Below are 60,948 nucleotides of genomic sequence, written 5' to 3'. Positions count from 1 at the left end.
GGAACTGGAGGCTGCTTTATGGTAACAGTGATGGAGTTTACTTTTATCCAGCCACTCTGCGGCAGCTCCACCCTGTCCCCGGTATGGGCCTTATTGGCACCCTCTGGCTAGCTCAGAATGGCCTGAACTAAAAGCCCAACGCAGAACCTCAGCCCCTCTGAAACTGGTGCTATGAAGTCAGATGGAAAACGGTTCCACTGGCAATTATCTGAGCTGCTCTGCTGTAGAAGACAGTGGGGCCAGATTCTGAGCACAGCTACCCAGCCTCCCCCGTGTCATTCTACGGACACCCCGTCATCACTTGGATTGACACTCTCATCACGTTCGTTAACCCAGGTAAAAATCCTATCAGCCAGTCAAATTTCAACACAGCCCAACCAATCCAGCCTGTCTCATAAACAATAAGGCTGTATTCCATTAACTTTCAATAGGGCTGGGATTTTAATGGGATGTGGGTGTCTAACTCCCTTAGCCTGGAGGGTCTCACAGTTCATTGATAATGCGGGCTGTGGTGGCCGCAGGGCCTGGGTGAGACTGCTGTCTAGATGTGTCCTTGAGGGGCAGGGCATGGGGTGCTCAGACACCCCTAAAGTGTGATGAGAGCTGCACATGTCCCATTGTTTGTGTTCAATTTCTGAGGTTTTTTAAAATTTAAAAATATCATTATGTTTTTATTTTATTTTATTTTATTTTATTTTATGCTTTTAGATGTTGTTTTATAATTTTTAATTTATATTTATCTTATACGCTGGCCAGCTGCCTCCAGCCTGGGCCTCTCACCCCCCACCCTCCTCTGGCCAGCTCCCTCCAGCCGAAGCGAGTGTCAATCTAAGTGATGGGGGTGACCTCAGAAGGACACCAGGGGCGGCTGGCCGGCCCCAGTGACTGTACAGCAAGCAGAGTTGCTCGGAAAATTGTCACTAGAACAATTGTTCATCTGAGTTCCCAGCCCCAGTTTCAGAGGTGATGGGGCCCTGTTCAGTCCATTCTAGGCCAGCCAGACGGTGCTAGGCAGGGCCCATATTGGGGACAACGTGAAGCTGCCGAACTGTGGCTAGACTGCGGCATTGGACCCCACAGCTCACGCTGGTGCAGAGGAAGCCACAAAACCATGGGGCGAGTGGTGGTTCTCTCTACTCTGGGCAACCAGGAAGGAGCAGCCCCTGTAACCTTCAGGTCCCATGAACTTTACCCCCTTGGGGTAACGCTGCAGAGACCAGCCGGCATCTGACCCCAGGCAGACAAACAACGCACAGTCAACCTGTGGAACTCATTGCCAGGGGATGTTGTGAAGGCCAAAAGTAAAGCAGGGTTGAAATAAGGACTAGATAAGTTCATGGAGGATATATTCATTAATGGGTATTAGCCAAGAGGGTCAGGGACACAACTCCATGCTGTGGGTGTCCCTGAACTTCTGACTGCCAGGAACTGGGACTGGACGACAGGTGATGGATCACGGAACAACTGCCTTGTTTTGTTCATTCCCTCTGAAGCACTTGGCACCGGCCACTGTTGGATGACAGGACACTGAGCTAGATGGAGCTTTGGTCTGACCCCATATGACCGTTTTTATGATGTTGCATTTTTAAACAAGTAACAAAGCAATAACTCCCCTCTGCACGGAACCCAGAGGATCGCCGGCAGCAGTCCCAAGCGAGATCCCAATAGCAGTGGCAAGGCCCAAGGGGGTGGCTGTTTTCGCTCATAAACCCGGCAAGAAGCCAGAGCAGGAGGCGCTAAGGGTCTGTGTGTGTGTGATGCCAGCAATCACCCTGGGCACCGGGAGGCGCCCGTCCCAGCAACCACAGGCAGGGGCCTGCCCAGGAACTGAGACACGAAGGCTGACTGACACCAGCCCCAGTGCCTGGCCATGGAGAGCACGCTGCTGCATGCTGAGGATTGGAGGTGAGTGTCACTAGCCTCGGGGCAGATCTTCAGGTCCTTACGCCTACGCAGCCCTTGGTCTGAGACACCCCCTCGGGCAGTGTCCTCACATGCTGGTAGCTCTGCCGGAGGAAGGACTTCAGAGTTGGTTGCTTTGTGGTTTGCAGTTAGAGACACTGATGGATCAGAAAGGAAACCCAGCTCTCATCTCAGCCCTTACACATCCCTCTGTCTGTGCTCCCCGCACCCTCCTGCTCTCTGGCTGGCTGTCCCCCTCTGCCACCCCAACAGCTCATTGTTTGCTCAGGGACCCTGCTCCTCAGGTTCTCTTAGATGCCTCTCAGCTGCCCGTCCACCCTTTCCTGAGGGGCAGATTCTGATGCATGTTCCCAGCCCAGTGCTGAGATGTTTTGTGTCTCCTGCTGAGTGTCTCCTCCGTGGCTTTCCGTGAGAGTAGAGAGGGTATCAGCATTTTGTGGGCGTTACTGATCTCCCCCCAGGAAAGGGGTGTATGTTAGAAATGCACAGAATGGAGACTGGAATCCTTACAGATCAGGAAGCAGCGACCCATGTCTGTGTCACAGCGTTTGCCCGAGCACTGACAGCTCTACCTTCATTTTCTCCAGAGCGCGGGTCCCATGGCGATTAGGGCTCCAGCCTGTGACAGGAGACCTGGGGTCTCTTCTCTGCTCAGCCGCAGCCTTGCTGGGCGACCTTCGGTAAGTCACTTTGGATCATATTTTGAAAGGTTTTTAGGCACCTAGTGGAATTTTCAGAAACACTGAGGCTCCTAATGTAATGTCACAGGAGTGGTGTGAAGATGATCACATTAGAGATTGTGAGGCGCTTGGACACTGCAGTAACGGGGGCGGGTGAGTACCGGGCAGAGGCAGACTTTCCATTCTCCCCCTGTATCTCCCACCCCAGGCCCTGGTACCGCTGCAATGAGAGAGCATCGGGCAGGGCTGAGATAGGGGGTCCCTGTGGCAGCTGGGATACAGCACAGACTGCCTGCAGTTCCAAACAGTGCCCTCGAGCCGTCTAGCTGGTGGGAATTGTTGGGTGTTTACACAGCACCCAGCGCAGTAAGGACCCGATCCCCCGGCACTACCACAACACAACAATCAGTGATTGACTGCCAGTAATTCATAGTTAACAGTAAGAGCTGGTCATTCGTTATCAGCAGTTTCTGTGTGTCTGGACCAGTCACTACTGCTCTATGAACGAGAGGAGTCTGCATGTGCGTCTGCCCTGAGGGTGGTTTGATTTGTGCCCTGGTCATGGCCAGGGGCAGAGTCACTTTTCCGTCTGTGCTGTGGGTCAGCGTCACTTCCTCATTGCAGGCACTGCCATGGCGCCACCTCCCTCCTGCCCTTTCTAGGGGTCAGCTCGTGTGTGTGACCCTGGCCCCCATCACAGCATGGGTAGGGGCTACAGAGGGCGAGAAACCCAACATCAGCTCCCCGTGTGGTAGGGTGGGGCCCGGGCTGACGCCGTCCTTGGCTGTATAAACAGGGGAGCAGAGAACAGGAGCAGGGAGGGGGTTTCACATCTGCAGACAGCCCTGGTGACTCCGACGCTGGAATACCATGTGCAGGGCAGGGGACACGGTGTAAAACAGACATTGAAAGATTTTGGAGGGTGCAGAAAAAAGCCACAAAACAGATCTGCGGGCTGGAAGAAATACCTTCCAGTAGGAGGCTTAAAGAGCTGGGTCTGTTCGGTGTGTCAAGGAGAAGTGACTTGAGTTGAGGTCTCAGCACCTTCGTGGGGAGAAACAACTGGTTACCAAAGGGCTCTTTCATCGCCCAGGGACAGGCACAGTTAGAACCAAGGACTGGGTGCTACACCCAGACACACGTCAATGGGAATTAAGGCACAGTCTGTTGCTAGTGTGGGTGATTATCCATTGGAACAAACCACCAAGGGAAGTGGTGGAGTCTCCAGCTCCTGAAGCAGTTTCTCTGGTGTGAGAGAATATAAACCCAGCTCTCCGTTTGCAGTGGGAGCTCTTAGGGGATCAAATGATGGAAATTGACCCAATTTCCTGGTACAGCCAAATCTTTTGATGCCAATTTCTTTTTCACTGTCACAGGATGCAGCTCATGGAGAAAGGAGAAGGGGAAAATCAAACGTTCGTCACGGAATTCATCCTCTTGGGGTTTGGGGATCTCCCCGAGCTGCAGATCCTTCTCTTCCTGGTTTTCCTAGTGATCTACATTGCGACCATGGTCGGGAACATACTCATCGTTGCGCTAGTTGTGGCTGATCAGCACCTTCACACCCCCATGTACTTCTTCCTGGGGAACTTGTCCTGCTTGGAGACCTGCTACACCTCCACCATCCTGCCCAGGATGCTGGCCAGTCTCCTGACTAGGGACAGAACCATTTCTGTGGAGGGCTGCATCACACAATTGGTTTTATTTGGTTCTCTGGCAACTACAGAGTGTTATCTCCTGACAGTGATGTCCTACGATCGGTATTTAGCTATATGCAAACCGCTGCACTATGGAGCCCTTATGAATGGCCGGCTGTGCCTCCAGCTAGCAGCTGGGTCTTGGATAAGTGGATTTCTAGCTTGTACACTATTCATGTCTCTAATGCCACAGTTAATTTTCTGCGGCCCTAATGAAATTGACCATTTCTTTTGTGATTTCACCGTACTGATTCAACTCTCCTGCAGCGACACCAGCCAGATCACACCAGTTATTTATATATTTTCCTTTCTAAATGTAGTTTCCCCTTTTCTATTAACCCTGACATCCTATGTGTGTATCATTGTGACCATCCTGCGAATCCCGTCCACTAGTGGGAGGCAAAAAGCCTTTTCCACCTGCTCCTCCCACCTCATTGTGGTGGCACTTTTCTATGGGACCATAATGATTGTCTACATGGTACCGAAATCCGGCACCCTGAGAGCCCTGAACAAAGTGTTCTCTATCTGCTACACAGTCCTGACTCCCCTGGCCAATCCGCTCATTTACAGCCTGAGAAACAGAGAGGTCAAGGAGGCCTTGAGAAACGCTGTCAGGAGATCTGTGACCCTTACAAAAAATTCAGATTAGTTTTCTGAAATGAGGATCTTCAATCAGGTTTCTCTTGTCAAAGTGGCAGGGTCCAAGTGGCCCCAATACAAAAGTGCTGTATGAATGACATGCTTGTGCATATACATATTTATAAAGACTAGAGATGTTTGAAAGTATGTTGGGGGGGGTCTGGCAGAAAATTTTGAGTTATTATGAAAGACACGACAACCTGGAAAATGAAAATGTCTTGTTTTTTGGCAGGCGAAATATAAAAACTTTCAGCTGGAAACTGGAAAAAGAATTGGCTGCGGTGTTTTCAGTTTTCTAGCAAAAAAAATCAACATCTGTGAGGGAAGGAGACATTTTCCATGAAAAAATTCTTTAATCAAAATTAAATGTTCCCTTGGAATTTGCTGTTACTGAAAAATTGTCACCAGCTCTGATAAATAGTAAGTGAACGGACCGGAAGCCGGGGGCTGGTGCTCAAGAATCTGTATCGTTGTTCATTGGCTTTATTGGACCAATACGAGTTGCTGTTGCACACTGCAGGCTGCCTTCCTTTGTTCAGCTCTGTATGTGGGGTTCTTAACAAGCCCCATCTCTGTCTCACTGTAGACTCCTTGCTGATGTTTAAGGGTTATGGTTTATTACTAGCGTGTAGGTGCACTGCTCAGTCCTGGGCTGTTTCCAGTGAGGGGAGAGGAATGGTCTGTTCCCCAAGGAGATCACTGTGGTTTTCACTGTGTTCTTTTCTACTCATCTAAGCAGGGGACAGGAGAGAGAGAGGTCTTTGGACTCACAATTCCCCCACCCACGTTCTCTCCACCCTGCAAGAGTTATGCTTCCCTGTTAACCCATTCTTCCTGAGGGGAGGGGAGCTTGGAGAGTCATAGCTTTTAAGGTGCAATCAGTGCATTCTGGTCATTTTAGACTGATCTCCTGCTCAGCAGAGGCCAGAGCAGGCCAGCCGGGAATGCTCCCTTAGAGCCAGTGCTCTGGGTGGTGGTGAAGATCTCCTTTGGGGGGAGCTCAGTAAAACTGCCAGGTCCCGCTCTCGCAGTCTCTACCCCGGCCTGGTGCACAGATGATGCAGCAGCGAGGGGAAAGGGGGGTTGGAGAGCCAGCCTGCCCCCCACTCACCCCACAGCAGCGTCCTGTGGGGCTTGGCCCAGCTCCCCACTCTGGCCCATTGGCTGTCATCACCCATAGATATGCTGTGGGGCTCCTCTGAGTCAGTGGGGGCTGAGCCGTCCGACCACCCCAAGAGGACAAGTAGGGCTAAGGAGGGGAAAGGTTCCCAGCCCCACACACAGTGAAGGTAGGATGCTGGTGCCAGGGTAAAGGGGTGAGGAGGCCTGTGTGGCATTCCGGGGTGAGCCCCAGGGGACAGGAGCGGCTGAAGAAGGGAGAGGGGGGTTGTTGCAGCCAGGAGTTGGGGGCATTCTAGCTGATGTGTAGGGTAGATGGACCTGGGTATTGGGGGCTGCAGAAGGGCCCAGGGGGGAGTAAGGGTGGTGGGATAGTGTGGGGGGCTGGGGTGAAGACAGAGGGAGGTTTGGGGGCGGAAATGATTTGAGGATGCTGGGGGATGGAGGTGTAGGAGGTTTTAAGAAGTGGTTTTATTGAGGAATGGGCCTGGGGGATGGTGAGTAGTGGCGGAGAAAGGGGTTTGGGGTATGCAGGGTGTGACATCCCGGCACCCCAATATTCCCCAGGATATGTTTTGTACAAAGTGTGCCTTGTGGGGTATCATTCTAAAAGTCTTGATCTGCTAGACAGTAATATCTTGTTGGATTGTATGTGCTATCGTTGTATGTGAAGTTATGAAGTTTGGCTATGTATGTGTTACTAAAACGTGAGCTTGAAAGCACCCAAAAGCAGCATTTCAGGTACAAACAGTACAAAGGACAACTAGTGTTAATGGCTTACTGAGGAAATGCACACAAGCACAGGGATTACCCCAGGAACTGTGTACAATTGAAACCTCTCTCACTACACAATGGGAACTGTTTGACCCAGGTCACAGCAAAAGAGCTTTCCAGCAAGTGGGAAGAAGTTTTAAAATGGGGAAATGACATCATGCTGGGACTCACTCTCCCTACAACAACACACCTGGAAACACCTGAGGAACAAAGACTCAACTGGGGTAAGTGCTGGACCCAGGCGAAAGGGATTTTTTGCCTGTGAATGGAACACCCGGGGATTCCAAACTGTAAGGAAGTGCAGCTTGCCCCTTAAGAATCTGCAGCCTGCTTGTATAATCTCTTAGGGCCCGTCTACACTGGCGCTGAAGGGAAACAATGGTTGTGTGTTCACACTGTCAACTGCCTGCGCAATAGCGTGTTCACACTTGCGGCATTTGCAGCAGTATTTGGAGTGGTGCAGTCTGGGCAGCTATCTCCCAGAACACCTCTTTCTCTTCTGCCGCTAAGACTTGTGGGAAGGCAGAGGGGGTCGTGGGGCATCCTGGGTCCAGTCCCAATGCCCTTTGATGCATTGCTTTGCATCCCAGAAATCCCTGGATGGATCCCGAACTGTTGACCAGTATGGTCAGTATGCTGCTCACTCTGACCAACACGTCTCGAGTGGCAGTGGAGTTATTCCTTAAACTACAAAGACAAAAGGTGCGTCAGGGTTCCTCCCCACTCTGAACTCTGGGGAACAGATATGGGGACCCGCATGAAAGACCCCCGAAGCTTATGTCTACCAGCTTAGGTTAAAAACTTTCCCAAGGCACAAGTCCTTCCTTGTCCTTGGATGAGTACTGCTGCCACCATCAAGTGAGTTAGACAAAGATTCAGGAAAAGAACCACTTGGAGTTCTTGTTTCCTCAAAATATCCCCCAAAGCCCCTTCACCCCCTTTCATGGGGAGGCTTGAGAGTAACCAAGTTGAGCACAGACCAGACCCTTGGGTTTTTAGGACACTAAAAACCAATCAGATTCTTAAAAAACAGAACTTTATTATAAAGAAAAAGTAAAAGCAGCAGCTCTTTAAAATCAGGATAGAAGGTAATTTACAGGGTAATCAGATTCAAAACACAGAGGATTCCCTTCTAGGCAAAACTTTAAGGTTACAAAAACAGGGATAAACCTCCCTCTTAGCACAGGAAAAATTCACAAGCTAAAACAAAAGATCATCTAACACATTTCCTTGCTATTACTTACTATTTCTGTAATATTGGATACTTAGTTCAGATATGGCTTAGGGAGATGTATTTTCCCTGCCCCGGTTCCTCGCTGACCCGGAGAGAACACACAAAGAGACAAAAAAACAACCTTCCCCCACAGATTTGAAAGTATCTTCTCCCCTTATTGGTCCTTTTGGTCAGGTGCCAACTAGGTTATATGAGCTTCTTAACCCTTTACAGGTAAAGGAGAGATTTTATGCTACCCTTAGCTATATGTTTATGACAAGGTGCGCAATATTGATCTCGCCACACATAGTAGCTACGACACATGATTGCTTGTGGCATTCACGGAGGTGCTGACCATCGTGGAACGCCACTTTTAGGCTCGGGAAACAAGCACTGAGTGGTGGGATCACATTGTCGTGCACATATGGGATGACGAGCAGTGGCTGCAGAACTTTTTGATGAGGAAAGCCGCATTCATGGGACTGTGTGATGAGCTCGCCCAGCACAAGGACATGAGAATGAGAGCTGCTCTGTCATTGGAGAAGCAGGTGGCGATTGCACTGTGGAAGCTGGCTACTCCAAACTGCTACTGATTGGTTGCTAACCAGTTCGGAGTGGGAAAGTCGACCATGGGTCTTGTGTTGATGGAAGTGTGCAGGGCCATTAATCACATCCTGCTCCAAAAGACCGTGACTCTGGGCAACGTGCATGACATTGTGGATGGCTTTGCACAAATGGGCTTCCCTAACTGCAGAGTGGTGATAGATGGCACGCATATTCCAATTCTGACACCAGACCACCTAGCCACCGAGTACATTAATCACAAGGGGTATTCTCAATGGTTCTCCAGGTGCTTGTGGATCAGTGTGGGCATTTCACAGACATTAATGCAGGTTGGTCCGGAAAAGTGCATGACATACGCATCTTTTGGAACACTGACCTGTTCAGGAAGCTGCAAGCTGGGTTTTTCTTCCCGGACCGGAAGACCACCGTAGGTGAGGTCAAAATGCTCATTGTGATCCTGGGAGACCCCGCCTACCCCTTCATGCCGTGGCTTATGAAGCCATACATGGGGCAACTTGGCAGCAGCAAGGAGCAGCTCAACAACAGGCTGAGCAAGTGCAGAATGACTGTTGAGTGTACTTTTGGCCGTTTAAAAGCCCACTGGCGATGCCTCTATGGGAAGCTGGACCTGTCCGATGAAACATTCCTATGCTTATAGCTGCGTGCTCTATGCTTCATAATATTTGTAAAGGAAGGGTGAAAGCTTCACTCAGGGCTGGACCACAGAGGCTCAGCACCTGGAGGCTGAATTTGAACAGCCAGAAACCAGGGCTATTAGAGGGGCATAGTGTGGGGCCATAAGGATCAGGGATGCTTTTGGGCAACAATTTAAAGCTGAAAGCCACTAATATTTGTTGCTATGCTCGGGATTGCAGTGCTTGTAATGCTAGGAGGTGATTGGTGCACATGATGCAATAAGGGGGTTTAACATAAATGTATGTTGCTTTGCAGTGCTCTTTTTGCTTTCAATTAATAGAATAAAGATTGCTTTAAAACCAGCACAATTCTTTTATTAAAAAACAACAACCAGAGGAGAGAGTCAAATGAAAAAATACATCAGCTGGGAGGGGGAGGGGGTAAGGGAAGGTCCCAGGAGAAGGAGGAGTCCCAGGATGGCTAAAGATTTGTGTTTGTTCAGGGATCACATCCAACGTTTTCCTTTGGAGTACAATGCAATGGGTACTGTACTTCAGCAGGACCAAACTGCAGAGGGATGGGTGTTGAGTGCAGTGGGTAGTGGGACATCGGTTGGGACGCGGGACAAACGAGCAAATATCGGGATAGTCCCAATAAAATTGGGACGTCTGGTCACCCTACACTCCTCCCTCCTCACAGTCCAGCACTGTGGAGTCCCACTACCCACTGCACAAAAAAGTAATTTTGCCCTCCGCTCCGGCGCACAGGTGTAGCCCGGAGGGTCTCTCACCCCCCGCCCCGACTGATTCAGTGCTTTAAAACATAGCCAGTGCTCACACACCTGTCACTAACTAGCTGACCCTAGGCAAGCACACATGAGCCACAAGACCCCCAAAATGGTGAGCCACAGGGACAGGGTAAATCACTCTTCCTGGACCCTGCTCTACACTGGGTATGTGGCTCTTGGCGAGAGCCGGCACCGTAGGGGGGGCTTGATAATCATTCCTGTCCACACACTTTCCACAGGAGGTGATCATTATGGAAGATATCTCGCTGCTGAGGGTGAGCAGGGAATCAAGGAAGGGTCTTCTCCAAGCCTGTGGCTTCCTCCCTGGCCCCTATGCGGCTCGCCTGTGTGCAGCAATGGTCATCCCCGTGATGGCACAGTGGTGCGGGAAAGTTACCATTAATGGGGCAAGAAACAAAGCAGCTCTGCCGAAGAACCTGTGGCAGTGGATTGCCCAGTATCTCCACGAGAGTTTCCTGGAGATCTCTGAGGGAGATTCCTGTGAAGTGAGGGAGTCAATCAACAGCCTGTTCCGCAGCTCAGACTAGGCTTGCAGTGGGAGACAAGCCTGCTTTCTGCAACCCTCCTGCCCTCCTACCCCCAACAACTCGCTTCAGGGATTCCCAAAATCAGATCCACTTACCGGGGCCTCCTCTCCTGTTTGCGCTTCCCCAAGCTCCGACAGTTGTGACTGGCTAGGCTCCTCTGGGGTAGAAAAGAGCTCCTGGCTGCATGTTTCTCTGGCCTCCAAGTCATCCTCTGCCTCTGGGTCCCCCTGCCCCTCCTCCTCAACATCCTCATCCAAGATTTCCTCCTCCTGGCTTGGTCCACTCTTGACTGGCACACGAGCCAATGAAGGATCCACAGGGGCCTTCACAGTGGAGATGGGGTCACCACCGAGTATCACGTCTAGCTCTTTGTAGAACCAGCAGCTCGTGGGTGCAACACCAGAGTGGTGATTTGCCTCCCGCACCTTGTGGTAGGCATACTGCAGCTCCTTCACTTTGACCCTGCACTGCAATGTGTCCCGGTCATGGCCCTTTTCTATCATGCATCTAGAAATCTGTCCGTAGGTATCATAATTCCTACAGCTGGAGAGCAGCTGGGACTGCACAGCCTCCTCTCCCCAAATGCCGAGGTCCAGTAGCTTGGCATTGCTCCAAGTGGGGGATCACCTGGTGCTTGGAGCAGGCATGGCCACCTGGAAAGATGCACTGAGACCACTGAACGGATCACCGAGCAAACAGGAAGGGAACTTTCAAATTTCCAAAGGAATTTATGGGGTGGGGCTGACGGTTGGTCACCTGAGGGCAGGGCAGTAGGTGTCCCACAATACCAGTTCCCACCTCTCACCTCTTTGCCCCTGACCAGTTCTTGTTTGGGGCTCCAGCCTTCCCTGTCCCTCCAGCCTGGTCAGGCTCAGACTGGGCCCCTTGGTCGGCACTCCCCCTTTTTCTAAAGGGGCAGTTCCTTTTTAAATGGCCCTTGGTGTGGCAGTGGAAGCATCTCCTGTGATTTCCTTTTGCCATGGCCCTCACACAGTCTGTTTGTGGCTTAGTCCTTACTTCAGGGCTAGTCAGGGCCCTGCAAGTCCCCTGAGTTTACTCCCTCCTTATGTGCCTGGGCTCCTTACAGGCCCAACAAGTTAGTGGCCCCCCTGTTACCCTCACAGGGGTGCATTTTCTGCGTGGGGCCTCCTTGCTTCATCTCAGTAGAGATACTCCTTCTTGTAGTGTCCCGGTTGCCCACAGGTGAAACAGTTCTTAGATCCAGGTCCTGGCCTCCCGCCCTTGGTGCCTGGTCTCCCATATGGTCAGGGTGTCCACCCCAGCAGCAGCTGGAACAACCCCCTCTGCTACTCAGCAAGCTGGGCCACCCAGGTCGTCCAATAAAAGTCCACCATCATTATCTCCACCTTCCGTTCCTCAACGATCGGATTCGGGCAATAGTCCCACAGTCCTTGCCCTGCCCCTTGTGTCAGGGGTGGACTGCCTATGCCCGCATTCTCCACCACTTGTGGCGGGATGACGACTCACCGCTGCGGTGCCTCCTGCTGGTTGTCTAGGGTATTAGCTCTTTCCAGCCCGGAGCGCCCTCTGCAGGCCGGTGTCTCACCTGCCGCTGGCACCGTGTCCCTCCCGGACCCCAGTGCCCTTTACCCTGGGGTTCCGCCCCAGCAATACCCCACAATTTGGGTCTCCCCACCCAGGGGAACCCCCAACCCTCTATCCCCATCTTGCCTCAGTGGCTACTGCCAGTCATCAACTAGCCCCTGCTCACTAGGGCAAACTGCAGGCTGTAAATCACTCATCATCAGCAAGGGGGGTTGGACCAGCTGCTGCTGCCTATTCCCAGGCCACACTTCTGTAGCCCCAGTACCTTTCCTGGCCTTTAGTAAGGCCTGAGCCTGGGGCTTTGCTAGGCTGGAGCTTCCCAGCTCCCTCTGCCCTTCCCCAGCACTGCTCCACTTCAGGTACCCTGCTAGTGCCCTTTGTGGGCCCTGAACTATGCCTGCAGCCTGAGGTTTTGCTAGGCTGGAGCTCCTCAGCTCCCTCTGCCCTTCCTTAGCACTGCTCCACCTCAGGTACCCTGCTCAGCTCCCAGGCAGCCAGGCCCTCCTCTCTCAGAAGCTACAGAGAGAGTGTGTTTTCAGTCTCTGGCCCTCAGCCCTCTTATAGGGCCATCCGTGGCCTGATTGCGGCATGGCCCCACCTGAGGTTGCTTCTCCCAATCAGCCTAGCTTTTCCCCCACCCCTGCCCTCTCCCAGGTCTGTTTTAAGCCCTTCAGGGCATGAGCGGGGTGACCACCCCCTACAGTTTCCTTTCTGGCTGAGGACTGAGAAATCAGATGTAGAGCAATCATTTTGTGACAAGTGCCATTTAAAAAATTGCAATCTACACTCGATGGGGATCACAACCTGAAAGAAATATTTCCTGAATCCCCACTTCTGGCTTTCAAGCAACCCCCTCACTTCTCCAACCTCATCAGCAGAGCCAGCTCTCCACAGACCGGAACCCACCAACTCAAAGCAATGCCAGACTCGGCCAGAGCAACAGCTGCAAAAGCAGCAGCCATTTCTCCACTGCTACAGTGATCAACACCCACCACAACACACCTGTCAAGATCTATGGATCCTACACAAGCTTATCATAATGTGGTGTACTTCATCCCGTGCACTAAATGTTCCAATAACAATAATGTGGGTGAAACCAGACAATCACTGCGCTCTCAGATGAACTCACTGAAAAATGATAAAAGACAAAAACACCCAATCACCTGATGTGAACACTTTTTTCATAAAGTGATCACTTGCTATCAGTCCCTTTCAATATGTACTAACTACTTATGCTAAACAATCTGTTCCACCTTGTATTTAGCTGTGACATTCTGAGTATGTTCCCCAGACCTAAAGAAGAGCTCTTCTGAGTAAGCTTGAAAGCTTGTGTCTTTCACCAGTAGAAGATGGTCCATTAAAAGATATTACTTCACCTGTTTTGTCTCTGTAACATCTGGGGATAAACACAATCACAACAACAGTGCAGGGCAGTTTTTGACAGTTTTTGACAGTTTCCATCTGAAGGTTTTCAAATGTCAGTTGCCAAAAAGCAAAACGTTTCCATTTTTCAGGTTTCAGTTGTTTTGATGAAAAGTCAATCTCTAATCTGTTCATCTTCACACATAACCCGTGACATAACATTGGGAGCTTGGGTGCTTTTGAAAATCCCATTAGGTGCCTAAATACCTTTCAAAATATGATCCAAAGTGACTTATCCAAAGTCCCCCAGCAAGGCTGCGGCTGAGCAGAGAAGAGACCCCAGATCTCCTGTCACAGGCTGGGGCCCTAACCGCCACGGTCTCCACGCTCTGCAGAAAATGAAGGTAGAGCTGTCAGTGCTCGGGCAAAGGTTGTGACACAGACATGGCTCGCTGCTTCCTGATCTCTAAGGATTCCAGTCTCCATTCTGTGCATTTCTAACGTACACCCCTTTCCTGGGGGGAGATCAATAAGCACCCACAAAATGCTGATACCCTCTCTGCTCCCACGGAAAGCCATGGAGGGGACGCTCAGCAGCAGACACGAAACATCTCAGCACTGGGTTGGGAAGGTGCATCGGAATCCACACCCGAGGAAAGGGTGGAGGGGCAGCTGAGAACTTGTGGGGCAGGGTCCCTGAGCAAACAATGAGCTGCCAGGGAGACAGAGTGGGACAGCCAGCCAGAGGGCAAGAGGGTGTGGGGAGCACAGACAGAGGAATGTGTAAGGGCTGAGATGAGAACTGGGTCTCCTTTCTGATCCATCAGTGTCTCTAGCTGCAAACTGCAAAGCAACCGACTCTGAAGTCCTTCCTCCGGCAGAGCTCCCAGTGTGTGAGGACACTGCCTGAGGGGGTGTCTCAGGCCAAGGGCTGCTTAGGCGTAAGGACCTGAAGATCTGCCCCGAGGCTAGTGACACTCACCTCCAATCCTCAGCAGGCAGCAGCGTGCTCTCCATGACCAGGGACTGGGGCTGGTGTCAATCAGCCTTCGTGTCTCAGTTCCTGGGCAGGCCCCTGTCTGTGGCTGCTGGGACAGGTGCCTCTCGCTGGCCAGGGTGATTGCTGGCATCACACAGACCCTTAGTGCCTCCTGCTCTGGGTTCTTGCTGGGTTTATCAGTGAAAGCAGCCGCCCCCTTGGGCCTTTCCACTGCTGGTGGGATCTCGCTTGAGATTGCTGCCGGCGATGCTCTGGTTTCCCTGCAGAGGGGAGCTGATGCTGAGTTATTTGTTAAAACAGTGTTACAGCAACGCGGGTGCAGTTGGCATCCTAATCCCCACGGAAAGCTCCTGTGTTCCCACGTGCCGTATGCGTGTGAAGAGCCCAAGCAAATGGGAAATTAGCTTCAATCCCTTTAATGATCAGATTGAACTCCTACATACCACTTTACAGCAGTGGCTCTCAAAGCACGTGGCAAGGGGTGGCAAGTGTCCTCATCCCCATTTCACAGGCGAGACAACTGAGGCACCGAGAAAGGAGGCAATTCCCCAAGGTAACCCAGCCTTGGTATAGCTAGAAATACTGTCAGCCAGCCACCAACTTGAGCATCAGGGCAATAATCCCATAGGGGGGATGTAGATTCCTTGTGCATTGAGTGCCTCCTGGCTCCATCCCTAGCTAGGCCCTGACGTGCTCTGGCCGCCCGGATGCATCTCTAGCTAGGCCCTGATGTTCGCTGGTCGCCTGGATCCATCCCTAGCTAGGCCCTGACATCTGGCTAGAGTTTCAGTCTATGTCCATCACTGGAGAGCTTATCATGCCACCGAAGCTTTCGGGGACCATGTGACTGCCGACATACAGCGGCATTTCTTGGTAAACCCCCTTTGGCATTTGTTGGTCGTCCATCTTAACAATATGCCTGTACCAAGAAAGCCGCCAGAACTGGACCGATGCTGATGGAGGCAGTTGCTGGGTTTGGCTACAAACATCCTCATTGCTGATTTTGTCCTGCCACTTGATATGGAGCAGCTGACGGAGACAACGAGAATCAAAGACCATCACTCCGTCACTCCTCAGCCTGCCCCAGAGCCCAGGTTTCACGGTCATACAGCAGAGTTGGTGTAACCGCGGCTCTATAGATCTGGAGCTATGCCAGAAGTTGGATGTCATAACGTCCCCACGGATGTCACTGAGACGCCCGGAACAGGGCAGCAGCTGCTGATGTACGAGAGAGCGTCCACATCTTTCGAGCATCCTCCTGCCCCATGTCTGACAACAGCTGCTCCCTGCTCAATGTCCGGTCCACACAGGTTAATAGTGAGCTGCTTGTGATCTGGAGCTGGAGGCTGCTAGATGGTAACAGTGATGGAGTTTACTTTTATCCAGTCACCCTGCGGCAGCACCACCCTGTCCCTGGTATGGGCCTTATTGGCACCCTCTGGCTGGCTCAGAATGGCCTGAACTAAAAGCCCAAAGCAGAACCTCAGCCCCTCTGAAACTGGTGCTATGAAGTCAGATGGAAAACGGTTCCACTGGCAATTATCTGAGCTGCTCTGCTGTAGAAGACAGTGGGGCCAGATTCTGAGCACAGCTACCCAGCCTCCCCCATGTCATTCTACGGACACCCCGTCATCACTTGGATTGACACTCTCATCACGTTCGTTAACCCAGGTAAAAATCCTATCAGCCAGTCAAATTTCAACACAGCCCAACCAATCCAGCCTGTCTCATAAACAATAAGGCTGTATTCCATTAACTTTCAATAGGGCTGGGATTTTAATGGGATGTGGGTGTCTAACTCCCTTAGCCTGGAGGGTCTCACAGTTCATTGATAATACGGGCTGTGGTGGCCGCAGGGCCTGGGTGAGACTGCTGTCTAGATGTGTCCTTGAGGGGCAGGGCATGGGGTGCTCAGACACCCCTAAAGTGTGATGAGAGCTGCACATGTCCCATTGTTTGTGTTCAATTTCTGAGGTTTTTTAAAATTTAAAAATATCATTATGTTTTTATTTTATTTTATTTTATTTTATTTTATTTTATTTTATTTTATTTTATTTTATGCTTTTAAATGTTGTTTTATAATTTTTAATTTATATTTATCTTATACGCTGGCCAGCTGCCTCCAGCCTGGGCCTCTCACCCCCCACCCTCCTCTGGCCAGCTCCCTCCAGCCGAAGCGAGTGTCAATCTAAGTGATGGGGGTGACCTCAGAAGGACACCAGGGGCGGCTGGCCGGCCCCAGTGACTGTACAGCAAGCAGAGTTGCTCGGAAAATTGTCACTAGAACAATTGTTCATCTGAGTTCCCAGCCCCAGTTTCAGAGGTGATGGGGCCCTGTTCAGTCCATTCTAGGCCAGCCAGACGGTGCCAGGCAGGGCCCATATTGGGGACAACGTGAAGCTGCCGAACTGTGGCTAGACTGCGGCATTGGACCCCACAGCTCACGCTGGTGCAGAGGAAGCCACAAAACCATGGGGCGAGTGGTGGTTCTCCCCACTCTGGGCAACCAGGAAGGAGCAGCCCCTGTAACCTTCAGGTCCCATGAACTTTACCCCCTTGGGGTAACGCTGCAGAGACCAGCCGGAGTCTGATCCCAGGCAGACAAACAACGCACAGTCAACCTGTGGAACTTGTTGCCAGGGGATGTTGTGAAGGCCAAAAGTAAAGCAAGGTTGAAATAAGGACTAGATAATTTCATGGAGGATAGATTCATTAATGGGTATTAGCCAAGAGGGTCAGGGACACAACTCCATGCTGTGGGTGTCCCTGAACTTCTGACTGCCAGGAGCTGGGACTGGATGACAGGGGATGGATCACGGAACAACTGCCCTGTTCTGTTCATTCCCTCTGAAGCACCTGGCACCGGCCACTGTTGGATGACAGGACACTGAGCTAGATGGAGCTTTGGTCTGACCCCATATGGCTGTTATTATGATGTTACACTGTTAAAACATGTAACATAACATAAGAACATAAGAACAGTTGTACCGGGTCAGACCAATGGTCCATCTATCCCAGTATCCTGTCTACCGACAGTGGCCAATACCAGGTGCCCCAGTGGGAGTGGACCTAACAGGCAATGATCAAGCGATCTCTCTCCTGCCATCCATCTCCATCCTCTGACAAACAGAGTCTAGGGACACCATTCCTTACCCATCCTGTCTAATGAACGCCTTCACAACCTCCTCAGGTAAGGAGTTCCACAAGTTGACTGTGAACTGCGTGAAGAAGAACTTCCTTTTATTTGTTTTAAATCTGCTGCCTATTAATTTCATTTGGTGACCCCTAGTTCTTGTATTATGGGAATAAGTAAATAACTTTTCCTTATCCACTTTCTCCACATCACTCATGATTTTATATACCTCTATCATATCCCCCCTTAGTGTCCTCTTTTCCAAACTGAAGAGTCCTAGCCTCTTTACTCTCTCCTCATATGGCACCCGTTCCAAACCCCTAATCATTTTAGTTGCCCTTTTCTGAACCTTTTCTAGTGCCAGTATATCTTTTTTGAGATGAGGAGACCACATCTGTACGCAGTATTCGAGATGTGGGTCGTACCATTGATTTATATAAGGGCAATATATTCTCAGTCTTATTCTCTATCACCTTTTTAATGATTCCTAACATCCTGTTTGCTTTTTTGACCGCAGCTGCACACTGCGTGGACATCTTTAGAGAACTATCCACAATGACTCCAAGATCTTTTTCCTGACTTGTTGTAGCTAAATTAGCCCCCATCATATTGTATGTATAGTTGGGGTTATTTTTTCCAATGTGCATTACTTTACATTTATCCACATTAAATTTCATTTGCCATTTTGTTGCCCAATCACTTAGTTTTGTGAGATCTTTTTGAAATTCGTCACAGTCTGCTTTGATCCTAACTATCTTGAGCAGTTTAGTGTCATCTGCAAACTTTGCCACCTCACTGTTTACCCCTTTCTCCAGATCATTTATGAATAAGTTGAATAGGATCGGTCCAAGGACTGACCCTTGGGGAACACCACTAGTTACCCCTCTCCTTTCTGAGAATTTACCATTAATTCCTACCCTTTGTTCCCTGTCTTTTAACCAGTTCTCAATCCATGAAAGGACCTTCCCTTTTATCCCATGACAACTTAATTTACGTAAGAGCTTTTGGTGAGGGACCTTGTCAAATGCTTTCTGCAAATCTAAGTACACTATTTCCCTTCACAGAAACATGTTGACTATTGCTCAACAGTTTATGTTTTTCTATGTAGCACTGTATATCAATGATGAGGTAGACTGTAAAGAAATAAGAAGTGATGGAATGGATAAGACGGAGTCTGTCTGGGCAAAAATCACACTGGGAAAGAAAGCTAGGGATTAATAACAAGAATTTTGGTTATAAATTGGGGACACATCAGTTGGAAGTAACAGAGGAGGAGAAGGACCTCGGAGAATTGGTTGGTCAGAGGATGACTATGAGCAGCCAATGTGATATGGCTGTTAAAAAAGCTAATGCGGTCTTGGGATGCATCAGGTGAGGTATTTCCAGTAAATATAAGGAGGTGTTTGTACCGTTATACAAGGCACTGGTGAGACCTCATCCGGAATATTGTGTGCAGTTCTGGTCTCCCATGTTTAAGAAGGATGAATTCAAACTGGAACAGGTACAGAGAAGGGCTACTAGGATGATCCGAGGAATGGAAAACCTGTCTTATGAAAGGAGACTCAAAGAGCTTGGCTTGTTTAGCCTAACCAAAAGAAGGCCGAGGGGAGATATGATTGCTCTTTATAAATATATCAGAGGGATAAATATCAGGGAGGGAGAGGAATTATTTAAGCTTAGTAGCAATGTGGACACAAGAACAAATGGATATAAACTGGACATTAGGAAGTTTAGACTTGAAATTAGACGAAGGTTTCTAACCATTAGAGGAGTGAAATTCTGGAACAGCCTTCCAAGGGGAGCAATGGAGGCAAAAGACATATCTGGCTTCAAGACTAAGCTTGATAAGTTTATGGAGGGGCTGGTATGATGGAACAGCCTAATTTTGGCAATTAATTGATCTTTGATTATTAGCAGGTAAATATGCCCAATGGTCTGTGATGGGATGTTAGATGCGGTGGGATCTGAGTTACTACAGAGAATTCTTTCCTGGGTGCTGGCTGGTGAGTCTTGCCCACATGCTCAGGGTTTAACTGATCACCATATTTGGGTTGGGAATGAATTTTCCTCCAGGGCAGATTGGCAGAGGCCCTGGAGGTTTTTCGCCTTCCTCTGCAGCGTGGGGCATGGGTCACTTGCTGGAGGATTCTCTGCACCTTGAGGTTTTTAAACCAGGATTTGAGGACTTCAATAACTCAGGCATAGGTTAGGGATTTGTTACAGGAGTGAGATTCTATGGCCTGCATTGCAGGAGGTCAGACTAGATGATCATAATGGTCCCTTCTGACCTTAAAGTCTATGAGTCTATGTGTCTGACAATTTTATTTTTAACTATTGTTTCGATGAATTTGCCCGGTACTGACATTAGACTTACGTTAAGTCCGTAATTGCCTGGATCACTTCTAGAGCCCTTTTAAATATTGGCGTTACATTAGCTAACTTCCAGTCATTGGGTACAGAAGCCGATTTAAAAGACAGGTTATAAACCTTAGTTAATAGTTCTGCAACTTCACATTTGAGTTCTTTCAGAACTCTTGGGTGAATGCCATCTGGTCGGTGACTTGTTCATGTTAAGTTTATCAATGATTTCTAAAACCTCCTCTAGTGACACTTCAAGCTGTGACAGTTCCTCAGATTTGTCACCTACAAAAGCCGGCTCAGGTTTGGGAATCTCCCTAACATCCTCAGCCATGAAGAATGAAGCAAAGAATCCATTTAGTTTCTTCGCAATGACTTTATTGTTTTTAAGCACTCCTTTTGTATCTCGATCATCAAGGGGCCCACTGGTTGTTTAGGAGGCTTCCTGCTTCTGATTTACTTAAAATACATTTTTTTATTATCTTTGGAGTTTTTGGCTAGCCGTTCTTCAAACTCCGCTTTGGCTTTTCTTATTACATTCTTGTACTTAATTTGGCAGTGTTTATGCTCCTTTCTATTTGCCTCACTAGGATTTGACTTTTTAAAGGAAGTCTTTTTATCTCTCACTGCTTCTTTTATATGGTTGTTAAGCCACGGTGGCTCTTTTTTAGTTCTTTTACTGTGTTTCTTAATTTGGGGTATACATTGAAGTTGGGCCTCTATTATGGTGTCTTTAAAAAGTGCCCATGCAGCTTGCAGGGATTTCACTTTAGTCACTGTACTTTTTAACTTCTGTTTAACTAACCTTGCTTGGTTTCCCCCTTTTGAAATTAAATGCCACAGTGTTGGGCTGTTGAGATGGTCTTCCCACCACAGGGATGTTGAACGCTATTGTATTATGGTCACTATTTCCAAGCGGTCCTGTTATAGTTACCTCTTGGACCAGCTCCTGCGCTCCACTCAGGACTAAATCTAGAGTTGCCTCCCTCCTTGTGGGTTCCCGTACCAGCTGCTCCATGAAGCAGTCATTTAAAGTATCGAGAAATTTTATCTCTGCATTTCGTCCTGAAGTGAAATGTTCCCAGTAATATGGGGATAATTTAAAACCCCCACTATTATTGAGTTCTTAATTTTGATAGTCTCTCTAATTTCTCTTAGCATTTCATCATTATTATCACCGTCCTGGTCAGGTGGTTGATAATAGATCCCTAATGTTATATTCTTATTAGAGCATGAAATTTCTATCCATAGAGATTCTATGGAACATGTGGATTCACTTAAGATTTTTACTTCGTGTGATTCTACATTTTCTTCCACATATAGTGCCATTCCCCCACCGCACGACCTGTTCTGTCCTTCTGATATATTTTGTACCCCGGAATGATTGTGTCCCATTGATTGCTCTCAGTCCACCAGGTTTCTGTGATACCTATTATATCAATATCCTCCTTTATCACAAGGCACTCTAGTTCACCCATCTTATTATTTAGACTTTTGGCATTTGTGTACAAGCACTTTAAAAACTTGTCACTGTTTATTTGTCTGCCCTTTTCTGAGGTGTCAGATTCTTTTTTATGTGAATGTTTATCATCTGATCTGGCCCCTACTTTATCCTCTTCCATCCTCTGCTCCTGACTATAACCTGGAGATTCTCTATCATTAGACTCTCCTCTAAGAGAAGTCTCTGTCCAATCCATATGCTCCATTGCAGCAGTCGTTCCCCCATTTTAAATTAATGGAGATATCCTATCTCCTAGAACTGGAAGGAACCTTGAAAGGTCATAAGAGTCCAGCCCTCTGCCTTCACTAGCAGGACTAAGTACTGATTTTGCCCTAGATCCCTAAGTGAACCCCTGAAGGATTGAACTCAAAACCCTGGGTTTAGCAGGCCAATGCGCAAACCACTGAGCTACCCTCCCCCCAAAGCATCAATTCCCCTCTGCATGTAACCCAGAGCATCGCCGGCAGCAGTCCCAAGGGAGATCCCAACAGCAGTAGCAAGGCCCAAGGGGGTGGCTGTTTTCGCTCATAAACCTGGCAAGAACTCAGAGCAGGAGGCACTAAGGGTCTGTGTGTGTGATGCCAGCAATCACCCTGGGCAGCGAGAGGCACCCGTCCCAGCAGCCACAGGCAGGGGTCTGCCCAGGAACTGAGACACGAAGGCTGACTGACACCAGCCCCAGTCCCTGGCCATGAAGAGCACGCTACTGCCTGCTGAGGATTGAAGGTGAGCGTCACTAGCCTCGGGGCAGATCTTCAGGTCCTTACGCCTACGCAGCCCTTGGTCTGAGACACCCCCTCAGGCAGTGTCCTCACACACTGGGAGCTCTGCCGGAGGAAGGACTTCAGAGTTGGTTGCTTTGCAGTTTGCAGCTAGAGACACTGATGGATCAGAAAGGAAACCCAGCTCTCATCGCTGTCCTTACACATCCCTCTGTCTGTGCTCCCCGCACCCTCTTGTCCCATGGCTGGCTATTCCCTCTCTCATCTGGACCCCTTATTGTTTGCTCAGGAACCCTCAGATTCTCAGCTGCTTCCCAGCTGCCTCTCCAGTCTTTTCTGAGGGGCAGATTGCGATGCACCTCCCCAGCCCAGTGCTGACATGTTTTGTGTCTCCTGCTGAGCATCTCCTCCGTGGCTTTCTGTGGGAGCAGAGAGATTCTCAGCATTTTGTGGGTGTTACTGAGCTCCCCCCAGGAAAGGGGTGTACGTTAGAAATGCACAAAATGGAGACTGGAATCCTTACAGATCAGGAAGCAGCGACCTGTGTCTGTGTCACAATCTTTGCCCGAGCACTGACAGCTCTACCTTCATTTTCTCCAGAGCGTGGAGACCGTGGCGGTTAGGGCCCCAGCCTGTGACAGGAAATCTGGGGTCTCTTCTCTGCTCAGCCGCAGCCTTGCTGGGGGACTTTGGATAAGTCACTTTCTATCATATTTTGAAAGGTAAATACCTAGTGGGATTTTCAGAAGCACCGAGGCTCCTAATGTTATGTCACGGGTTGTGTGTGAAGATGAACAGATTAGAGACTGTGAGGAGCTTGGCCATTGCAGTAATGGGGGCGGGTAATGGGGGCACAGGCAGACTTTCCATTCTCCCCCATTGTCTCTCACCCGAGGCCCTGATACCACTGCAGTGAGAGAGCATCGGGCAGGGCTGAGATAGGGGGTCCCTGTGGCAGTTGGGATACAGCACAGACTCTGCCTGCAGTTCCACCCAGCGCCCTTGGGCCTTATAGCCAGTGGGAATTGTTATTAATTGTTGGGTGGTTACACAGCACACAGTGCAGTAAGGACCCGATCCCCCGGCACTGCCACAACACAACAATCAGTGATTGACAGCCAATAATTCATAGTTAACAGTAAGAACTGGAAATTCATTATCAGCAGTTTCAGTGTGTCTGGACCAGTCACTACTGCGCTATGAACGAGAGAAGTCTGCCCCAAGGGCAGGGCTGGCGCTTCCATTTAGGCGACCTAGACGGTCGCTTAGGGCACCAGGATTTGGGGGGTGGTATTTGCCATCCTTGGCGGAAATTCTGCGGCAGGGGGTCCTTCCGCGCTCCGGGTCTTCGGCAGCAAATCTGCGGCGGGGTGTCCTTTCGTGCTCCGGGACCCACCGCCGAAGTGCCCCGAAGACCGGGAGCGCGGAAGGACCCCCCCCGCCTAGGGCGGCAAAAACCTTGGCGCTGCTCCTGCCTGAGGGTGGTTTGATTTGTACTCTGTGGGTCAGCGTCACTCCCTCATCGCAGGCATTGCCATGGCGCCATATCCCTCCTGCCCTTCCTTGGGGTCAGCTTGTGTGTGTGACCCTGGCCCCCATCACAGCACAGTTAGGGGCTACAGAGGGCGAGAAACCCAACATCAGCTCCCCGTGTGGTGGGGTGGGGCAAGGGCTGACGCCGTCCTTGGCTGTATAAACAGGGGAGCAGAGAACAGGAGCAGGGAGGGGATTTTAGCTCTGCACAGATCCCTGGTGACACCAATGCTGGAATACCGTGTGTAGGGCTGGGGGTACAGTATAAAACGGACGTGGAGAGATTGGGGAGGGTGCAGAATAGAGCCACAAAACCGATCTGCGGGCTGGAGGAAATACCTTACAGTGGGAGACTTAAAGAGCTGGGTCTGTTCAGTGAAGTGACATGAGTAGAGGTCTCAGCACCATCGTGGGGAGAAACAACTGGTTACCAAAGGGCTCTTTCATCGCCCAGGGACAGGCACAGTTAGAGCCAAGTGCTGGATGCTAGACCCAGACACACGTCAATGGAAAATAAGGCGCAGTCTGTTGCCAGTGTGGGTGATTATCCATTGGAACAAACCACCAAGGGAAGTGGTGGAGTCTCCAGCTCCTGAAGCAGTTGCTCTGGTGTGAGAGAATATAAACCCAGCTCTCCGTTTGCAGTGGGAGCTCTTAGGGGATCAAATGATGGAAAGCAACCCAATTTCCTGGTACAGGCAAATCTTTTGATTCTAATTACCTTTTCACTGTCACAGGATGCAGCTCATGGAGAAAGGAGAAGGGGAAAATCAAACGTTCGTCACGGAATTCATCCTGTTGGGGTTTGGGGATCTCCCTGAGCTGCAGATCCTTCTCTTCCTGGTTTTCCTAGTGATCTACATTGCGACCATGGCTGGGAACCTCCTCATCGTTGTGCTAGTTGTGACTGATCAGCACCTTCACACCCCCATGTACTTCTTCCTGGGGAACTTGTCCTGCTTGGAGACCTGCTACACCTCCACCATCCTGCCCAGGATGCTGGTCAGTCTTCTAACTGAGGACAGAACCATTTCTGTGGAGGGCTGCATCACACAATTGGTTTTATTTGGTTCTCTGGTAACTACAGAGTGTTATCTCCTGACAATGATGTCCTACGATCGGTATTTAGCCATATGCAAACCGCTGCACTATGGAGCTCTTATGAATGTCCGGCTGTGCCTCCAGCTAGCATCTGGGTCTTGGATAAGTGGATTTCTAGCTTGTACAATATTCATGTGTCTTATACCACAGTTAATTTTCTGTGGCCCTAATGAAATTGACCATTTCTTTTGTGATTTCACCGTACTGATTCAACTCTCCTGCAGCGACACCAGCCAGATCACACCAGTTATTTATATATTTACCTTTCTAGATGCAGTTTCCCCTTTTCTATTAACCCTGACATCCTATGTGTGTATCATTGTGACCATCCTGCGAATCCCGTCCACCAGCGGGAGGCAAAAGGCCTTTTCCACCTGCTCCTCTCACCTCATCGTGGTGACAATCTTCTATGGGACCATAATGATTGTCTACATGGTACCGAAATCCGGCACCCTGAGAGCCCTGAACAAAGTGTTCTCTGTCTGCTACACAGTCCTGACTCCCCTGGCCAATCCGCTCATCTACAGCCTGAGAAACAGAGAGTTCAAAGAGGCCCTGATAAACGCTGTGAGGAGATCTGTGACCCTTACAAAGAATTCAGATTAATTGAATGAAATGAGGACCAATCCATTAGGTTTCTGTTGTCAAAGCAGCAGGGCCAAGTGGCCCCGATACACAAGTGCTGTATGAACGACATGCTTGTGCATATACATATTTATAAAGAATAGAGATGTTTGAAAATATATTTGGGGGGGTGGGAGGGGTTGGCAGGAAATTTTGACTTTTAACAAAGACACGAAAACCTGGAAAATGAAAACGTCTTGTTTTTTGGCAGGCGGAATTTAAAAACTTTGAGCTGGAAACTGGACAAATAATTGGCTGCGGTGTTTTCAATTTTCTGGCAAAAAAAAAAATCAAGATCTGTGAGGGAAGGAGACATTTTCCATGAAATAATTGTTTAATCAAAATTTGTGTTCTCTTGGAATTTGCTGTTACTGAAAAGTTGTCACCAGCTCTGATAAATAGTAAGTGAACGGACCGGAAGCCGGGGGCTGGTGCTCAAGAATCTGTATCGTTGTTCATGGGCTTTGTAGGACCAATACGAGTTGCTGTTGCACACTGAAGGCTGCCTTCCTTTGTTCAGCTCTGTATGTGGGGTTCTTAACAAGCCCCATCTCTGTCTCACTGTAGACTCCTTGCCGATGTTTAAGGGTTATGGTTTATTACTAGCGTGTAGGTGCACTGCTCAGTCCTGGGCTGTTTCCAGAGAGGGGAGAGGAATGGTCTGTGACCCAAGGAGATCACTGTGGTTTTCACTGTGTTCTTTTCTACTCCGCTGAGCAGGGGACAGGAGAGAGAGGGGTCCTTGGACTCACAATCCTCCCCCCACGTTCTCTCCACCCTGCAAGAGTCATCTTCCCTGTTAACCCATTCTTCCTGAGGGGAAGGGAGCTCGGAGAGTCATAGCTTTTAAGGTGCAATCAGTCCATTCTGGTCATTTTAGACTGATCTCCTGCTCAGCAGAGGCCAGAGCAGGCCAGCCGGGGATTGCTCCCTTAGACCCAGTGCCCTGGGGGGTGGTGAAGTTCTCCTTTGGGGAGCTCAGTAAAACTGCCAGGCCCCGCTCTCAAATCTCTATCCTGGCTTGATGCAGAGATGATGCGCCAGCGAGGGGAAACGGGGGTTGGAGAGCCAGCCTGCCCCCCGCTCACCCCACAGCAGCATCCTGTGGAGCTCGGCCCAGCTCCCCGCTCCGGTCCGTTGGCTCTCATCATGCAGAGATTTGCTGGGGAGCTGCTCTGAGTGAGTGGGGGATGAGCCGTCCGATGACCTGAAGGGGACAAGCAATGGTAGGGCTAAGGAGGGTAAAGGTCCCGAGCCCCACACACAGTGAAGGTGGGATGCTGGTGCCAGGGTAAAGGGGTGAGGTGGCCTGTGGGGCGTTCTGGGTTGAGCCCTAGGGGACAGGAGCGGCTGAAGAAGGGAAAAGGGGGTTGTTGCAGCCAGGAGTTGGGGGCATTCTGGCTGATGTGTAGGGTAGATGGACCTGGGTATTGGGGGCTGCAGAAGGGCCCAGGGGGGCGTAAGGGTGGTGGGACAGTGGGAGGGGGGCTGGGGTGAAGACAGAGGGAGGTTTGGGGAGTGGAAATGATTTGAGGATGCTGGGGGATGGAGGTGTAGGAGGTTTTAAGAAGTGGTTTTATTGATGAATGGGGCTGGGGGATGGTGAGTAGTGGTGGAGGAAGGGGTCTGGGGTATGCAGGGTGTGACATCCTGGCACCCCAATATTCCCCAGGATATGTTTAGTACAAAGTGTCCCTTGGGAGGTATCATTCTAAAAGTCTTGATCTGCTAGACAGTAATATCTTGTTGGATTGTATGTGCTATCGTTGTATGTGAAGTTATGAAGTTTGGCTATGTATGTGTTACTGAAACGTGAGCTTGAAAGCACCCAAAAGCAGCATTTCAGGTACAACAGTACAAAGGACAAACAGTGTTAATGGCTTACTGAGGAAATGCACACAAGCACAAGGATTACCCCAGGAACTGTGTACAATTGAAACCTCTCATAAATATCACTACACAATGGGAATTGTTTGACCCAGGTCACAGCAAAAGAGCTTTCCAGCAAGTGGGAAGAAGATATAAAATGGGGAAATGACATCATGCTGGGACTCACTCTCCCTACAACAACACACCTGGAAACACCTGAGGAACAAAGACTGAACTGGGGGAAGTGCTGGATCCAGGGTAAAGGGATTTTTAACCTGTGAATGGAACACCTGTGAATTCCGAGGTGTAAGCAAGTGCAGCTTGTCCCTTAAGAATCTGCAGCCTGGTTGTGTCATCTCTTAGGGTGAAGATCTGCTATTCATATCCAATCTATTTAGTATATTAAGCTTAGATTGTGTTTTTTGTTTATTTGCTAGGTAATCTGCTTTGATCTGTTTACTATCCCTTATAATCACTTAAAATCTATCTTTTCTGGTTAATAAACTTATTTTTGCTCTATTCTGAACCAGTTTGTGGTATCATACCTCAGGGGTAAAAGGCATTTGCATATTACTCTCCACATTAAGGGTGTGGTCAAATTTTATGAGCTTACGCTGTACAGTTCCCTATGCAGCACAAGATGGTATAATTTTGGGTTTATACTCCAGAGGGGGTGTGTGCCTGAGGAGCTGGTAGTTGCCCTAGCTGTAGCTTTCCTGTGCAGGGGCTGGTCAGAGAGCCTGCCTGCATGTAACTGAATCTGGGTGTATCTCTACTGGTATGTGTGCTGGTGAAGGTGCAGGTTGGAGCCTGGAGGGCTTTGCAGCTTGTCATAGCAGTACAGTGTAAGAGGGAGCCCAGGCTGGTGGGTCAGCAGGGCTCAGTGGTACCCCAGTTCCAGTGGCACCCTGGGGGAACCCATCACAGAGGGTATGGGCAGGGTCATGTTTTCTGGGGGGGCGTTATTAGGGGGCTTTGTGGCAGGGGGTGTTTTTTTTGGTGAGATGGGGGTTGGTGTGGCAGGGAGGTGGGATGGGTGGGGGGCCCTGGCAAGAGGTTCTGTTGGGGGTAATTTGGGGATGGGGCAGCAAGAGGTTAGATGGATTTAAGCAGGAGCTGGGGGGCTGGGTGGGCAGTTGAGGGGAGGTGTGTGGCATGGGTTCAGGGAGGGGGTTATTTGGGGCTCGGGATCTGAATTAATTGATTCCTAGATTTTAAATAATGAAAGAGTCTTTTGGATTCCAGGTCTCCCACATCCCGGGGAGCACTCGTCCTCCAGGCTATGGAGACCTTTTCATATTTACTGTCTCTGGGCCAAGGCCTCTTTTATTATTTGTGCCAAGAGGAACAGCTTCAATGGGAGAGACTGCGGGAGTCCTTCTCCCACTAATATTGCCAGTAACCCCAGTGGTTAGTGCACTTACCTGAGGGATGGCAAATCCTTTCTCTACTCTGGGGCTGGAGGACTTGAACCCAGGGTGTGACCCCGGCGTAGCCTAAACATTGGACTCAAAGCTAGGAGGTTTCCGTGTCTAACTCAGAGAGGGGCTGAGAGTCCCAATCAGAGCGAGGCTTCCCCCTCCAGCCCAGATTTAGGTGCTGAACTTCTTGAAAGGGGTGGCGCTGAGGACACCCCCCCTCTCCTTGTCATCGCCCATTGGCTAGCTCGGGTGTCTCTCAGCTGAGTGTGCTTCTATGGATCCCGTTCTTAGGTGCCGATCTCTCCTCCTTCGTTGTAGGGGCACCACGCAGGCTTTGTGCAGCCCTGTGATTTTTCTAGGCACCAAAAAGTTAGGAGTTGCGACACTCAATGCCCAAGTCCCTTTGTGAATGCACAGACCCACCTCCCCACTGACAGTACCCATGGCAAGAAAACCCCAGTTCCCTGCTCCTGCCACAGTGGATACAATTCTGTATTGGAATGGGCATTGTCCGCAGTGAGGTGGGACATGAGAACAATTTGTGGATTTAAATCTGGATAGAGAGAAGTTTAGGTTTAGGTGGTACCCTGTGTGAAGGGGTTGTGAAAAGGGGTGAAGGGGCTTCTAAATTTTACATGGGTAGTGTTCTTTTTGGGGAGCAGGATGAGTGTTTGAGTGCAGGGCAAGTGCAGGTAGTGCCTGTCTATTCTAGTGAAAAAGCAGAATGAAAGTGTGTGCATTATGGGAGTTCTGAGGCATCACTCAAGTAGGGCAGAGCTAAGGTTGTGTGGGACAGAGAAGCTCCATCAGGGTTAGGGTTAGGGTCTGGGGCCATTTGGGGGAATCACTTAGGGCCTCAGTTCTCCATGTGTATAATGGGCACAAAAAGGTTTTCCAATCTCATTGTGGCATTGTGGGGATAAATACATTAAGAACGCTGAGGTGCTCAGACACTGTGGTAACTGGGGCCTGATAATCACCTAACAATGAATGAAGATGTCTAGTTACACCAACATAGTATAAAACATGGAAGGTTTCAGGACATAGGCCAAGAATTAACTGTCTGGGGAAAGAAGGTGGGTGACCAATATTATTGGAACAATAAAAGATGTTATCCCACCTAGCTTGTCTCTGTAATATCTGGCTACCAACAGGACTACAACACCACTGTCTGGGGAAAACATTCCCCACATCTATGAGATTGTGCAAAGATCTTTAAGGGAGCTGAATACTTTTCTAGAGCATCTGGTATTGGCCACTCTTTAAGACAGGACTCTTTTCAGGTGAGTCAATACCTGTATTCCTGACCAAGACTCACAGGTCCAAGGTACGTGGCCCTAGAAGACAATATATGACTTCCTCCTTTTCCTCTTTGAACTTTCATGTAATTGAACGGAGGAAACTTTCTATTGTTTAATAGCAGAGGAAATTATTCCACTGTTTATTGCTTTTCTTCCTACTAGTACAGCTCACAGAATTCATCCTCCTGGGATTCGGGAATCAACCTGGGCTGCAGACTCTTCTCTTCCTCCTGTTTCTAGTGATCTATGTTGTGACCATGGCTGGGAACCTCCTCATCGTTGTGCTAGTTGTGACTGATCAGCACCTTCACACCCCCATGTACTTTTTCCTGGGGAACTTGTCCTGCTTGGAGACCTGCTACACCTCTACCATCCTGCCAAGGATGCTGGCCAGTCTCCTGACTGGGGACAGAACCATTTCTGTGGAGGGCTGAATCACACAATTGGCTTTATTTGGTTTCTAGCAACTACAGAATGTTATCTCTTGTCAGCGATGTCTTACGATTGGTATTTAGCCATATGCAAACCGCTGCACTATGGAGCCCTTATGAACAGCCAGCTGTGCCTCCAGCTAGCAGCTGGATCTTGGATAAGTGGATTTCTATCTTGTACAATATTAGTGTGTCTCATGTCAGAGTTAATTTTCTGTGGCCCCAATGAAATGGACCACTTCTTTTGGGATCTCACCCCAATGCTAAAACTCTCATGCAGTGACACCAGCCAGATCATACTGTTTATTTATATATTTTCCTTCCTAAATATAGTTCTCCCATTTCTATTAACCTTGACATCCTATGTTTGTGTCATCAGCACCATCCTGAGAATCCCTTCCACCAGCGGGAAGCAAAAGGCCTTTTCCACCTGCTCCTCTCACTTCATCGTGGTGACAATCTTCTATGGGACCATAATGATTGTCTACATGCTACCGAAATCCAGCACCCTGAGAGCCCTGAACAAAGTGTTCTCTGTCTGCTACACAGTCCTGACGCCCCTGACCAATCCACTCATTTACAGCCTGAGAAACAGAGAGGTCAAGGAGACCCTGAGAAATGCTGTCAGGAGATCTGTGATCCTTACAAGGAATTCAGATTAGTTGACTGAAATGAGGATCAGTTAATCAGGTTTCTCTTGTCAAAGAAGCAGGGTCCAAGTGGCCCCTGATGCTGAAATGCTGTATGAAAAACGTGTATGTGCATAAATATATTTGTAAATTATAGAGATGGTTGGAAAATGTTTTTGGGGTTATTTTTGGCAGAAACTTTTGACTTTTCATCAAAGAACTGAAAACCATGAAAATGAAAAAAGTTTTGTTTTTTGGCAGGTGAAATCCAAAAACATTCAGCTGGAAGTTGAAAAAAATGGTTTTGTTGTTTGTTTTCCATTTTATGTAAAAAAAACCCGTCAGTATCTCTGAGGGAAGCAGATATTTTTCATGAAAAAGTTTGTTTAGTCAAATCCCTATTTTTGTTGAAATAAGCTTTGACTAAAAAGTTTTCACCAGCTCTAGTAAACAGTAAGTGAATGGATGAGGAGTGGTAGATGGTGCTCAAGAATATGTATCGTTGTTTTTGTAGGACCAATAAAAATTATTGTTGCACACTGCAAATTGGCTTCTTTTGTTCAGTTCTTTATGTGAAGTTCTTAACAACCCCCATCTCAGTCCCATTGGAGACTCCCGGCCAATCTGTAAGGTTTATGATTTATTTATTGTTCGTAGTCACATAGCTCTGTGTTTGCTTCTTTCCAGATAGCATCCTAGAATCCTAGAAGTGTAGGACTAAAAAGGACCTTGAGAGGTCATCTGCATTCATGGCAGGACTAAGTATTATCTAGACCATCCCTGACAGGTGTTTGTCTAACCTGTTCTTAAAACCCCTAGGGATGGAGATTCCATAACCGCCCTAGGCAATTTGTTCCAGTGTTTAACCACCCAGATAGGAAGTTTTTCCTAATGTTCAACCTAAATCGCCCTTGCTGCAATTTAAGCCCATTGCTTCTTGTCCTTCTTCGGCATTTAAGGAGAACAATTTTTCTCCCTCCTCCTTGTAACAAGCTTTTATGGACTTGAAAACTGTTATCGTGTCCCCTCTCAGTCTTCTCTTCTCCAGACTAAACAATACCCATTTCTTCAATCTTCCCTCATAGAGCTTTCATCATTTTTGTTGTTCTTCTCTGGGCTTTCTACTGTTTGTCCCTATCTTTTCTGAAATGTGGTGGCCAGGACTGGCACAATACTCTAGCTGAGGCCTTATCAGCACGGAGTAGAGCAGAAGAATTACTTCTCTTGTTTTGCTTACAACACTCCTGCTAATACATCCCAGAATGATGTTTGCTTTTTTTTTGCTACGGTGTTACACTGTTGACTCATATTTAGCTTCTGTGATCCACTATGACCACCAGATCCCTTTCCGCAGTACTCCTTCCTAGGCAGTCATTTCCCATTCTGTATGTGTGCAACCCATTGTTCCTTCCTAAATAGAGTACTTTGCATTTGTCCTTATTAAATTTCATCCTATTTACTTCAGACCATTTCTCATTTGTCCAGATCATTTTGAATTTTATTCCTATCCTCCAAAGCACTTGCAACCCCTCCCAGTTTGGGAGAAGGAATTGTTTGTGCCCAAGGAGATCAGCATACCCCTTTCTACTCAGATGTGCAAGGACAGGAGAAAGAGGGGGTGTGATGCTGTAGGGAGCAGGGTGGATTGACCTGGGAATGTCGTCTAGTTTTACTGGGACTGTCTGCATTGGGTATGGGATAGCTGGGGGTGACTTTACTTGAGGGACGATACCTGAGCCTGTAACCTGAGCCAGGAGGCACCTTTGCCCGGGAAACTGGACAAAGGCTGGAGGAGGAGCCGGGGGGAGGGGGAGGGAGACTGCTGGAGGGTTTTTTTCAATTTTGGGCTGTCTGGGCAATCGGAGGGAACCCCAAGGTTGGGGTCTAAGCTCCCTACCCCCCAGAAGGACCTGACTAAGGGGTCCTGTTTATGTCTACAAGCTCTGGTTTGTACTGTGTTCCTGTCATCTAATAAACTTTCTGTTCTACTGTCTGGCTGAGAGTCACGGTGAATTGCAGGAAGCTGGGGGTGCAGGGCCTTGTCTCCCCCAAACTCCGTGACAACTGGTGGGATCTACTGCACCCCGTGGACAGCGCTTCCTGCAGTAAGTGACTAGGGAGCAGTAAATGAAGGGGGATTGACAGGGACCAGATGTGCTGAAGAGTCAGCGAGAATCAGTCTCAGGGGCGGAGTCGTCTGCGGCTCGACTCTGGGAGAGAAGTGGTATGACGGTGCTGCCCGTGGGAGCCAGCTGAGGTCACTCAATTAGGGTGAACTGCAAACAAAACGGGGCAGACAAACCCCAAAAGCTGGTGGATATTCCAATACTTAGTTTACCAAGCCTGCACAGAACAACTTCTATATTACCTCACTGGTTACTCAGAAGTCCAAACAACGCAGTTCCCTTAAAGTACCCAGCCTCAGGCCTCCGTCCAGACACACCTGTCAGATATGATGATGATTACTGAAAATCTTATCTCATCATACAAACGAAAAGGTTCTTCCAATCCCAAGGATCAGCCAAACAACCAGGTCCAATTATAACTTAGATCTTACCCAAAATACACACTTATAGACAATTCTTATTAACTAAGCTAAAACTTATTAAAAAAGAAAAGAGAGAGCGTGTTGGTTAAAAGATCAATATACATACAGACTTGAATTCAATTCTTGAGGTTCAGATACATAGTAGAGATGAGCTTGTAGTTGCCAAAAGTCCTTTTAGAAATAGTTCATAGGTTATAGTCCAATGTCTATATTCAGGGTGACTCCAGTCAGTGACTGTGGATCTCAATCCTTGTGGCTTAAGGTTTCCCCCTCTTGAAACCCAAATCAGATCTGAGATGAAGTAGGATCATGTCCCAAGGTTCTTATACATTTTCAGCAGCCTTTTGGCCTGAGAAAACAATAGGCTTAATTCTCCTTCTCCCAAACATCCTGGCAATTAGCTCAGGGTAATTAATCCATTAAACAGTTCAGATACAGGTTACCACAACCTTCAAAGAGACCTAGAGACAATAATACTAATTTACTCAAGTGTCTTCCTAAATGTTACTATTCCTTTTTTGATCTTTGAATCAAAGCTATAGCAATAGACAAGACTTGTTTGCTTATATCACAAGACCTAAGCAAACATCTACCCTTCTACCTCTAACAATACAGGCCTGCATTTCAAAGCTCTATTCATTTACATATCTTCCTAACCAGTCTCTAAAGTTCGGCCATGGGTCAGGTCAGTCTGTGAGTTAATTAACTCTTTCTGACCCTGTCACCTTCCAATGAAATATTATATTACACTCATAATGTCACAGGTGGTGACCTGGAGAAGGGCTGACACACCAGGGGTTCCTCCTGGAAAGCAGCAAACAGGCCTGCGAGTGGCCAGCAGGAGGATGTATAATAAGCGCCTTAAGAGCGACCTGGTGGAGCTGTGCAGGCAGAGGGGGCTGCGCATTGGGAAGCTCACCAAAGAACAGCTGATTGCCCAGCTGGAGGAGAGAGAGCGCTCAGAGGAACCGATCCCTGTCTATGGGGGAATCAGCCTGGCAGATGCTAGGCGGGCACCAGGGTCTGTCCCAGCTGGGAGTGGTCAGCCGGCTGCTGAAGGCATCCTGAGACCCCTCCTTCCTATACCTAGGGGAGGGGCTGGGAGGAGCCCAGTGAATACCGAGGGCACCGTGACCCCTGCAGCCAGCAGGGGATCCTCCCAGTGGAGCTTCCCATCCCTGGAGCTGAGGCGGCTGGAATGGGAGAGAGAGCTAAAAATGAGAGAGTTGGAGCTGAGGCAGCAGGAACTGCAGGAGGATTGTGAAGAATGGGAAAAGCAGCGTCAGCATGAACTGGAGGAGAAGGAGAAACAGCGTCAGCATGAACTGGAGTTGGTGAGGCTGAGGAGCAGAGAGCCCCCCCCCACTGTGGTGAGTGAGGGAGGACCCACGACATCATGGAGCTTTGATAAGCGCTTCCTGGTCCAGCATAAGGAAGGGGAGGACATAGATGAATTCCTGATTGCCTTTGAGATGGCCTGCGAGCTGCACCAGGTTGACCCAGCAGACAGGCTCCAGTTTCTCACCTCCTTACTGGACCCCAAAGCCGTGGCGATGTACAGCCGAATGGAAGGGGCGGAGAGAGGGGACTACGAACTATTCAAAAAGGCCCTGCTACACAATTTTGGGGGGGAGGGATAGCTCAGTGGTTTGAGTATTGGCCTGCTAAACCCAGGGTTGTGAGCCCAATCCTTGAAGGGGCCAACTTAGGGATCTGGGCAAAATCAGTACTTGGTCCTGCTAATGAATGCAGGGGGCTGGACTCGATGACCTTTCAAGGTCCCTTCCAGTTTTAGGAAATAGGATATCTCCATTTAAAAAAAAAAAAGACTCATGAGATGTACCGGGAAAGATTCCCGAGTCAGTATAAAACCCCTGAGGTCTCATATCTGCAACTGGCCACTGCATAGAGGGATATGCCCACAAGTGGGCAGATGGGGCCCAGATGAAGGAGGACCTGGTTAAACTGATTGTACTGGAGCAACTGTATGAGCAGTGCCCATCCAACCATAGCCTCAGGTTGGAGGACAAAAAGCCAGAGAACCCGTGATGCGCAGGGCAGCTGGCTGATGAGTTTGTGAAGAGCCAGTCAAGGGGTGGCAGGGAGGAGTCCCAAAGGAACAGGCCCGCCATGAGGGAGAGAGAGAGCAACCATGGGACCTCCCAAAGGGGGAATATGGAGAACCCCCTCCCAAGGGGAACATCCGGTGTCAGGACCAACCAACCAGCTTGAGGGGACCAACGGGACATGAGCTGCTATCACTGTGGCCAGAGAGGCCACATATGGACCCAGTGCCCCAAGCTCAAGGACAGACTAAGCAGATGGAACCCACACCGGGTTAACTGGGTAGGGACCCAGCTGGACGAGGGGCAGGCTTCCCAGGCAAGGGGGGCTGACAGCTTTCCAACTGCTCAGGAGGGAGGAGGGCCCCAGACCAGCTCATCTGGGGGGCTGGATGCTCCGGTCTCAAGGTTCTCCGTTTACAGGGTGGGTGCAGGGCTGTCCCTGCGGAGTGAGTGCCTTGTTCCCCTGGAGGTGGATGGGAGGAAGGTCAATAGATACTGGGATACAGGAGCGGAGGTGATGCTGGCCTGGCCTGAGGTGGTGGCCCCAGATCGGGTGGTGCCCAACACCTACCTGACCCTGATGGGGGTGGGCAGGACCCCATTCAAGGTGCCTGTGCTGAGGGTCCATCTGAAATGGGGGGGGCCAAGGAGGGCCCCAAGGAGTGGGGGTGCACCACCATGAGGTGTTGATGAGGGGGGACCTAGAGGTCTGGCCAAGGTGCCCTGCTTGTGACCCAGAGCCAGAGCTGGTGAGGGGCACTACACCCTGACCTCGGGAAGGGTACCTTACCTGAGGTGCAGGACTCCACCCCGAAGGGGAGGGAGCACCCAGGGACACAGCTCAGAGGGGCTGCGGCCTCAGACCCAGCCGGTGAGAGGGAGCAGGTGGTGAGAGGGAGCAGGTCCCCATCCCTTCCCCAGCCGCTGAGTTCCAGGCCAAGTAGCAGAAAGATCCCTCCTTGTGGAAGCTAAGGAGAGGTTCCTGTGGGAGAAGGGGTTCCTGTACTGAGAATGGGCTCCCCCCAGGGGAAGTGGAGTCGTGGGGGAGCAGGAGGCAGCTGGTGGTCCCCCAGAAGTATCACCGCAAGCTACTGTACCTGGCCCATGACATCCCTCTCGCAGGGCACCAGGGAATCCGGTGCACCAGGCAAAGGCTGCTACAGAACTTTTACTGGCCTGGAGTCTTTACTACCGTCCAACAGTACTGCCGATCCTGTAACCCCTGTCAGAGGGTGGGGAAGGCCCGGGACAAGGGGAAAGCGGCTTTGAGACCTTTGCCCATCATAGAGGAGCCTTTCCAGAAGGTGGCCATGGACATAGTGGGACCTCTCAGCAAGACGACCCAGTCGGGGAAGAAATACATTCTGGTGGTGATAGATTTCACCACCTGCTACCCCGAGGCAGTACCCTTGAAGCAAACACTGTGGCAGATGCGCTGCTAACCATTTTCAGCCGAGTGGGGTTCCCAAGGAAGTCTTGACAGATCAAGGGTCCAACTTCATGTCAGCCCTGCTCCGGTGCTTGTGGCAGAAGTGTGGGGTCCGGCACAACTGGGCCTCAGCATATCACCCCCAGTCTAACGGGCTGGTGGAAAGGTTCAACGGAACATTAAAGATGATGCTGAAAACCTTTATGAATCAGCACCTGCAGGATTGGGACAAGTACTTACCTCACCCGCTGTTCGCGTACAGGGAAGTACCCCAGGAGTCAACTGGGTTTTCGCCTTTTGAACTGTTATATGGCTGGAGGGTAAGGGGGCCCCTAGACCTGATGAGAGACTAATGGGAGGGGAAGGCCACTCCCGATAGAGAATCAGTGGTGGAGTATGTCCTGACCTTCTGAGAAAAACTTGCTGAGCTCATGGACCTCTTTGGCTCCTTTGAACATTTATGGCCACGAAGTTAAGGGGCCATTACAGTTGGTGAAGCAGCAATGGAAGGGGGTTACATCTTCTCCAGGAACTAACATTTTGGACTTTGTAACCCCAACCTGCAAAACACTTTTAAAGACTCTCTAGCCCTTGCTCGAAAAGACCTACAAGATGCTCAACAGGAGCAAAAGGCCTGGTATGATAAACATGCCAGAGAGCGTTCCTTCAGAGTAGGTGACCAAGTCATGGTCCTGAAAGCGCTTCAGGCCAATAAGATGGAAGCGTTGTGGGAGGGTCTATTTATGGTCCGAGAGCTCCTGGGAGCTGTTAATTACCTCATAGCATTCCCAGACCCTACCCTAAAACCTAAAGTATACCATGTTAATTCTCTAAAGCCCTTTTATTCCCAAGAAATCAAGTTTCTCCAGTTTACAACCCAGGAGAGAGTCGACACTGAGTGGCCTGAAGGAGTCTACTATGAAGGAAAAAGCAATGGTGATGTAGAAGAGGTGAGCCTCTCCATCACCCTTGACCGTAAGCAGCAACAGTAAATCCAGGAGCTGTGCACCAGCTTCATGCCCAAGTTTTCAAACACACCAGGACAGACGGAAAGGGCGTAGCACTCCATTGACACAGGTGATGCTCGCTCAATTAGAGCCCAACCCTAACGCATGGCTCCTCAAGCCAAAACCGCAATAAAAAGGGAGATCAAAGACGTTACAGATGGGTGTAATCTGCCCCTCTGAGAGTGTATGGACCTTTCCAGTGGTTCTGGTTCCCAAACCAGATGGCGAAATCGGCTTTTGTGTGGACTACCATAAGCTAAATGCCTTAATTTGCCCAGAAAACTATCCAATGCCACACATTGGATGAGCCATTGGAGAAACTGGGAGGTGCCCAGTTCATCTCTACCTTAGACTTAACTAAGGGGTACTGGCAAGTGCCGCTAGATGACCCCACCAAGGAAAGGTCAGCCTTCATCACCCATGTAGGGCTGTATGAATTTAATGTGCTCCCTTTCAGACTGCAAAATGCACCCACCACCTTCCAAAGACTGGTAGATAACCTTCTGGCTGGATTTAGGGAATTTGCAGTCGCCTACCTTGATGATGTGGCCATATTCTCAGATTCATGGGCAGAACACCTGGAGCACCTCCAAGCTGTCTTCCAGCGCATAAGGGAGGCAGGATTAACCCTTAAGGCCAAAATATGTCAGATAGGCCTAAACAGGGTAACGTACCTTGGACACCAGGTGGGTCAAGGAACTATCAATCCCCTACAGGCTTAAGTAAATGCTGTCTAAAATTGGCCTGTCCCGAAGTCAAAGAAGCAGGTCCAATCCTTCCTCGGCTTGGCCGGGAATTACCGATGATTTGTACCACACTATATGTAGGTTCGAGGTATGAATTGATGCTTTTTCATACCTGGTTTTCAAGCTGCTTACAGCATTGCTGCTCTGTGTCTCCGCTCTCCAAAGAACAACAACAACAACAACAAAGGAGAATTTTTTCCCAATTTTAAAAAGTTCTAGCCGTCCCATTTCCTCTTTTGGTCAGGTGCCCACTCCCTTTCTCTTACCTAGCCAGGGAGACTGTTTAACCCTTTACTGGTAAAGCTAGCAGAGAACAGCAACCAAGAGGGACTTTATAGCTAACTGGCTGGCTGGGTGTCCATAAAAGGGAGTCCCCTCCCCCTTCATTTATCACAGGATCACAGAGAATTAATTGGGACAGAAAATACATGGATGGTCTCCAAACTAGAAATTAATTTACCCAACATACTCCCTCCCGTCCCTTCCACAGAGATCCCCAAATAACCCCCTCCTATAGTCCCCTCCTATAGTCCCCGACCTCTTTCCTCTCAGCCTCCCACCCAACCCCCTGTCATAACTATAAAGGGAAGGGTAGCAGCTCTCCTGTGTACAGTACTATAAAATCCCTCCTGGCCAGAGACTCCAAAATCCTTTTCCCTGTAAAGGGTTAAGAAGCTCAGGTAACCTGGCTGACACCTGACCCAAAGGACCAATAAGGGGACAAGATACTTTCAAATCTTGGGGGGGCGGAAGGCTTTTGTTTGTGCTCTTTGTTTTGGGGGTCGTTCGCTCTTGGGACTAAGAGGGACCAGACATCAATCCAGGCTCTCCATAGCTTTCTGAACAAGTCTCTCATATTTCAAACTTGTAAGTAAACAGCCAGGCAAGGCGTGTTAGTTTACCTTTGTTTTCTCAACTTGTAAATGTACCTTTTACTAGGGTGTTTACCTCTGTTTGCTGTAACTTTGAACCTAAGGCTAGAGGGGGGTCCTCTGGGCTCTTTAAATTTGATTACCCTGTAAAGTTATTTTCCATCCTGATTTTACAGAGATGATTTTTACCTTTTTCTTTAATTAAAAGCCTTCTTTTTAAGAACCTGATTGATTTTCCTTGGTTTTAGATCCAAGGGGGTTGGATCTTGATCCACCAGGAGTTGGTGGAAGGGAGGAGGGGGGATGGTTAATTTCTCCTTGTTTTAAGATCCAAGGGGTTTGGATCTGTATTCACCAGGGAATTGGTGAAGAGTCTCTCAAGGCTACCCAGGGAAGGGAATTAGCATCGAGAGTGGTGGCTGCGGACCAGATCTAAGCTGGTAGTTAAGCTTAGAAGTTTTCATGCAGGCCCTCACATCTGTACCCTAAAGTTCAGAGTGGGGAAGCAGCCTTGACACCCCCACTGTGCTCCTGTTTAATCCCATCCAACCCCCTCCTGCCCCAAGCCCAAATAAACACTTCCAACCCCCCCAGAGAAACCCAAAGCCCACAAAACCTCCTCTTGCAACACTCCCCACCCATCCTACCTTCCCACTCCACCAACCCCCCTCTCCCCACATAAACCCACCCCCGTGGCACAACCCCCCAGATAAATGCCCCCAGGAAACATCACCCTGCCAGTCGCCTCCCCGCAAACCCCCACACCCAGACCTTCCCCTGCTGCCGGTCACCCCCTCCCCAGCCCCATTCCCCAATAAGCCCACCTCTGAAAATTACCCCTACACCCCGATCCCCCACCAACCCCAATCACTTCCCTCTGCACAGCCTCCCTCTATCTTCACCCCAGCCCTCTACCACCTCTTACTCCACCCAGGGCCCTTCTGCAGCCCCCAATACCCAGGTCCATCTACCCTACACGTCAGCCCAAATACCCCCAACTCCTGGCTGCACCAAACCCCTCTCCCTTCTTCCATTGCTCCCATCCCCGGGCTCACCCAGAAACACCCCCACAAACACAGGGCCCCTCACCCTTTTACCCTGGCATCAGCATCCCGCCTTCCCCTCCTTAAACCTCCTCCTCATCCCCTTCGGGTGGTCGGACGGCTTGGCCGCACTCAGTGAGAGGAGCCCCACAGCAAATCTGTTAGGGAGGAGAGCCAATGTACAGGAGCGGGGAGCTGAGCCCAGCCCCACAGGAGAGGACCCACTGCTGTGGGGTGAGTGCGGGGTGAACTCACTCCCCAATCCCCCATTCTTCCCTTGCTGGGGCTTCACAGCCACACCAGGCTGGCGTAGAGACATCGAGAGTGGGGCCTGGTAGTTTTACCGAGCTCCCACAAAGGAGACCTTCACCAGCCCCCAGTGCGCTGGCGCTGAGTCAAGAATCCCTGGCTGGCCTGATCTGCCCTCTGCTGGGCAGCAGCTGTGACTAAAATGATCAGAATGGACTTTTTTCACCTTAAAAGCTATGAATCCCTGAGTTTCCACCCCCCCCCCCGGAAGAGTGGATTAATGGGGAAGTGTGACTCTTGCACGCTGGAGAGAAGGTGTCTGCATGGGGAGGGGGCAGGGTTGGGAGTTCAGGGCCGCCTCTTTCTCCTGTCTCTGCACATCTGAGTAGAAAGGGGCACCGTGTAAACCACGTTGATCTCCTTGGGGCACAGGCCAGTCCTTCTCCCAAGCTGGGAGGGGTTGCAAGTGCTTTGCAAGATAGGAATAAAATTCAAAATGATCTGGACAAATGAGAAATGGTCTGAAGTAAATAGGATGAAATTCAATAAGGACAAATGCAAAGTATCCACTTAGGTGGGAACAATCAATTGCACACATACAAAATAGGAAATGATTGCCTAGTAAGGAGTACTGCGGAAGGGAATTTGGGGGTCATAGTGGATCACTATGCAAAAAAAACAAACATCATTCTGGGATGTATTAGCAAGAGTGTTGTAAGGAAGATACGAGAAGTAATTCTTCCGCTCTATGCCGCGCTGAAAAAGCCTCAGCTGGAGTATTGTGCCAGTGCTGGGTGCCACATTGCAGGAAAGATGGGGACAAACTGGAGAAAGCCCAGAGAAGAGCAACAAAAATGATGAAAGGTCTAGAAAACATGACCTATGAGGGAAGATTGAAGAAATTGGGTTTGTTTAATCTGGAGAAGAGAAGACTGAGAGGGGACATGATCACAGTTTGCAAGTACATAAAAGCTTGTTACAAGGAGGAGGGAGAAAAATTGTTCTCCTTAAATGCTGAAGAAGGACAAGAAGCAATGGGCTTAAATTGCAGCAAGGGCGATTTAGGTTGAACATTAGGAAAAACTTCCTATCCGGGTGGTTAAGCACTGGAACAAATTGCCTAGGACAGTTATGGAATCTTCATCCTTGGGGGTTTTAAGAACAGGTTAGACAAACACCTGTCAGGGACGGTCTAGATAATACTTAGTCCTGCCATGATTGCAGATGACCTCTCAAGGTCTTTTCTAGTCCTACACTTCTAGGAATCTAGGATTCTCTGCTCTCTGGAAAGAAGCAAGCACCCAGCAGTGTGACTAAGGCCTGGTCTACACTACGACTTTAATTCGGATTTATCAGCTTTAATTCGAATTAACCCTGTAACCGTCCACACAACGACGCTAGTTAATTCGATGTAAAGGGCCCTTTAAATCGATTTCTGTACTCCACCCCAACGAGCGGAGTAGTGCCAAAATCGATTTTAACAATTCGAATTAGGGTTAGTGTGGCCGCAATTCGATGGTATTGGCCTCCGGGAGCTATCCCACAGTGCATCATTGTGACCGCTCTGGACAGCAATCTGAACTCGGATGCACTGGCCAGGTAGACAGGAAAAGCCCCGCGAACATTTGAATTTCATTTCCTGTTTGCACAGCGTGGAGAGCACAGGTGACCACAGATACCTCATCAGCACAGGTAACCATGCAGGCTGATAATCGAAAAAGAGCACCAGCATGGACCGTGAGGGAGGTACTGGATCTGATCGCTGTATGGGGAGAGGATTCAGTGCTTGCAGAACTTCGTTCTAAAAGACGAAATGCAAAAATTTTTGAAAAAATCTCCAAGGGCATGATGGAGAGAGGCCACAATAGGGACTCAGATCAGTGCCGCGTGAAAGTCAAGGAACTCAGACAAGCCTATCAGAAAACAAAGGAGGCAAACGGTCGCTCCGGGTCAGAGCCGCGGACATGCCGCTACTACGCCGAGCTGCATGCAATTCTAGGGGGGGCTGCCACCACTAACCCACCTGTGTTCGTGGATTCTGGGTCGGGGATAGTCTCGACGCCTGAGGATTCTGCCGATGGGGTAGAGGAGGAGGAGGAGGAGGAGGATGAGCTTGCAGAGAGCACACAGCACTCCATTCTCCCCAACAGCCAGGATCTTTTTATCACCCTGACTGAAGTACCCTCCCAAGCCTCCCAAGCCTCCCAAGCCAGTACCCAAGACTCTGACCCCATGGAAGGCACCTCAGGTGAGTTTACCTTTTAAAATATAAAACTTGTTTTAAAAGCAAACGGTTTTTAATGATTACTTTGCCTGACTTTGCATTCGCGATCAGTTCAGCTACTGGAAAAGTCTGTAGCTATTGGAAAAGTCTGTTAACGTGTCTGGGGATGGAGCGGAAATCCTCCAGGGACATCTCAATGAAGCTCTCCTGGAGGTACTCCGAAAGCCTTGCCAGAAGGTTTCTGGGCAGTGCATCTTTATTCCCTCCTCCATGGTAGGACACTTGACCACGCCATGCTTGCAGCAAGTAATCTGGTATCATTGCCTGACAAAGCCTGGCAGCGTATGGTCCCGGTGTTTGCTGGCATTCAAGCAACATCCGTTCTTTATCTTCTTGTGTAATCCTCAGGAGAGTGATATCACTCCTGGTAACCTGGTTGAAATACGGGAACTTAATTAAGGGGACAGAGGTGGCCGTTCCTACTGGGCTGTTTGCCTGTGGCGGAAAATAAATCCTTCCCTGCAGTTAGCCACGCGCAGATGGGAAATTGGCCCTGAGTTTTTCTCGTTTGGCTAGCAGGGATCTTCCCTGTTACCAGCCACGCGGTGGGGGGAGGCGTACTGTGATCATCCCAGAGAATTCATGGCGAGGGGGGGGGGCGGCGGTGGGGGGGGGATTAGTTTGGTGCCTGTAGGGATCTTCCCTGATACCAGCCACGCGGTGGGGGGGAGGGGTACCGTGGTTAGTTTGTTTTCTGGTGCTGATGAATGTTAACAGAAAAACCGCAGCACTCTACTTGCCCAGACAAGCCCCACCACACTCCCCCCCCCCCCCAACTGGCTGAGATTGGCCAGGCTTCTGCAGCACTCTACAAGCTATGCTTGGTATGTGGGAAAGTAGGGCGCAGAAGCTGTAAGAGAATGGCTTACCATGGCCGCATGCAAGCAGAATTCTGTTGCCCAGACCTGTGATCTCTAGCAGCAAAGCCACAGGCACTCAGCATTAAGAGGCAAAATGCGACCTTGCACAGAAATCACATGTGCTATGTAATGTGAACAGTGTTGGTCACCGTGAAAGAGTATAAGCATTGTTCTGCAAAATGTAGCTTTTAAAACAATTCTCTCTTTTTTCCCCTCCCTACAGCAGCTGCAAATTCCTCAAGCCTCCCTCCTCCATCCCGAAGGTTATCACAGATAAGGCGTCGTAAGAAGAAGACGCGAGAAGAGATGTTTTCTGAAATTATGCAATCCAGCAGGAGTGACAGAGCTCATCTGAATGAGTGGAAGGAAACAGTTTCAAAGTATAGGAAAGAAGTCAGTGAACGTGAGGAGAGGAGGGACCAACGTGAGGACATGAGGGACCAACGTGAGGAGAGGAGAGACCAACGTGAGGAGAGGAGAGACGCTCGAGATGAGAGGTGGCGTCAGGAAGACCAGAGGATGAAGGAAGCAACGCTGGGGCTGCTCCAGCGTCTGGTGGAGGTTCAGGAACGGCTGCTGGAAAACAGACTGCCGCTTCAGCCCCTGTTCCACCCTCCCCCCTCCCCATGTTCCGTATCCTCCTCACCCAGACGTGTAAGAACGCGGGGGGGGAGGCTCCGTACACCTTCCCATTCCACCCCAGTAGACAGCCCAAGCAAAAGGCTGTCATTTTTTTAACCTTTTCTTTGTGGCTTTTTCCTTCCCAGTAATCCTCCTCCCAAATACCACCCGGGTTCCCTCCCTCTTTTTCTAATCTATTAATAAAGAATAAATGATTTTTAAATGATAGTGACTTTATTTGGTTTGAAAGAAAGCTGGGGGAAGGGGGAGGGTGGGTTCCTTACAGAAAATCAGTCAATAAAGGGGGCGGGTTTTCATGAAGGAGAAACAAACAGATATTTCACACTGTAGCCTGGCCAGCCATGAAACTGGTTTTTAAAGCTTCTCTGATGCACACCGCTTCATGGTGTGCTCTTCTAATCGCCCTGGTGTCTGGCTGCGCGTAATCAGCAGCCAGGCGATTTGCCTCAGCCTCCCACCCTGCCATAAAGGTCTCCCCCTTACTTTCACAGAGATTGTGGAGCACACAGCAAGCAGAAATAACAATGGGGAGATTTCTTTGGCTGAGGTCAGAGCGAGTCAATAATGATCTCCAGCGGCCTTTTAAACGGCCAAATGCACATTCTACCACCATTCTGCACTTGCTTAGCCTGTAGTTAAACAGCTCCTGACTCCTGTCCAGGCTGCCTGTGTATGGCTTCATGAGCCATGGCATTAAGGGGTAGGCTGGGTCCCCAAGAATAACTATGGGCATTTCAACATCCCCAACGGTTATTTTCTGGTCCGGAAAGTAAGTCCCTTGCTGCAGCCCTTTAAACAGAGTTGTGTTCCTGAAGACGCGAGCGTCATGAACCCTTCCCGCCCAGCCCGCATTGATGTTGGTGAAACGTCCCTTGTGATCCACAAGTGCTTGCAGCACCATTGAAAAGTACCCCTTGCGGTTTATGTACTCGGTGGCTTGGTGCTCCGGTGCCAAGATAGGGATATGGGTTCCGTCTATCGCCCCACCACAGTTAGGGAATCCCATTGCAGCAAAGCCATCCACTATGGCCTGCACATTTCCCAGAGTCACAAACTTTCGTAGCAGCACCTGAGTGATTGCTTTGGCTACTTGCATCACAGCAGCCCCCACAGTAGATTTTCCCACTCCAAATTGATTCCCGACTGACCGGTAGCTGTCTGGCGTTGCAAGCTTCCACAGGGCTATCGCCACGCGCTTCTCAACTGTGAGGGCTGCTCTCATCTTGGTATTCTGGCGTTTCAAGGCAGGGGACAGCAAGTCACAAAGTTCCATGAAAGTGCCCTTACGCATGCGAAAGTTCCGCAGCCACTGGGAATCGTCCCAGACCTGCAACACTATGCGGTCCCACCAGTCTGTGCTTGTTTCCCTTGCCCAGAATCGGCGTTCCATGTTTAGAATCTGCCCCATTAACAACATGATCTCCAAAGCACCGGGGCCTGTGGTTTCACTGAATTCTGTATCCGTGTCCGTGTCCATGTCCTCATCATGCTTGTCGCTGCGCTGCCGCTGCCTCCTCTCCTCGTTTTTCTGGTCCTGGCTCAGCATAAACTCCACGAGAACGCGCGAGGTGTTTACAATATTCATGAGTGCTGTCTTGACCTCAGCGGGCTCCATGCTTGCCGTGGTATGGAGTCTGCAGTGTTCACCCACCCAGGAAAAAAGGCGCGAAAATGGTTGTCTGCCGTCCGTTGCTTTCATGCAGGGAGGGAGGGAGGGAGGGAGGAAGTGAGGCTGTACCCAGAACCACCTGCGACGATGTTTTTTGTCCCATCAGGCACTGGGATCTTAACCCACAATCCCAATGGGCGCGGGAGACTGCGGGAACTATGGGATAGCTATGGAATTGCTACCCACAGTGCAACGGTGCAGAAATCGACGCTAGCCCCAGTACTTGGACGCACACCACCGAATTAATGTGCTAGTGTGGCCGCATTCATTTCGACTTTATACAACCTGTTTCTCAAATCCGAATTATCTAAATTCGGATTAATCCCGTAGTGTAGACATACCCTAAGAATAAGAAATAAATCATAAACCATGCAGAGTCTCCAATGGGACTGAGATGGGGATTGTTAAAAACTCCAAATAAAGAACTCAACGAAGCAAGCCAATTTGCAGTGTGCAACAATAATTTTTTTTGGTCCTACAAAAACAATGATACATATTCTTGAGCACCATCGACCAGCTCCTCATCCATTCACTTACTGTTTACTAGAGCTGGTGAAAACTTTTTAGTCAAAGCTTATTTCAACAAAAATAGGGATTTGACTAAACAAACTATTTCATGAAAAATGGCTGCTTCCCTCAGAGATACTGACTTTTTTTTTTTGACAGAAAACGGAAAAACAAACAACAAAACCATTTTTTCCAACTTCCAACTGAAAGTTTTTGGATTTCGCCTGCCAAAAAACAAAACTTTTTTCATTTTCATGGTTTTCAGTTCTTTGATGAAAAGTCAAAAGATTCTGCCAAAAATAACCCCCAAAATCATTTTCCAACCATCTCTATAATTTTCAAATATATTTATGCACATACACGTCTTTCATACAGCACTTCGGTATCAGGGACCACTTGGACCCTGCTTCTTTGACAAGAGAAACCTGATTGACTGGTCCTCATTTCAGTCAACTAATCTGAAAGCCTTCTAAGGGTCACAGATCTCCTGACAGCATTTCTCAGGGCCTCCTTGACCTCTGTTTCTCAGGCTGTAGATGAGCGGATTGGCCAGGGGAGTCAGGACTGTGTAGCAGACAGAGAACACTTTGTTCAGGGCTCTCAGGGTGCTGGATTTCGGTAGCATATAGACAATCATTATGGTCCTATAGAAGATTGTCACCACGATGAGGTGAGAGGAGCAGGTGGAAAAGGCCTTTTGCCTCCCGCTGGTGGAAGGGATTCTCAGGATGGTGCTGATGACACAAACATAGGACATCAAGGTTAATAGAAATGGGGGAAATGCATTTAGGAAGGAAACTGTATAAATAACCTGAGTGATCTGGCTGGTGTCACTGCATGAGAGTTTTAGCATTGGGGTGAGATCACAGAAGAAGTGGTCCATTTCATTGGGGCCACAGAAAATTAACTCTGACATGAGACACATTAATTTTACACTAGATAGAAATCCACTTATCCAAGACCCAGCTGCTAGCTGGAGGCACAGCTGGCTGTTCATAAGGACTCCATAGTGCAGCAGTTTGCATATGGCTAAATACCAATCGTAAGACATCACTGACAAGAGATAACATTCTGTAGTTGCTAGAAAACCAAATAAAGCCAATTTTGTGATTCAGCCCTCCACAGAAATGGTTCTGTCCCCAGTCAGGAGACTGGCCAGCAGCCTGGGCAGGATGGTGGAGGTGTAGCAGGTCTCCAAGCAGGTTAAGTTCCCTAGGAAGAAGTACATGGGGGTGTGAAGGTGCTGATCAGCCACAACTAGTGCAAAGATGGGGAGGTTCCCAGCCATGGTCACAATGTAGATCACTAGAAACAGCAGGAAGAGAAGAATCTGCAGCCCAGGTTGATTCCCGAATCCCAGGAGGATGAATTCTGTTACAGGCGTTTGATTTCCCCCTTCTGCTTTCTCCATGAGCTGTACCACTAGGAAGAAAAGCACCAAACAGTGGAATAGTTTCCTCTGCTATTAGACAATGAATGGAGGAAACTTTCTAATTACATGAAAGTCTTCTAGGGCCACGTAACTTGGCCCTGTGAGTCTCGGTCAGGAACACAGGTATTGACACACCCAAGAAGAGCAGTGATTCCTCTAATCTAGAGTCCTGTCTTAAAGAGTAGCCAATACCAGAAGCTCTAGAAAAATATTCAGCTCCCTTAAAGGCCTTTGTACAATATCATATATGTGGGAAATGTTTTCCCAAGACAGTGGTGTTGTAGCCATGTTGGTAGCCGGATATTACAGAGACAAGCTAGGTGAGGTAACATTTTTTATTGTTCCAATAAAATTGGTCACCCACCTTGTTTCCCCAGACGTTAATTCTTGGCCTATGTCATGAAATGGTCTATTTTTTATACTTTGTTGGTGTAACTAGACATCTTCATTCATTGTGAGGTGATTATCAGGCCCTGTAGAAGGGCTCGGCCGAGGCTTATCCCGCCGCGGCGCTGTGGGGTATCCCACCGCCTTACAATAGTTTGCTATGGGTCCAAGCCCTGGGTCAGGGCTGGCCAGTAAACAAACAGTCATTAGCTCAGGCCCTTGAGCAGGGGCTGAGCCAATAGTTCAGTGTGAGCCCAGGCCCTAGGTCAGGGCGGGGCAGCATACAAACAGTCAGGAGCTCAGGCTTCTGAGTGTCTGGTGCGAGGGGGAGACTGCCACCCATGAGGGGGGTGGCAGGGGGGAGGCAGGCCCACCCGCTCCAGCCTGGGGCCCTAACAGTGGCAGAAGACTCGCTGCTGTGTCATTGGGGATCCTGACCACAACACACTGACATTGGTTCTGGCCCTGCTGTGGCCAGGCTAGGGTTGGTTGCCCCTGGGCTACTTCTGGACTCCCCCTTGTAAGGTACCTGGGTCTGGCCGGTGTCCTTGGCGGTTTCCAGCACCATCGGTTCCTCCTCCGGGTAACTAGCGAAGGGTAGGCTTGGCTGTTCCTCGGGGTAGCTGGCGAGGGGTAGGCTCGGCTGCTCCTCGGGGTAGCTGGCGAGGGGTAGGCATGGCTGGCACGGCCAGTCCTTGGGTCGGCCGCAGCCTGCCGGCGTTTCCCAACCCGGAGCTAGGCCACAGGCATCTGGCCTCTCTGGTGGCTGGCTTTCATGTGAGCTCTGCAGCAGGGCTTTTCTACTTCCTGTCCTGCGCCATGACCTCTGGGGGGCGGGCGCAGGACCTACTGGTTCCACCCACGTTGGTGCTATGGGAGGCTCGTCCCTCCGCGGGGCTGTGGGGTATTCCACCGCCTCGCTATACCGCCCCCCCAATGCTGACTCCCGTCCATCGGGGCCAGACCCATCCAACTCTCCCAGGCGGGACAACAAGTCAGCATTTGCGTGGTCCTTACCGGCCCTATTGCGGCCAGTATAAGCATAGGGCTGTAGTGCCAGGTACCAACGCGTTAGCCTCATATTGTTATTTTTCATTCTGGCCAACCACTGTAGCGCGGCATGGTCGGTGACCAGTATGAGCGGGGACCCCATGATGTAGTACCACAAGGCGTCACAGGCCCATTTTACTGCCAGGGCCTCCTTCTATATCACCGCGTAGTTTCTCTCGTGGAAACAGTTTCCGACTGAGGTACATGACCGGGTGTTCCTCTCCATCCACCTCCTGAGATAGGACCGCTCCTAGGCCTACCTCCGAGGCGTCCGTCTGGAGGATGAACTCTTGGTTAAAGTCGGGGCTGTATAGGACGGGCTCACGGCAGAGATTGTCTTTGAGGGCCTGGAAGGCGCGGTCACACTCTGGGGTCCACTCCACACGTCGGGAGCTGGTTTTGGTGAAGAGTCCAATTTTGAAATGGAATTGACTCTTCTGAAATCAATATAGAAGCGCTGCATGCCATCCGGTTTGGGAACCAGGACTACCGGGCTGCACCATTTGCTTTGTGACAGTTCAATAACCCCCAGCTCTAGCATCGCCCGGACTTCCTCCTCGACAACCTGCCACATACGATGTGGCAAGGGCCTATTTGATATGGTGAACGAGGGTCGTGTAGCCTGGGTGGGCGGTGAACGCTCTGGGGAATGCCTGCAGGAGGCATCTGGTCTGTTTTCGTTGCTCCTCGGTCAGGGATTCTCTGAGCTGAGGCGTTGTGGAGTCCTCGGTCAGGGTTACACGGGGTCCTAACTCGGGCTCCGGGGGACAGGGATTAATTAGAAGGCCTACTTGTTCTCGCCAGGGATTCAAGAGGTTAATATGGTACTGCTGGGCTTTTCTTCACCGGTCCGGCTGGTTAATCTTATAGGTGACCGGCCCGACCTTCCAAACCACCTCATATGGCCCCTGCCACCGGGACAGTAGTTTTGACTTGCTGGAGTGCAGGAGGAGCAGAACCTGGTCGCTGGGTTTGAACTCGCGGATGCAGGCCTCCCGGTTATACGTTTGGGCCTGCGCTTCCTGAGCCGCCTTCAAATTCTCGTGAGCTAGAGCGCCTGCTCTGAAGCTGGAGGACGTACTGCAGAAGGCCCTGGGCTGGTAACGGGGCTTGCTCCCACATCTCCCTCATGAGGTCCAGCAGCCCCCTCAGACGACGGCCGTATAACAGCTCAAAGGAGGAAAATTTCATGGAGGATTGGGGTGCCTCATGGATGGCCAGGAGCAAAGGCGGGAGCAACTGATCCCATCAGCGCAGGTCCTCTGGGGAAAACTTGCGCAGCATGTCTTTCAGGGTCCAGTTGAACCGTTCCACCAGGCTGTCGGTTTGTGTGTGGTAAATAGAGGTGCGTAGTTGCTTAATCCCCAGGAGGTTGCACACCTGCCGCAGTAGCCTGGAGGTGACGTTGATGCCCTGGTCAGTGAGGATCTCCTGGGGCAAGTCCATGTGGGCAAAGACCTTGACGAGCTCATCAGCAATGGTCCTGGTGGTGATGCTCCGGAGTGGGACGGCTTCGGGAAAACGGGTAGCATAGTCCACGATGACCAGGATGTACAGAAACCCTGCCCTGCTTCTCGGGAGCGGTCCCACCAAATCCATGGCCACTCGCTCAAATGGCGTTTCCACAATGGGCATGGGGATCAGGGGGACCGGGGCCATCCGTGCGGGAGCAGCCAGCTGACACTCCGGTCAGGAACTACAATACTTCCATACCTCATGGTGCACCCCGGGCCAGAAGAATCAGGTCAGGATTCGGGCAAGGGTCTTTTCCTGACCCAGGTGCCCTGCAGCTGGGACGTCATGGGCGAGTTTCATCACCGCGCGTCGGTGGCACCGAGGCACTAGCAGTTGGGTCTGGACCGCTCCGGTGTGGGAATCTTGGTCTACCCGATAGAGGTGGTTGTGGTGTAGCTCGAAATGGAGCTAGACCTTGACCCAGCCTGGATCAATTAGAGTGCCATCCACTGCCGCTAGCTGCTCATACGCCCGACTATGGGTAGGGTCCCCCCTTTGGTCCCGGCAGAAGTCAGTGTCAACCCTGGGGTCATCAGCAGACATTGGCCCTCCTGCCTGTCTAATAGGGTCCGGTTCTTCCACCTCCTCGGCGGGGTCCTCGCGGCAGTCCCCCTCCAATGCTGGGGTGAGATCGGGGCTCTCCTCGGCATTTGAACGAAGGACTCCAGGGAACTCTGGCCAATCCCGTTCCAGGATCATGGGGTAGGCGAGTCGTGGGGCCAGGCCAACCACCATCGTCTGCGTGACCCCATCCACGGTTAGTCGGACTTGGGCACTGGCGTAAGGCCGGACGTCGCCATGGATGCACTGCAACTGGATGGTTCCCAGGTGGCGGTCCGCCTGGAGGCCTACGCTTTGGCGGACTAGGGTCTGGCCACAGCCCGAGTCAACCAGGGCCCGCGTCAGGCATTCCCTGACAACTACGGGCACGGTGACCTTGGTGGCCTGCGGCAGTCAGGCATGGTTTTCCCCTGTGCAAACGTGCCCAAAGCTCCCGTTGCCAGTGACCATGTTTCCCACAGGAGAAGCAGGGCCCAAGTTCTGGTTGTCCGGGCCGGGCCAAGCCTTCCCTCTGGCCCCTGGGGGGACTTTGCGGGACCCAGCCACTCCCGGTCACCAGGCCCGTGGGGGCTTGTCGAGCGGGTCCCGCGGGACGTCTATAACGGGGCTCCTGACTCCGTGGAGGATTTTGCAGTTCGATCCGGGCACTTGCGTTCCTCTCAAGGTTAGGGTGCTCGAGCCGTGGAGGGTGGCCCCGAGTAGCCGGTCCGACCGGGACTTCTGCCGCAAGGAAGTCTTCCATGAGGGCGACGGTGGCGGCTACCATTGGAGGCCGATGACAAAGGACCCAAGCCCTACCCCGCGACGGGAGGATATGGACGAACTGTTGCAGGATGACTTGCTCATTGAGCTCCTCAGGGTTCCGCCTGTCAGGCTGCAGCCACCACTTGCACAGGTCTCTCAGCTCCTGGGCCACCAACCAGGGTCGGGCACCCAGGGTGTAGGACAGACTCCGGAACCGCTGCTGGAAGGTTTCCGGGCTGATGTCTAAGATGTCTAGAATCGCCATCTTTACCCAGGCATAGTCCCGGGCATCCTCCGTGGATAGCCCCCAGTACACAGTTTGGGCCGTCCCCGTCAAATACGGGGCTAGAAGGGTCACTGTGAAAGTGAAATGAATTATATTAAAGAAATAGAATGAATTAAAGAATGCTGTATGTACCTTTAAGTAGAAATGAGAAATGCTGCAAGCCAGGGGGGCAAGAAAGCAGACATTAACTGCTTAACTTGCCACTTAAGGGCAATTGGTGAAGCATTAGTCTTAGATCGATAAGAGTTAACAAGGAAGCAGGATATGCATATTATGCTCCATGCATATTTTACAATTTTGCTCTCTCTGTCCCTTTGTTTAGTTCGCACCCTTTTATCTGTATAAATAAGACTGTTTGAATCTTGCATGGAGGCTCACATTATCTGAATGTATTAGCAGAGCGCTGTGCTAATAAAACAGAGTGGTCTGACAAACTGAGTCCTGAGTCTAACTTTGACAATTTGGAGGTTCCACCGAGATGGCAACCGTCTTCACTGGGGCTGTGTGATTCCTGACCGTTTTTGTAGGACGACCATGGTAGCCGGCACCTGGGCATTTGGCCCGAGCGGTCCTCCTCCTGAACGGAAGGGTGCACGACCACAGTGAGGTCTACGCCATCGAACCTGTTGGTTCCCACTCTGTTCTGGTAGGGATCCCGGGATCTGACATCAGGAATCTGGTCAGGTAATTATTTCTGTGTTTTGTCCGGACTGAGGACTGTTCTGTCTCTGTGTCTATCCGTCTTCCTGTGGAGTGTTTGAGTCTGGGTGCCATCTTCGTCCGGGGATCGGCCGACCAAGGGGCTCCTGTCCCCGCGGTCTGAGTGAGTGAAATCTGCACAATCGCAGCCGCACCGCACCTTGGGTAAAACCCTTGGTGTGAAAGCAAGGGCGATTGAGTCAGTAGCCTGTGGGCTCCTTTTGTGTGTTGCACCGGGCATCGCTCTGACGAACCCGAATTTCCTTCTTGTGTGATTGGTGTGTATAAAGTCCTCCTGTATTGGTAACCAGACGTCTAAGTCGGGACAGTTCCCTAAAGGAATGCCGGCTCAGTTTTAGGAAGGGTCCGGACTCCTGTAAATTTCTGGAAAAATGGTCTAGGCTAACTCAGGGAGATCCCAAAACTCAGTGGCCACTGTTAAAACCTTGGAACAAGGACCGAGTGGACATCTTAAAAAAACAAACTCGGTCAGCCTAAAACTAAATTGGCTAAAGGAGAGGTTAATTGTTTCATGCAGTGGTGGGAAGAGGCAAATCGTAGGTGGACAAAATCAAAACTCACCTCTCTCAAATATTCAAATAATAAATTAAAAGCTTTATTAAAAGCCTCCTCTCCCACCACCAGACTGAGCGCTCCCCTTCACCCTGTTCTCTGACAAAAAAAAAAACAACAACAACAACAACAACAACCCCGGATCGATCCCAACTCCCTTCATACTCCCCTCTCATTGTAAAAAGGATAAAATGCCCCTTGTTCTGTTCCCCTTCGTTGTCTGCCTCAGAAACTGATTCTTTAGTGTTCCATTACCAATTCAGCAAGAAGGGTGGGCTCCTCAACTAGCCCCCACCCTTCCTGGGCCCTTTCCTTAAGCATTTCTTTCAAAATTGTGAAATGACCACAATATTGTTAGGTAAAAAAGCAAGTCCTCACTCACCTCTCCAGCACCCGAGTTCGTGCGGAGTTGGTATGGGCTCACAATCTGTCAGAGACCAGACACCAATTCGTTGATCAACGGGCTCACACTATCCTTAGCTTGAAAGGCTTCAGAGTAAGTGTGGCAAGTTTATTAGGGGTGAGCATCAATATTTATACACAGAAGTAAACAAAGTGATTAACAGATCATAATGGTCATGCATAATCAAACAAGATTCTACAGGATAAAACAGGTTAAAATGTAAATTCAAAAAGAGATAAGGGGAGATGGCTACTTAAGGGGAGGGGGGGTGTCATGAGTAGTTCGCAGGTCAGAGCTTTGATTAAAAGTTCAGACAGAGACATCAAGTCTGGGTTAAGTTTAAGCTCATCAAAAGTTCAGACTCAACAATATCACTCACAAAAATGGTTCATTGGAAAAAGCAGGACTGGGCCCAGACAAGCAGGCAAGCAACAGATAAAGAAAAAAAAAACAGGTTGGAAGCCCTAAGGGCATAGTGTCAGGAGTAAGTGCAAGTATGAACCCCTGGACCAATACTTAAAATGGTGAAATCTGAGTTGATAAAGGTGTCATTTTGGGAAATAAACAAGTGATTTAAGGAAAGAGAGTGAAAAGTTAACTCTACAGAGACTGGAGAGAATTAAACAGTTAAACTTTGTGAAAATGTTAAAAAGGATCTTGTTAAAAGAATTCTTGGTTTCTTTGCAGCCATTCTAAAGGAAAAATGGGCCCTTTTCCAGAGGAATGTCTGTAAATAATCCAGGTAAAGAGACTATCTAATTAAAATCATTTGACTATGGACAATTGAGTCAAATTTGCTAAAAGAACATGGGGGGGTTCTATTGGAACTTAACTGCCCCAAATGTATAAAGGTAATGTAATCTATGTACAGCTATGTAAAAACAAAGCAGTGTAAGAGGGATGTTAAGGGAGAGAAAATGTGTATGTATCTGTCTGTCTGTGGGAATATGTGAGGTTTGTAAAACTCCTGTTTTGTAAGTTTAAGATAAATTGGTTTTGTTTTGTTTATAATGCCACTAAAAATCCATTTGACTCTTTAATTCAAAGCTGCAAAACTGACAGACCTTTTTGCCAGACACAGGTAATCAGTGTTGGTTGACTTTGAGATTTGGTATTTAACCCTTAAGGGGTAACTTGATTCTTTACAAAATTTAAATGTTTTCAAATAAAGACCAAGTCATGACTGCAGCAGGACAGTCAAAATCAGAAAAATAGGGAGAGATTCTGGATTCTGTTTGTTTGTTTTTGTAACAAAATAGCAAATGAAAGCTGTAGGAAAAGAATAAAGACAGTGGCCCTCTGAAGCAAGAGCAGGGGTGAGGTGCACAAAACAAAAAGAAGAAATGTTAGAAACACTGAGCCTTAAAATGGCTCTGCGTAATCAGACTGTCACTTTGATAAGGGTAAATAAAACTCTGTAAGAACAAAAGAAACAGTTACACTTATGTAAAAATTAATATGGCTAATGTTTTAAAAGTTAAAGTATAGAAGGAATGTGCAGACGTGTGCAGTGTATATTATAGAGGGGGTAAAAGAAATGCAAACGAAACATGCTACTTAATTAAAATCCTATTAGGGCTCCAAAGGAGCCACAATAGACTGTTTTCTTTTTCAGATCTGTGTGTGTTTTGGAAGCAAGAGTTAAAAGTAATCAAAACTCTGGTAAAAGTTAATTGTGTTCCTTTTAAGACAGAGTCTCTGAGCTCTGCTAATGGTTTTGAATCCAAAAGCCAAGCCTGTGTGGATGCAAATTATCTAACTGATAAAGGAAGTGAGAGAACTGCCAGCACAAAGAAGTTGCAGATAAAGAACATACTTGGTCAGCAAACAAATTGTCTAAATAAAAAGGCATGGTATAACAAGATACCTTTAATTAAAATAAATTTAATGTTACTACGTACCCCTGTAACAATGTATAGTGTGTATGATTTTTGAAGAAAAAAAAAATCCTATATGGTAATGATGCTTTTCAGCTGTTACCTGTGAACAAACTTAAAGCTTAATACAGCAGGAAAGACATTGTAACCTTGGTCTGCTGTAAAGGGAAAACTGAGGTACACCACCTCATGGATTTAATGACTGAACAGTGGGATAATTTCCCCATAACTCTTAAAAGATAGAAGCCATTAAAACCTGGCCTGCCTATAGAACAAAAACACAGGAAAATATGGAGGTAATTCCTCTTGTTTTGCCTGCAATCAGCAAGGGTATTTGTAAAAGAAAGGAATATTTTAAGCAATAATGAATGCCACCCCAAAAGGGGTAGAAAAAATATTATGTTTGTCTTTCAGGAAAAGCTAATATCAGCTACAGGACAACCTAATAAGAAACAAATAAAAGTGGGTATGCTTATCCATGCCTGTTGCTCCAAAGCCCTGTAGTAAAGACATCTCACTAGGATCCTGTATGTGGGATAAAATGAATAATGAGACCAAAGTACTGTATAATGGGCTATGTGTATGTGTTAATTCTTGGGGGGGAAAAGTGTTTTAAAAGAATGGAAGTGTTAGCAACCTTCCAATAGACAAATGTAAATGTAATGTAAGTACTGTGTTTACAAAAGATAAAAAGGTAATATAGTTCCTAAAACAAACAAAAGGGCAATGTGGGAAACCAAACCATTCATATTATACATGCAAATGGCAACATGTTAAGAATTGCCACTGCAGAAAGACATAACAGCTTACCATTGGTATAATGTATTTTCTGAATGGTCTCCCACAACTACTGGCGTACTAATGTTACTAACCCTAATTGGTTTTGATTTTAAATTGTATGTGTTTAATTGTAACGTTTAAAATGTGCTGTTGGATAAAACAAATGTATGCAAAGCTAGAGCCACAGGCCCAAATCACCTCCCAGTATTTTCTATTACATGGACTAAATAAGAAGTGACACTGGCGATTAATAATCTTAGTGTCAAAAGGGGGATATGTAGGAGCAGGATCTTATAATGTCCCATAGGAATTAATGTATGATTTGATTTCATCCCTGTCAGCCACCCTTTTTGAATAGCAGAAAGGAATGACAGACCAGAACAATCCTTATGACTAATTATGGTCACCCTTTTGTTTTAGAATAAGTTATAATGTCTACTATGGTTTCCTATATGCATTACAAAGTAGGCCTCTAGTTAAATATACATTTCTTTGTTTTAAGGTTTAGTAAGTAAGAAACAGGATTCTCTATTGTGTCTATGTTAAGTAGATTAGAGGAACATTGAAGGCCTGGGTCTCAATGTAAATTGTCTTGGTTATTGATTGTAAAACTTAGTATGGTTTAATTTGCAATGCCTTTTTGCTCCATATAAAATACTACAGTTTGTATTCTCAATCTGTGTGAATAAGGAATGTATGCATCAGGAAAAGATAAGGTGTGAAGGCCATTGTTATAGCCAGAGTCAAGGAAGAAGAAGTAAAGAGACTTAAAGGACATCAAAAAATCATCAGGTACTGCTTACTATCCAGATGGCTGTTAAACTGTCTGGCATCACAGCGTGCATACATGCTTCGCAGTGTAAGAAGGCACCCCCCAGCAAACCAATCACCTCAGGACCACGCAGAGTCAATTTTGACTCCAGAAAAAGACGTAGAGGAACAGCCTGCAATACCTTACCATCTACGCTCTCGTAAGGGTTGCCAGAAGCAGACGAGGACCTAAAGCAAGGCCCAAAAAGAAGCAGTAGTGAGCCTAGCGCCTGCTGCCTGGTGGATGTAAAACCGTGACTGCGGTTCCCTCAGTTGAGGTTGTCAGAACCGGAAGGGCCTTGCCTGCAACATGTGCCTCTGGTAGCGCCTGTTCCTCAGCTGCTGGTGTCTTAAGGTCTGGGGAGTCCACAATGACAATTCTTTTATCCAGCAGCAAGTGTGGATAGCTCAGACTCTTAATATTTCTAATTGCTGGGTCTGCAGCCACATCCCAGCCCACTCTCAAGCTGGTGTTCCTGTCTTGGCAATCCCACTCAATTCCCCAGACCTCACTGAAGGACCTCGTCCGTTTAACAGAACATGGAACAATAATGACACTTGGGAAGCAGTGGGAATAAATGTATCTAAATGGATAAGTGTGGTGGAGGGAAAAAGGTCATTGGTGTTGGGTGTGTAATGGGACAGGGCTGGATCTGGGAAAAAGTCATTGCCTTCAGCATATTGTGGCCAATGGTGTATGGGATTATTCAAACAAAACTAAAGAGTGGTGGGCCGGGTATGGGGATATGAAGTTTTTTCTCAACCTGGGATCAAACAGAAAAATCAAGCTCATGTTCCCCCTACCGTAACCTTAGTGAAAACAATACAATCTTTCAATGCCATGCAAATAACACCACTCCTCGTAAGGAGAATTACCCTGTGCCCTTCGGAGGATATTACTCCTCCTTTGTAGGCACCTATGTGACAAATGGGTGCAACCGACCCTTCCCAGCCTTAATAGGCCATCATTGGGTTCGTGGAACCAAAGCTTATAATGTGTTACCAGCTAACTGGTCAGGTATCTGTTATCCCGCCCGACTCTTCCCACAATTCCGAGTGCTAGGGTCCTTCCCACGAGAACGCCTCCGTAATTTCAGGCAAAGAAGAAGGGATTTATCAGATGCCCAATGGTATGTAAATAACATAAGCCCCTTGACCTGGGAAGAGGCCATTGGCGGTTCTCTTATCCCACTTGGGGGAGTAATACACCATGCAAAAAGGCTCCTAAGGTTACAAGCAGTAGTTGAAATAATGGCAAATGAAACCGGAGAGAGTTTAAAGACCCTGGCCAAAGAAACAGGGGTGATCCGACAGATGGCCCTCCAAAACCGTCAGGCATTGGACATAGTGCTGGCGGCCAAAGGAGGGACCTGTGCTCTCATTGGAAAGAATGTTGTGTGTTCATACCTGACGACACCAATGAGGTAATAGATCGTGCTAGTCACTTAGAACAAATTGCATATCTTCCCCATGAAGAGCCAAGTTCTTTATGGAAGTGGCTAAGTAACCTATTCAATTTCTTGGGCACAGGAAACTGGTTGTTTCAGGGAGCCCTGACTATCCTGTTTGGAATCCTAATGATTTTTGTATGTTTTCAGTTAATCTCCTGTTGTATCCAGAATTGTGTAATGTATGCCACCCAGGTGACTACCCCAAAACAGAGTGCTAATATGATGATGTTAAATATCACTGATGAACGAAGAGATAAGAAACTATTAATATGTGGAACCCAGTAATTGTTGGTCTTTGCGTAAGCTTGACCAAAAGGAGGGATTGTGAAAGTGAAATGAATTATATTAAAGAAATAGAATGAATTAAAGAATGCTGTATGTACCTTTAAGTAGAAATGAGAAATGCTGCAAGCCAGGGGGGCAGGAAAGCAGACATTAACTGCTTAACTTGCCACTTAAGGGCAATTGGTGAAGCATTAGTCTTAGATCGATAAGAGTTAACAAGGAAGCAGGATATGCATATTATGCTCCATGCATATTTTACAATTTTGCTCTCTCTGTCCCTTTGTTTAGTTCGCACCCTTTTATCTGTATAAATAAGACTGTTTGAATCTTGCATGGAGGCTCACATTATCTGAATGTATTAGCAGAGCACTGTGCTAATAAAACAGAGTGGTCTGACAAACTGAGTCCTGAGTCTAACTTTGACATCACCCACTGGTCAGGTGTCCACCCGGTAATGTGTGCCACCCTTTCAAAAGTCACCAAAAAGGCTTCGGGGTCATCCTGTGGTCCCATCTTGGTAAGCCACACGGGAGGCGTGGGGCGGGGTGACCCGGCTGTGTCTCCTGGCTGGGGCTCCGTGGGGTGAGGCAGTGCCGTCACCAGCTGCTGCAAGCATTGCTGCTGGAACTCTTGGTTCTGCACGGTCAGGTCCCGAATCAGCTGCTGCTGCTGTGCCCCCAGCTGCTGGACAAGCTGCTGTTGCTGTTGGAGCTGGGCAGCTTGCTGCTGCTGCTGCTGGAGCTGGGCTGCCTGCTGTCACTCCTGATTCTCCGCCAGGAGCGTAAAAAGTTTGGACAAATTCATGTCTTCGGTGGGGGACTGTTCCCCCGCCAAAACCTTTTTCACAGGGGTCAAGGGCTCGCGCCCACATCCTGGGCAAGAGTCCCTACTTGTGGTACCGTGTGTAGAAGGGCTTGGCTGAGGCTCATCCCTCCGTGGGGCTGTGGGGTATCCCACCGCCTTGCAACAGTTTGCTATGGGCCCAAGCCCTGGGTCAGGGCTGTCCAGTAAACAAACAGTCAGGAGCTCGGGCCCTTAGGCA

The 60,948-nt window shown here is 49.1% G+C and overlaps 3 protein-coding genes and 2 pseudogenes across 3 annotated transcripts; 4 read left to right on the top strand and 1 right to left on the bottom strand.

Annotated features, from left to right (window-relative positions):
* Positions 1 to 3,937: 3,937 nt before the first annotated feature.
* LOC101935631 (olfactory receptor 11A1-like) lies at positions 3,938 to 4,949 on the top strand. Its single transcript, XM_005313980.4, has one exon. The coding sequence runs from the start codon at positions 3,981 to 3,983 to the stop codon at positions 4,947 to 4,949; it is 969 nt and encodes a 322-aa protein (XP_005314037.4). The 5' UTR covers positions 3,938 to 3,980.
* Positions 4,950 to 24,450: 19,501 nt separating this feature from the next.
* On the top strand, positions 24,451 to 25,462 carry LOC135975088 (olfactory receptor 11A1-like). The gene has a single exon (XM_065565134.1). It carries the CDS (start codon positions 24,494 to 24,496, stop codon positions 25,460 to 25,462), a length of 969 nt encoding a protein of 322 aa, XP_065421206.1. The 5' UTR covers positions 24,451 to 24,493.
* A 3,808-nt stretch (positions 25,463 to 29,270) lies between these two features.
* Positions 29,271 to 31,164, top strand: LOC135975178 (olfactory receptor 6N1-like; annotated as a pseudogene).
* An 11,625-nt stretch (positions 31,165 to 42,789) lies between these two features.
* LOC135975486 (myb/SANT-like DNA-binding domain-containing protein 2) lies at positions 42,790 to 45,079 on the top strand. Its single transcript, XM_065566537.1, has 2 exons — positions 42,790 to 43,339; positions 44,459 to 45,079. The coding sequence occupies exons 1-2, from the start codon at positions 42,790 to 42,792 to the stop codon at positions 44,971 to 44,973; spliced, it is 1,065 nt and encodes a 354-aa protein (XP_065422609.1). The 3' UTR covers positions 44,974 to 45,079.
* Positions 45,080 to 47,506: 2,427 nt separating this feature from the next.
* LOC135975487 (olfactory receptor 10A7-like) lies at positions 47,507 to 48,467 on the bottom strand (annotated as a pseudogene).
* Between the last annotated feature and the right edge of the window lie 12,481 nt (positions 48,468 to 60,948).

This window comes from Chrysemys picta, chromosome 13 (genome assembly GCF_011386835.1).
Source record: "Chrysemys picta bellii isolate R12L10 chromosome 13, ASM1138683v2, whole genome shotgun sequence".
Lineage (NCBI taxonomy): Eukaryota > Metazoa > Chordata > Testudines > Emydidae > Chrysemys > Chrysemys picta.
Note: the sequence above shows the minus strand (reverse complement) of the source record. Positions and strands in the feature narration are given on the sequence as shown.

What these genes read in the sequence shown, in the direction of transcription:
- LOC101935631 (XM_005313980.4), top strand. Translation starts at nt 3,981, where the DNA reads ATGCAGCTCATGGAGAAAGGAGAAGGGGAAAATCAAACGTTCGTCACG.
- LOC135975088 (XM_065565134.1), top strand. Translation starts at nt 24,494, where the DNA reads ATGCAGCTCATGGAGAAAGGAGAAGGGGAAAATCAAACGTTCGTCACG.
- LOC135975486 (XM_065566537.1), top strand. Translation starts at nt 42,790, where the DNA reads ATGCAGGCTGATAATCGAAAAAGAGCACCAGCATGGACCGTGAGGGAG. An exon ending in CCCCATGGAAGGCACCTCAG is followed by an intron (nt 43,340 to 44,458) that starts GTGAGTTTACCT and finishes CCCTCCCTACAG; the next exon opens with CAGCTGCAAATTCCTCAAGC.